Source organism: Periplaneta americana, chromosome 15, assembly GCF_040183065.1.
Source record: "Periplaneta americana isolate PAMFEO1 chromosome 15, P.americana_PAMFEO1_priV1, whole genome shotgun sequence".
Classification (NCBI taxonomy): domain Eukaryota; kingdom Metazoa; phylum Arthropoda; class Insecta; order Blattodea; family Blattidae; genus Periplaneta; species Periplaneta americana.
In genome coordinates, this window is record NC_091131.1 from 107,477,405 (window position 1) to 107,549,493 (window position 72,089).

The window sequence follows — 72,089 nt, forward strand, 5'->3', positions numbered from 1 at the left end:
ACTGATATATAAAACACCCTATACACATATTAACTGCATTTCTGCACTGCACTTTCGTAATACGTTTCACGCATTGCGTAAAAATTTAGTTTGTCATTTTACAGTGGCATTCCTTTTTGTAATATATATTTTTATTTTCACAAACATTTTTAATATTAACCTGGCTATATCTTTGGATTAAAGATCTAGAACCCCAAGCACCGCTTGCTCCCCCTTCCAAGAATGATACTGGCGTAAAATACAACTCACTTTACTAGGTATAAGAGGGGAGAAAAGTAGTTCATCCATATATGTAAACTTGGAAGTGAAGCAATTTTGAGTTTGATAATTTTCATTAGATTTTTGTTTAATCAAAATACAGCACAGCATTAACATTTAGTGTTTTTACTCACGATTTGAGCTATCCATTCAAGATGCAGTGTATATTGTAGTGTTACAGCACATTAGCGTACAATATAGAGCATGAAGTTAGATTGAAAAATAATCATAACATGAATACTGAAACACATTTTTGAAAATGGTGGCCGTTCATTTCCATACAAGCTTCAGTTCTTTTGTGCATATTATCACACTATAGACCACTGCATCTAATTCCAATTGCCAGTTTCGTCCTTCGTACTAGTAACTCATGTTGAAATAATTCTGTACCTACTCTATAAAAGAGTACCTTACGTACCGTAAATTCAATCTTCACTTCTACCCGACCCGCACACATAAAATTACTCACATATACTATCTACTGTCCGTCCAAGTGGTTATGCCACAGGATCGTAGAAAGGGGGGAAATCACATGACAGTTAATTACTTAACGAGATCCTTTTATTTCAGTTATTTTAAACAGTTGTATAATATTACGTAAACGTCCAATTCCTAACAGAAAAATAATGTTTTCAGAAAAGAGCTAAGACAGCCCAGCTTTTACAGAGGGGCACAGCAGAAGCAGGTGGGGGAAATCGGGATGCGACGTAGGCAAACGGACGACAGTACCTGTGCGAAAATATGATTCAATATTGAAAGCTCTTTCGTCACTGGAAAACGCGAACATATTTCTGGAACGTACTATATTCACTAGCTCAGTACTGCATACGCGGCCTCGGTTCTGTGTGGAGTGCGGTTTGAAGTTTACTAGTAGAGGGGGTGGGAGTGAAGTACATTAAAAAACTCAGGTACAATAAAAATTGAAGTAAAAATAAAATGATGTGTCTGTATAAAAACAACCTATACACATATTAACTACATTTCTGCACTGCACTTTCGTAACACGTTTCACGCATTTCGTAAAAATTTAGTTTGCCAGGTTACAGTGATATTGCTCTTTGTAATCTCTTCTTTACAAACAATATTTGAAAGATATAAACAGTAATATATATATATATATATATATAGTGTAGGCCTATATAATTATATAATATAGATCAATAGTGTATCATACATTGAAATTATAAAAAAAAAAAATACGTTTTCTAAGTTGAACAGAAAGTAGTTATATAAATTTTAGTATGTTACCCCATTCGATTAAAAAATTTCGCGGTTTAAACAACTGTATATATACGGTGAATCTCAGTGAAAGTTTCCGGTGTTTTTGTCGGCCAACAGCTGAATGTATCCCTCTTCTAGCGCCGCTGTTTCCACTAGCGAACTCACTGCGCTTCGCCGGATTAAAACTCAAGTACTTGTTTTGTCAACTGTCCGAATATAGGTCTGAAACTCATAAGGACACCATAAGACATCACTCATAGGGCAACTAAGCCAGGAGTTAATGAGTTAGGGTGGCCAGTTCCTTTCCCCCTTTATTGCATACACGCTGACTAGTAACATATTACACTGATCAGTCTTCAGATGTATGCAAACAAATTGTTCTTCCTGTGACACATATCATGAAGTGAGATGTAGGGCTATTGCCTGATAAATTAATTAACCTTACAAGTTACATAAAATCTTTTCCTAGTCACAAACTATTAGGGAGAACGCGGAAATTCTACTTGAAGCAAGTAAAGCGATAGGGTTGGAAGTAAATCAAGAAAAGACAAAGTATATGATTATGTCTCGTGATCAGAATATTGTACGAAATGAAACTATAAAAATTGGAGATTTATCCTTCGAACAGGTGGAAAAATTCAAATATCTTGGACCAACAGTAACAAATATGCTATAAATGACACTCAGAAGGAAATTAAAAGCAGAATAAATACGGGAAATGCCTGTCATTATTCGGCTGAGAAGCTTTTGTCATCTAGTCTGCTGTCAAAAATCCTGAAAGTTAGAATTTATAAAACAGTTATATTACCGGTTGTTCTGTATGGCTGTGAAACTTTGACTCTCACTTTGAGAGAGGAACAGAGATTAAGGGTGTTTGACAATAAGGTTCTTAGGAAAATATTTGGGGCTAAGAGGGATGAAGTAACAGGAGAATGGAGAAATTTACACAACAAAGTTCTCGATGTTTCGCTGTTCTTGACCATGGATGACCGAATCTTGATCTAAGTTCATCTGCCCACTTTGTCTTCTGTCTTTCAGCGCTGCGTTTGCCAATCCTTGGGGCCCATGTTGAGCCGTGCTCGACATCCTGGTTGTTCACCTAGTACGTCACTTCGCCCGACAGAGGGCTCTTAGACTATATGTCATAGATAGCGCTACGATTTCCTTAATTTTCTTATCCAAATTTTCCTTTTGGCCGGTTGGTTACGTCAGACGAAGAGAGAGGGAAAGCGAGCTTACTTGGCTACGCGCAGTTATATGTAAGATTACTCAGGGGCCGGAGTCCGTATTGACAACATTACTCAGAAGTCGGAGCTAGTACCGATAACATTACTCAGCAGCCAGGCCGCGTACCGACAACTTCATTCAGTCGAATCGACGTGCACTCAGGAAATAGAGCTCGAATTGTATTCTACACTGGTAACTTAAGTTCATCGTGTTAGATTGTTCGAGAATAGTGTATCATTATATTTCACTTGAGTATTTATGGATTATATGAAACCTTGTTTGAAATATATTTTGGGATTTAGTGCGGCAATAAGTTGTATCAGATTTGTTATTATTGGAGTAGGCAAATTTGGGTTGTGATATCATGGTTATTTTTGGTTGTATATGTTTGAGATATTATGGTGGATCGTGTATGGAAATCACTCGCTGATGATACGTCTTGGGTTAAGTAATTGGGATTACGTGAAGTGATGTATTGTGATATGTGAGGTTGTATTGTATTGTTGGATTACCTGATGAGATATAACTTTGATATGTGAGATAGTATTGAAGTTCCAAGGAGGTTTTAATGATAGCGTAGTGATTACGATCTCTTGGCTTACATCGTAATAGACGGTGTAATGAACTAGAATAGTATGGGCCTCGTTATCTATTCTAGTACGTGCTACTCCATTTTGGTTATTATTGGTTTCCACCCCGATATTCAGGAATCGAGTGCATTGACTTTCCGTTGCTATTCAAACCATCATTTGTATTTGAAATTATCGTCGGTTACTTATTATCTATCGTATCTCTCTCTCTCTCTCTCTCTCTCTTGGGCATTGTTTGATTGTAAAGTACAGAGATTATTGTTAGTGCTATTTGCACCGTTTATGTGAGACATATGTGGAATTGGTAATTTATATAGTGATCAGTCGTGTGACAGTCTGTATTGGGTAAATTCTTTGTGTGATACTGAGCCCATGCGTACGTTCAATTTGGTTAATCAGATTTTATGTTATCTGTAATTGAATGGGGCATGTGTTATGAGTTGGCATACTGACTGGGCGTTCATGTTGAGGTTTATATCTAGTTGACTATATATATATATATATATATATATATATATATATATATATATATATATATTTGAGAGAATCTTTCAACGACTAAATGTTTAATAGGTCAGCAACTGATTATTGAGAAATGGGGCTATTAGATTGTATTACGAGTTGTAAGTATGTTCGCCCAGTGTAGGTAAAGTCTCCACGATTCAGTTATTGGTTCACTGGTTATTAAGATTACTTGTAATATTTTCATTCACTTAATTTCATACCTACAAGTTATTTCATTTATCATTCAAGTATATTGTTATCCATTATTTGTTAATTATATCTGTTATATTAATTCACACTATTTATTTATAAAAGTCTTCCACTGCGCACATACAATCATCCAATGTACCATACATCTGGCTAATAACAGTCACTATAAGAAGTAGAGGAGGAGAGGATGATCTTACACTGCCACTCCTCAATGTCGTAAGTATGTATGTCCACCAGTTCTCGTTGAGTCGCATCACGTTTCCTGCCCATTTCTTCTTCAGCTTGTCGGCCGTTTCTGCTGCGTCTTTGAGATGTGTTTGGCTCCTTATATCTTCGTTACATAGTCTGTGTCTGAGTACTTATTGTTAGGTGAGTGTAAATAATCTGGGTCTATAGGAATGTCTGAATAAAGGTTTAACTTAATTGCCAAGGTAAAGTCCTTTAATACAAAATGGGCCACCGGCGTGGCTCAGTCGGTTAAGGCGCTTACCTGCCGGTCTGAAGTTGCGTTCGGGTGCGGGTTCGATCACCGCTTGGGCTGATTACCTGGTTGGGTTTTTTCCGAGGTTTTCCCCAACCGTAATGTGAATGCAAGGTAGTCTATGGCGAATCCTCGGCCTCATCTCGCCAAATATCATCTCGCTATCACCAATCTCATCGACGCTAAATAACCTAGTAGTTGATAGAGCGTCGTTAAATAACCAACTAAAATAAATAAAATACAAAACGTAATATTTAAAATTAATCGACGTTAATTCTAAAACCAGTGTTCTCCAAACAATGTTTTATTTAATCCTTCCTTTTTCACTTTCTTTCCATGCGAGACTTATCAAGAAAGTCTTCTATTTAATTCTGTGAAGAACCGCCAACGAGCTCGGTAGGCTAAGGCGCTTGCCTGACGATCCGGAGTAGCGCTTGGGCGTGGGTTCGACTTCCGCTTGGGCTGATTTTACATGTTTGGGGTTTTTCCGAGGTTTTCCTAACTGTAAGGCAAATGTCAGGTAATCTTTGGCGAATCCTCTGCCTCATCTCGTCAAGTATCATGTCGCTATCCCATCGACGCTAAATAACAGAGTAGTTGATACAGCGTCGTTAAATAACCAAGTAAAAAATTCAGAAAAACAGTCGTAAGACAATAAAAGGTATCATCAGCAACAATGCCTTAGCTGAGCGTCGTGGACTATCAGCTAAGAATGCGACGCCACTGCAGTCCGCCACTGCTAGCGTTCCATGCACTTTTAATTACGAAGAGAACAAACAGGACAAAGTCGAGCTGGAATCATGAACGGTCTGGTCGGGTATGTTTTCCGTACGTGCTTTGCCGAGGTCTGTCTGTTACCGCGTGTCCGTGGGAGACCACGGATCGAAGCCCGGACGCGGCATTCCTGTCCCTTTGGTTTCATTGGTCACAGATCAATAGTCGACCAAATGATATCAGAAAATAATTCCCTTCTCTTGTATGCCATAAACATCACAACGTGTAAACTATGTCATTTGTATTATGAGAACGATTAGTTATATTTGACTTTTAAATTGTGGTTCGCGAATCGCTTGTAGTTGTATGTATTTATTAACACTAAAATTGCGTATACACCCGGTGGCAGTGATATATAATATACAATAAAACCGTTACAATTATACAGGGACATCATTTTATTTTTACTTAAATTTTTATTGTACCTGAGTTTTTTAATGTACTTCACTCCCACCCCTTCTACTAATGAAGTTCCAACTGTCCTCCACACAGAATGAAGGCCGCATATAATAAACACCACTGAGTTAGTGAGTATAGTACGTTGCAGAAATATGTTCGCGTTTTCCAGTGACGAAAGAGCTTTCAATATTGAATCATATTTTCGCACAGGTACTGTCGTCCGTTTGCCTACGTCGCATCCCGATTTCCCCCACCTGCTTCTGCTGTGCCCCTCTGTAAAAGCTGGGCTGTCTTAACTCTTTTCTGAAAACATTATTTTCTGTTAGGAATTGGACGTTTACGTAATATTATACATCTGTTTAAAATAACTGAAATAAAAGGGTCTCGTTAAGTAATTAACTGTCACGAGATTTCCCCCCTTTCTACGATCCTGCGGCATAATCATTTGGACGGACAGTAGATAGCATATGTGAGTAATTTTATCTGTGCGGGTCGGGCAGAAGTGAAGATTGAATTTACGGTACGTAAGGTACTCTTTTATAGAGTAGGTACAGAATTATTTTAACATGAGTTACTAGTACGAAGAACGAAACTGGCAATTGGAATTAGATGCAGTAGTCTATAGTGTGATAATATGCACAAAAGAACTGAAGCTTGTATCGAAATGAACGGCTACTATTTTCAAAAATGTGTTTCAGTATTCATATTATGATTATTTTTCAATTTAACTTCATTCTCTATATTGTACGCTAATGTGCTGTAGACAGTATAATATACACTGCATAATGAATATGTTCGCATGGATAACTCAGTTCGTGAGTAAAAGCACTTATTCTTAATACAGTAGGCCTACTATATTTTGATTAAACAAAAACCTAATGAAAATTATCAAACTCAAAATCGCGATATTTCCTAGTTTACGTAAATGGATGAACTACTTTTCTTCCCTCCTATACCTAGTAGAGTGATTTGTTTGTGTTTTACGCCAGTATCATCGAACTACAGTCGTGGAAGAGGGTAGCAAACTGTGTTTCCGGTTCTCTATAGAGATAGCCAGGTTAATGTTAAAAATGTTAGTAAAAATAAAATGATGTCCCTGTACAATAATTACAGCAATAAAAGAAAAAATAAAATAGACCTAACTTTATTTCTAACTATAAATAAATAGATGCAATAAACCTAGGACTATAAATAAAAACTATTCTATAATAACGCCTAACAATAAGCAAATGTAAACCTAACTTCTTCATATTCGTGGTTGATTTCAGATGCCAGGCAAATAAAGACCATTTCATTGATTCTTCTCACCTGCTTTCGATCCACCACTGTTAGTATGCCTGAGCGTGTTCAAATCCTGGCTGGGACAAGTTACCTGGTTGATGTTTTATGTGTGGTTTTCCCTCAACCCATTAAGAGTAAATTCTGGATAACTGTCGGCACTGGACACTGGGCTCATTTCGCTCGCATTACCACCTTCATCACATTCGGACGCTATATAACCATAGAAGTTGAGAAAACGTCGTAAAAAATCAATTAAAAACTGCTTTCGACTGGACTTATGTTTCAAATTTGTACACCTCTTGTATAATAATTGGGGTTGGTAAATCAATTAATGCGTTGTTGTCAATTTTATTGCTCTGTATTCGGATTTACCGACATTTACCCCGCGTTTTTTCCAGTCATAGGCCGACTAGTCGTACTACATTCAGGGTGCGAATTAACGGGGGGTTGGGGGAGATGGAAAGTTATCCCCCTCTCATAAATTCGTATTAACATCCCTGCCAGGCATAAACTCTATCCCCCTCACAAAATATAATTGTTTTAATTCGAGTATACTTTATAAAGTAAGCAAAAAAAAAATAATATTGATGTATTATCATTACCGACGAGCTGACAACAATAAAAATCTTAGGAATTACACATCTTATCTTAAGCCTGCTCTTGGATATATTATTATTATTATTATTATTATTATTATTATTATTATTATTATTATTATTATTATTATAATCAAAATGCAAGACGAGTAACTCAGCGCGACCAAGCGTTGAGCCGTACAGAATGAGGATAATAATTTTATGTAGGCTATAGTATTCTCTATCTAGGATTCTAAGCCCCCTCATCAGAAATCTTAATTCGCACCCTGACTATATTACGAAAGTCTTAATATACGTCCTCGTTGACTAGATTATCTTACTGTAAAATTCAGACTTACATGAGCTAGTGCGAATACTTCAAGATTTCGTCAAAGAAAGGCGTGGAAGTAAGCTGAAGTAGATGTGAAGTTGCAGTGTAGCATATAGTCTAAATTAATCCTGACTTCTTGCGGCTGGCGACACAGATGCAGGTATCGTTACAGGCGGTAAATCCGTATTCAGCGCTGCACGATCGATGCAAGGTGTACAGCCAACACCTCGGCGTGTGTATGCGAACCCGGGCATGTCTGGTTTGACAAGCATGTTCATACCACAAGCTCGCAGAGTTGACAGGTATGACTTCATATAATACCTTGGATCTACCTAATTTATGAGGAATTCATTACTATTACATTTTGAGTCTCCGTTTATAACATTATTCGTACATAATAATAATAATAATAATAATAATAATAATAATAATAATAATAATAATAATAATAATAAGGTTATGGCAAAGTACTCGTATAACATAGTAGGCCTAATATCAGCAAAAAGAACGAAAGTTATGGTTTTCAGGGCAAAATCTTAGTCCCTTGTAAAATATTTTTAAATGACTCACCACTTGAACAAGTTAGTAAATTTAAATACCTGGGATATAATAAATTTACCACTTCAGATTTAATATTCATACTTGAATTTAATTCAGATTATCTATGGGCCTTCATGACATATATTCGGGATACTGTGACCTTTCTTTACACGAAATGTTATATCGTTTATATAGTTTTCTGGCCTCTTCCTAAACATTTCGCCTAGCGTGTCTGCCTCCAGACCAGCCGGCCCGGGTTCGATTCTCGGCGGGGTCAGAAATTTTCTTGTTAAACTTCTACCTCAGGACTAGGAGAGATGACGGTGCACAACTTCTAATCACCAAATTGTGCACGAATATGCCTGGGTTAAATCTCAAATCTCTCGGCAGTGCATATGAAGGGAAGGCATGTGTCACTGTTGATAGTGATTCGTCCGTCGGATGGGGACGTTAAGCCTGGTGCCCCCTTGGTGATATTTGACAGTAGTAGGCCGGCACCGGGTTTCCCCTTCCTCACTTTCATCATCACTCTCACCCATTCCCTATACTGCATTTACACGAACACTTAACATACACTCACCCTAGTAAACGACATAACTCTTCACAGATACACATCATGCATAACGTGGCCCGCCGAAGTGGTGTGCAATTTGAAAATGGGTCGCAGTCCTGCCATCTATCCGCAGTATGAGGAACCCGAATCACGCAAAGTGAAGTGGTAGGCATTAGACACACACATACACTTTTCTTGAGATTATGATCGAGATTTTAACAAACGGTTATGATAAAGAGCCACAAAACTGTTAAAATAAGTACTGCAAGATGTTATGAGTAAATTACAATAAATTAATATTACGCTGCACACTGACAAAATATAAACATTAAATAATACATCGCAAAGCAAAATTTTCAGATAATCCGATTACGTTTGTGCCCGAAATAATTCGAATTATCGAGATTATTATTATGATTATTGTTATTATCATTATTATTATATTATTATTACTACTACTATTTTGCTTCACATAAAAGTTAGTTGCAATATAATGTGATACATTGGCTTTACCAATAACCAAAAATGTATTTAAAAATAGGCTTAATTACTTTACTAATAGACGGTGGTATATTATACACACTAGTTAAAGGGTGTAATTGATATCTTGTTGTTTGAAGTGTTCTATCAGTGAGGAAGTGTGTTGTGTCAATGAAGTGTGTAATGTCAGTGAAGTCTATTGTGTAAGTGAAGTGTGTTGGTGTCAGTGAAGTGGCTGTGCAAAGTATTCTAACAGTGAATTGGTTAGAAGTGTTAGTGAAATCAGGTAGAATCAATGCAGTGAGTCAGTTGACAGCGAAATAAGTGTAGTGCCGAATGGTACTTATGCAGATATGAACCCGTCAGACTCGTGGGTCTTAGTTCGAGCTTAGGGTTAAGACGCAAATTAGATTTACTTTAAATGTGATTTTAAGTGACCTTGCTTCATTTTAATTTAGGATGCTCATTATTATTATTATTATTATTATTATTATTATTATTATTATTATTATTATTATTATTATATTTATTATTATTATTAATTATTGTTTTTATTAGTTGTGTTTATTATTAATTGCCATTATTGAGTGTAATTAGTTACCACTGCCACCGGGTATATACCCATTTGCAGTGTGAATAAGTACATACATAGACCTAATTATTATTATTATTATTATTATTATTATTATTATTATTATTATTATATGTATGATATTCGACGGCAAGACAGAACTGTAATTAAATCTGCCATGTCCATTGCCAATCGTTGCGATTAGTTAGAGCGCATTCCCTCCCTCTGTAACAAATGAAGGTGTCTCGGTGACAACCGCCCAACGCTGTGAGATATTGTCTCCGAATTCCCATCACGAATTGACACGCAGTTTGACAGAGTACCACGTCACACTAACCTTGTTAACAACATGGCAGACGTGCGTTCTTTTTCATGGTTCTCTATCCATTTGTTGAAAAATTAATCAGATTCGATGCAGCGACTAATTTGAACCCCTCAAGGGCGGTAAATTTGTTACAAAAGAGGACATCTGTTTGAGCTGGCCAGACTGTAGTATTTTGTGTTTTATTTGGCACGGTTCATTAAATTTTCATTTCCGCTAATAGGTGTAAATTAACTGTGTTGCATTTAGGCCTGTACATAATTCCCACAAAGAGATAAAACAGTGAATTGTATTTTGTGTAGGTGTACTCTTCAATCAATATATGATCCTCCTATTGTATACGTTTTATTAAATAAATTTATTCTTCTGGTATGGAAGTTTTACTTCGCATTTTAGGACGAATTTTAATTCAAACAAATATTTTCATGAAACACGTATTAAAGTTTCCTATATTACATTCTTACGGTTACTATAAATAATCTGAAGTATGGATTTTAAACATAAATTAGATACACTGAAATCAATTATTCAATTAAACGGGTGAGTGGAAAAAGGATAACATTCCGAAAATTGAACTGAAATTGCCATTTTGTATATTTTTGCTTAAGCTATCCAATGAATGTAAAAAGGGGAATATTCCAGTCTCATATCATTATTAAAACCAGCATTAAAGTGGAAGAACGATAACTTTCCAGGAATGTTATATTTTTTCTACTCAGTATTTCATAGGCATAAATCCGAGGTCACAGTTTTTTGCCATGTGACAGACCATTTTCAGTCATTAAACGACAAGTTCGAAGATTAGATCGGATTTACTCTCCAAATCAGTATGATGACATCATTCGAAATGCCAGGAACCTCATCCTCCATGTCAAGCAAAGAGACTGCAAAACAATCAGGTACTCAACTTCAAACACGAGTGGCCACAGTATTTCAAGAAAACATGTAAAAATATTCAGAATAAAATCCTGACATTCAGATCAGTAAGTACAGGCAACTTACATTCACTTAGAAGATGAAAGGCTGTGTCGGAGCTTCGGAGTACATTGATGGTTTGCACCAGGGAACATTCAGGTTGAAGGAACAAGATCATGTGGAGCTCCCCAGTACTGCAGCATATAATGGGAAACTTGGAAATGCACTACATATCTGATGGGACAAGTCATTCTGTGAAGACATCCATAAGTATCCAACTTCAAATACAGCAGACCGTGATAAGGATGAGTAAAGACTCACATTATGGTCATCATTGTATAGAGTAAAATCATTTTAAAGTGTTCTTTGTAGTATTAAACATTTCAAATCACAAAAAAACATTATAGTTAATAATTTTATCTGCTGTCAATACATTGAGGAGAAGAAGGATAATATTCCAACATATTTAATTATTAATAATTTTATTAATATTATTAATGTTTCTTAATATTTGTTCACTTGTTGCTTTTTTTAAGATTAATTATTCTATAATCAATTTACCAGCAATTAGATAAATAAATAAATAAATAAATAAATACATTATTAAACAAATAAATATTTGACTCTGAGATTGTTTGAGTGAACACTTAATGACCACAGGGTTGTTTCCGATTTCTGATAACGAATTTGAATGACGTCATGTGCATCAGGAATCACACTGTCAGCTGAATTGCGGCGAGAGGTGACAGACCAGTAGTGAGTGATTTCATAATCAGAGTGCACGGTGTATCACAGTAGCAATGCCCAAGAAAATCGAGCCTTTTTGGGAGGGGTACATAACAACCATTTCCGATGCCAAGTACAGATACGTGAAAATCGTAGGAGCCTGCAAAACACGTGGTTTCGGTAATTCCAATACCTAATAAAACTGGCAAAGCTCGGATGGGATTAATTCCAGAGTGGAAAAAGCAAGCAAATCCACCCCCCGTCACAAGTCGCCGTACCCCACGAGATTATTCAAATTAAATCCATTCGAGCTTTACCAATCTTATTAAGATGCCTTTCTTGGAAATAACGAAACCTCGTTTATTGCAGGCTTCTTTTATTTTCACTTAACTGTACTTGACATCGGAAAGGGTTGTTATGTACCCCTCCCAAAAAGGCTTGATTTTCTTGGGAATTTCTGCTTTGAGTCGCCGTGCACTCTGACTATGAGATCATTCACTACTGGTTTGTCACCTCGCGCCACAGTTCAGCTGTCGTGTGACTCCTGACGCACATGTCATTCAAATTCGTTATCAGAGATCGGAAACAACCCTGTATTTCTACAATTTCTAACAGTAACTTTTCCAATAGAATCCTTAGCTTTTTCTGTAAACTTATTTTTTTGTTTTCCACTCACCAGTTCAATTATTCAATTAGGCATGTTTAAAATATATTCATTCATATCGTCCACACGTTTAATTTCTTTACCACTAAGCGCACTTTCACTATCAGCAACAGCGCTATCGGCTTCCGTCTTGCCGCATGCACGATATTCTCATAAGAATCTCTTGAACAATTACACTTCGTTAATACTAGTCGCTACTGCATTAATATAAACTAATTAAATATGTTTTTATTTTAAACCTTCTATAGAAATTGTGAGGCGCGCAGTTGATACGCAGTTATGGCGCTGACAGCGTGGCAGGAGCTCGCTTTTGACAGAGTCTAAAGGAAGCTATCATGTTCTCTGCTGGTATACTGAACGGCATACTACCTGCTTGTACTGTGGAGGGACTTAAAGATTGTGATCTTTAAGTCCCTCCACAGTACAAGCAGGTATATTCACTTTCTTGCATGGTTACGATGCTCATTAATAGTTCAAGTTCTTTGTTGTATGTTTATAAGATGATTCTCATCTAGTGGTGACGTACGATTATTGAATTGACACAGCCGTAATCTATTTAAACGTTCCACGCATTTATAGAAATTCAGTGAATCTTACTACATCTTATTTCTTTAATGTCTCGTTTTACAACTTTAGAAGTTTTAAGAGGCGATGAATAACAACATGGCAACAATTTAAAAACGGTGAAATTGTGACATAATGAACCGAAGTACTCGGAGAACCTTCTACCACAGCGACATTTTCCACCGTAAAGTTACAGAATCTACCTGGAATGAAATCCCTGTGCCACCGGTAGATCTTGTGATATCTTAGAAATACATATGCAGGTTACAGATTTCAACATCAAGCCACAGAGGTCTCGCGGGTTACCTATGTGAAACCTGGTCTGCCCAAAGCCCCCCTGTACGCTTTCCCACAAACCATAAGCCAAGTCGAGGCTGCAAGCATTTAACGCACGGCGAGATAACGCCAAGAATTGAGCAAGCTGGGCCATATTCCCCCAGCACCTTGCTGTTATTCCGCCTCCACTCCACTGGGACGCAGAGTGCTGCCAACCTCGAGTGACAAAAATTGCATCCGAGTATACAAACCCTCATCCCCTGACACTTACAGCCACCCCCAGTTGTACACAGGGAAGGGTTGTGTCGCAGCCCCCCATGGGAAATAGTCCGAGGCTACCTGACTAGACTGCAACATGGAACAGGTAGGAGGCTGTCCTCCACCCCTAACACACTTGCGCGAGGGTTAAAATGGTTATCTATCTACTGAAAGGAAGCCTGGACCCTTCAAGGTGCTGCCTTTGACAGGCCTAACTCCGTGATATGGGCGGTCAACAAGACACACTGTTTCACAAGCACTGTTCCCAAAAGTGTAATATTTTTGTTGTCATACTAACCTATATATTACACATCCAAGGTGTAAAATAACTTAACAAATAGGAGAATAGGGTAACCAAGGTAAATGGGGTCAAAAAGTAACAAATTCTTATTTTATTGTTAATTTCATAATATATTACACTCATAACATATAATTAGTTACAGCCACATGTAAGTACTACTTCCCCAAAAATGTTTCTTTTTTACTCTAAACTAACTGTCTGTACATGAACTGAAATATTTTACTGCAGTGACCCTTTTTACCTTCTGTATAAGGATAAATGGGATCAGTGTTTAGGGCAAATCGGGTCACAATTTTTCCCTCTATATACATGCACGGAACGTTAAAATCAATATTGAATTGATTTAATTTAACATTTTACACCTTCCACAAACAAACACTGTTTTATTTTCTGCACCAACGAACTATGTTGCAGTGTAGTCCAAAACCACATGCGTACAGTTTCAAAATTCTAGACACAAGTTCATTTTCTTGTTCTGGAGTAAACGTAGTTTGACGGCCTTTACTTTTCAAGTGGTTGACCTGACCACTTTGAAGACGTCGTTGCAGACATGAATGAGGAACTCCTAACAACTCAGCAGCATGACGTTGGCTTCTTCCCTCGCGAAATGCTTTAATAGCCTTGTGCATGTCGTTCTCAGTCCACGAATTTGACGTTTTCCTCTTACATTTAACCATCTCTCACAAAGAATTGAAAATAAATACTTAGTTTGAGTGGACTGATTTGACCCTATTTGTCCGATATTACTGACCCTATTTAACCCAAATTTAGAACTGTTTTGCGCTAGAGGTTGGTAGTACTGAATACTGCTTCGACGAAGGCGTTAATAACCACAATCTCATGCAAATCTAGTCTTTCAGGTAAGGCTCCCTGTAAAGCAGATTTGAATAATTTCAAGGGAAAAATTGTTCCTGGGCCGGGTATCGATCCCGGGACCTCTGGTTGAACGTACCAGCGCTCTGCCAACTGAGCTACCCGGGAACTCCACCCGACACCGTCTCAACCCTTCCCTTTATATCCACACAACTCGCATGGGCTGACGAAACGCCAGAGACCCACATCGAGTGCACACAATCTCTGTGTGACTTGGAATTGTGGTTTTCTGTTAACGTACACAGTGACGTATATATTATGCAAATCTAGTCTTTCAGGTAAGGCTCCCTGTAAAGCAGATTTGAATACTTTCAAGGGAAAAATTGTTCCGGGGCCGGGTATCGATCCCGGGACCTCTGGTTGAACGTACCAGCGCTCTGCCAACTGAGCTACCCGGGAACTCCACCCGACACCGTCTCAACCCTTCCCTTTATATCCACACAACTCGCGTGGGCTGACGAAACGCCAGAGACCCACATCGAGTGCACACAATCTCTGTGTGACTTGGAATTGTGGTTTTCTGTTAACGTACACAATGACGTATATATTATAGATTTGCATTTGTAGAATACTTATTAGTAAATCGTTAGGCCTCGTTATGTGAGCAAAGTACCTGACGAGGAGACTCCTACTTGTTAAATTTAAGTGTACGGAGTATGAAAACAGGAATGAAAAGAAATATAAAATTGTATTCCAAATTCCAAACATCCTTATAATATCAATCATGCTCACAATAACCATCAGGAACAGTATAAATGTTTCACGTAATTATCGGTATTCTATTAATCTCATGTCACTTTCTTTGATTTCCTGGCACAAATGTAATCAATTCGTCCTTTTTCTTTTTCATAGTTTCTTATTGTCTTAATAAATGTTAATGGTTTAATCCTGTCCTTGTATGTGTGTATAAAATATAAAGCGAAAGTATTTGGATGCTGCAAAAAGTCGACTCTGAGATTTTCGCAAAAAAAAAAGGGTGTGGCTGTGCTGGGGACATGGGCGTGAGTTAAATCGAAAGGTCTAGACGAGATCTTTCATTTGGTACCAAAATCAGCTTGCCAGCACATCGGAGTCTCGAGATATACTGTCAGGAAATTTTCCCCCACGCCCAAAATGACCACCAGTCAGCGCGGGCTCTCACCCGCGCTTCGTGCATGCGCAGCATTAATTCAAAGTCATACTGGCATCGTAGTTGTATACCCGGTCGAACGAGACCACATATATTTAATTTGTACTGTTAGTCACGATGTTATAGTATCGGAATGAATCATCCTGCAAACTTTACATCGATATTTCCGTCCTGATATCCCATGTGTCTGTGTGATTTAAAGACTTACTCACGTTAAATCACGTTTTCAACCCTTCTGCTTTTAAAAAAGGGATCTATGGTATGTCACCTGTGTGTACGAGTAGTGTCCAACTTTTAACCCAATGGACGGACTGTTCATATGTTGTATTTATGATTCAGTGAATCGCAATGAAAGAAATAGAAATGAGAGGAGAAAGAATTAAAAGGTACGCGATTGTACGCCCATAACAAGGGAATTGGGCTATAACGAAGAATCTGAGTGAGCTCTAAGCCTGTTGGCCACTTGTCTCAGTCCATTTTTACCATTTCGTTAAAGGAACTTAGAATTTTGACAGGGAAAAGCCGAAAATGAACGTAACCTGATAGCTATCACACGAAGGGGAGGAATGTCGCAAGAACGATCAATTCAATCCAAACCGTAATCCAGCTCGTTATCACCTTTCTTTGATCAGTATTTTCTTTTCTCTTCCTGCCTCCATGGATATCGCTTTCATTCTACTTTCGCCACATAAACACTTGTTTCCCCTTTGTTCACGTGAACGTTGTTGTTTTCGCTTTCTACACGATGCTTGTTTTGATTTTCCTCTCGTGTTTTCACTTTCGTTGAGGGAGTATGAATTGTTTTCCTCTTTCATCACGTCTTCTGTGTTCCACGCATGAGGGTTACTTGCTTTCTCTCCTCCTCGCTTGTTTTTCTAATTCATTTCAGAAAAGCAACTTCTCCTGATGTTTACTACACGAGCTCCGCTTGTTTCACCCTTTCCTCACATGGAAATTCATTGTTCCATATGAACGTGTCTGTTATGATTTATTCATGTAACAATTGTGGGTTTCCTCCTATATGTTTCATAAGCGTCACTTTTCTTTCAGTTTCATATGTTTTTACTTTTTTAAATAAACATATAATTATTGGCTATTCCTATATAATTGCAGGCTATTTACTACTCTCACCGCATTCTCACACAATACTAATCTGTTTCACCTCTAATTGAGGTTGTGGACGACACATCCATTATTATTAGGCAGTACATCTGACTTGATATGTATCAGAGGAAGGACAATATTGTTGCATACATCTCAAGTCTGCTTATTACTAGTCAGTGACGTATGCAATGAAGGGAGAAAGAAACTGGCCATCCTACCGCCATTATTATTGGCTTAGTTACCTCATGAATGATGCGTTATTGGTGTCATGTATGAGGTACTTACCAGTCCTCGGACTATTGATTAAATATACAAAAATTCTTATGTTATACTCTAGTATTAATATTAGTAATGTCACCTTTCCAAATAAAAAAATTGCTTTTAATGATACGATAATTTTCATTCACTTCCTCTCCCCATTACTGGACTAAACTTAGTATCTTTTTAATTACTGGGTCGGTTATTTAAATTAATAATTAACTAGGACGACCAACTTCACAGGAAAACCAAGGCAAGATCTCAGACAATGTAAGTCACTCAGTCGGTCATTCATTCCCTCACTCATCAGTCACTCACGCAACTATTTACTGTCGACAATCATCCAGTGTCAGTCAGTCAGTCAGTTAGTCAGTCAGTGACTCAGTCAATTAGACAGACATTCATTGTCAGTCACAGTCACGGTCAGTCGCTCCGACGTGCACGATCAATCTACCACACATTCACAGTCACTCTGTTAAGATCATTCTCTCCCACAGCCACGGTAAGTCACACAGTCAGTAGCTCACAGAGTAACGATTCGCAGCTCATTTAAGCGGTCAGTCACTCACACAGTCACGGTTAGTCGATCACAGAGTCACGATCCGCAGCTCATTTAGTCGGCTTGTTATTCACACAGTCATCTTAATAGATTTACAATCTATCACCTATTTAATCTTAGCCATTCTACTAACTTTGCAACGATGAATATTCTCAACAAATCATAAGGATATTGGAACTTTATATTTCATTTTTGGTGCCTGATCAGGCATAGTAGGAACATCATTAAGTATATTAATTCGTGCTGAATTTGGACAACCAGGTTCACTAATTAGAGATGATCAAATTTATAATGTCAGTCACTGACACTATCACGGTTAGTCAGTCACAGAGTCACGATCCGCAGCTTACTTAATCGATCAGCCACTCAGTCACAACACACAGCTCATTTAGTCATCAGTCATTCTCACAGTCACGGTCAGTCGGTCACTCAGTCACGGTCAGTAGCTCACAGAGTCACGATCAGCAGCTCATTTAGTCGGTCAATTACACAATCACGATAAGTCACTCACACTCACGGTCAGTCGATCACAGAGTCACAATCCGCAGCTCATTTAGTCGGTCTGTTACTCACACAATTATGATCAGTCACTCACACTGTCACGGTCAGTCGATCACAGAGTCACGATCCGCAGCTCACTTAATCGGTCAGCCACTCAGACAGTCACGATCCGCAGCTCATTTAGTCGGTCAGTCATTCTCACAGTCACGGTCAGTCGGTCACTCAGTCACTGTCAGTAGCTCACAGAGGCACGATCAGCAGCTCATGTAAGCGGTCAGTCACTCAATCTCGCAGTCACGGTCAGTCGGTCACTCAGTCACGATCAGTAGTTCACAGAGGCACGATCAGCAGCTCATGTAAGCGGTCAGTCACTCACACAGTCACGGTCAGTCAATCACATTGCCACGGTCAGTCGGTCACAGAATCGCGATCCAGAGCTCATTTAGTCGGTCAGTCACGGTCAGTAGCTCACAGAGTCGGTCGGTCTCTTGGTCGGTCGGCGAGCCAGTCAGTGGCCCGGTCAGCCCGTCGGTCGCCTGTCATATTTTAATATTAAAAGTTCAGAAAACTGTTTCATTATTTTAGCATTTAAATGTACGAATAAATATAAAAATTATTAATATACATATATGAACATTGCAAGAATAATGCTTTTAAATTTTTTACGAGTAATATACGATCGTAAAAAATCTGTAGTTGACGCACATGAGGATAATAAAATTTTAAGTTGCATATATAACAAAATATTTTCTCCATTTATATATGTAAATTTAATGTTCTGGGTACTTAATTGTTTTCTAACTGTAACAGTTATGAAAAAAGGGGCATACATGAAACATAAATTTTGTAAGCTGAAATAGGTTTTAAAAATATGAATTTTTAACTTGAATAACTAAAAAACCATTTAACTGATTACAATGAAACTTATATGCAAGAAGACTTATAGCAAGGATATGAAGTGTGCAAATGTGAAGCCTCTACCTTAAATATTTTAGAAAATAGAAATTTCACCCATCACCCCCTTAAATTGGACTAAATAAGAAGTTTTTGGGTTGTCTGAACATAATTTGCTTAGACACTCTTGTACAGTGGCGCCAACTTATATGGGCCCGTGGGGCCCAAGCCCACCCAATACTTTATTGTGTCATTATTATTATTATTATTATTATTATTATTATTATTATTATTATTATTATTATTATTATTATTATTATTATTGTTTATGATATTTATTTTAACTTATAACTCAAGTGTTTGAGCCCACTCAATGTTTTCCAAAGTTGGTGCCACTTCTTGTGTATCTAGTAACATAGAAACAATTATCGACAAAAATAGTGTATTGATTTTATCCTAGAGATATAAAAAAAAGACGGCCGTTGAAATCTCCGCAGAGGACCAGGGCTATTAATACAATCTAATGAAAGAGTCTGAAAATTACGGATGCAGTCTATGTGGTTATAGAATAGAGAAACGTAGTTTGAAGTTGTATGTTGACCTATAAAGGATGCCAGACAATCGATGGCCAAAGAGAATGTATGAGTGGACACCAGCTGGGTCTAGAAGCAAAGGATGTCCACAAATAACACGGAATGAAGCAATCATGTATACAATGAACTCGGGAAACCTAACCACAGAGGATGCCCAGGAAAGAGCTTCACGGTGAAGGACAAAAAGTGGTAACTTTTTCTCGCATGTAATCCGTATTTGTGTAAAAATTATTTGATCTTCTTTAAATTCATTATTAAGGCTTTGAATAGAATATAGGAATCAGTTTATTACACACTATTCCCCTAATTTTACAAATTAGTAATTTCTGTATGCTGCTGTCAGTTTTATCTGCTTCACGTTTCCTCGAATAATCTCTTATGTATGTTTTTTTGTACAGTTTCTTGGGATTACAGGGTGATTAACGAGGAAAGGTAAAAAATGTAATACACGATATCTTAGGCCATTTTGAGTGAAAAAGTTCATATGAACATTGGTCCGGTTTCGAACGATGGCGGAGCTAGATGCATTTTTTTGGTAAAACGTCTCGTCCCAATGTGAATCAGACGTTACCATATGCTGTTGATGTGAGATGTGAGACAAGGTCACGGATCGCAATGAATGACGTAACATTGGAATCTGCAATGTGAGCGATGTGGATAAGTTCATTTACCTCACAAATCGGGTGATGGGGCATTACAAATGTTCAATCGTCTGCCCTCATCTGATGTAATGACACAGAACCCGCGCATAACACAGATACACTAACGCTTATCAGTTCACAGCAGTTCAGTCAGCTACCTACACTACATTAGTTATACAGATACAGTTATCGGAAGTGTTGTGTTTTTCAAGATGCCTTATAAATTTTTGACTCCAGAATACGCCGATATTGTGTATGTTTATGGTTTGTGCGATGGAAGTTCCTTGCGTGCCGTCGCTGAATATGAACGAAGCTTTCCGAACAGAAGTGTACCATATCCAAGAGTATTTACTGTCTATTGGGTTGGATGAAAGACTTGATATACCAAAGGAAGGTGGAAACGAGAGAGGCGCTAATCGACCGTATTTTGGATGCTCCACGCCGCATAAAGAACAGCCATGTGCAACTCTCACGAGCGATGAACGCGATTCACACCCGAGCGCAACAGTGCATTGAAGCAGAAGGGGGTACCTTTAAAAATGAGCGAAAACATCGACCCCCACATCTAGAATACTAGGTATTTATGCATACACGAATATAAACTTTAAATTTTTCCGTTATCTGCCTCTAAATGCGAGTTAGTACAATGGAATCCCGGAAGTTTTTGTGAAATCAAAGAGTCATATCTTCGTAACCGTTCGGAAACGGACCCATATTCATATGTACTTTTTGACTCGGAATGACTTCAGAATTCACATCCCAAATTTTTTACCTTTCCTCGTGAATCACTCTGTGTATTATGAGAAACGTCATACTGAATTGAGCAGACTCATCACTGCGATCTTTCAAGATCTACTGCGATAACTCTCAAGCATTCTCAAACCCACACCAGCTGACTATACTAAGGTTCGCTACGTATTCAGGTTTCGAGCAGGTAACCTTACTCGTCCCTAGGACAGCCTCCTCAGTGCGCCAGCCGGCATTCGGAGAATGCTGTGGAATGATGACGCAATGATTTGGAAGCCTAATAGGGAGAAACGGTAGGACCCTGAGAAAAAGCCCAACTGCGACCTTGTCCGCCATAAATGTCATCATGGATTTGTCAATAAAATATTCCAGACCTGACCGGAAACTTCGTATTACAATAATTCTTAACGAGTAAGATTTTTGTTTGATAATTTAAAATCTCCGCATCATGAAGCCCAATTTTCAGCGCTCCCGAATTGCATGAGAGATCGTTCAGTGGAGGTCGAAAAACTAAACATTGAATTGCATGTGGGGATTTTTGAATGCACACTTCAATTAAATGCTGGCGTTCCCGTGGACGTCTCTTAGGAGTTGAGTCTGAAACAGCCTATCAAGCACATACTGTTGGTTCATAAGCATGTCAAATACGTCGCTTCCAGTGGTGTCTTGAATCTTGAAACAGAACAATGTACTCTTAGACAAAGTTTTGTAAAATATGCATATTTAATAAGTCTATACATTCTAATATAATCTTATAACCACAAAATGATCACATTTTGGTTCAACTCCTTATTTTGTTTTCTGAAACACAACCATTTGAGTTACAGTATTTAATAGTAGTAATGGTTGTGGTGGTGGTGGTGGTGGTAGTGGTAGTATTTATTTGTTTAACCTGGTGGAAATAAGGCCGTCAGGCCTTCTCTGCCCCTCTACCAGGAGATTACAACTATGATATGAACAATAAAATTACAATTAACACTAAATTTACAATTACAATTATAATTACAATAAAAATTAAAGTAAGTTACGACAAGATTACCTGATTAATGAAAGCTAGACATTTTATCATAGAAATTAAGAACAAAGAATATTTTTGTATTTACTGAATTACGAATTAAACTTACAATGACAAAAATCTATAGTAATGAAATTACCGGATTGAAATATTTTGTGATAGATTAAGAGAACTATTTACAAGAAACCATGTCTGAACGAGTCTCAATTACTGGCCAAGTGCCTAGTAAGTTTGCGTTTGAATTCAATTTTATTTCGACAGTCCCTGATGCCAGCAGGTAAAGAATTCCAGAGTCTTGGCAGGGCTATTGTGAAAGAGGGTGAGTATGAGGAGGTGCGATGGGATGGTATTGTTAGTATTGTTTCATGGCGAGAGCGTGTGTTCAGATTGTGGTGGGAAGAAAGGTAAGTGAAGCGAGACGACAGGTACGATGGAATAGAATTTACGCACACATACCTCCATATATTTGACATCGTTTATTTCAGTTGAATATGCATAATTATAAAAAAATTGTGACTTTACATGTATCATTAAGTGTTTTCATAGTTTTTAACTCCTTAACATTTATTGTATATTTTAATATGCTTTCCCTCACCATGTATTGTAATACGTTGTTTTTTTCTTTAGACACCGTCAACCTATGTCTGAAGATCCATAATGTATGGCGAAAATGTTCACATTGTTACTAATCTATATATATATATATATATATATATATATATATATATATATATAATTTGAACTGGTAATGGAAATTACGGGAGAACGGCTGAACGGATTTTAATAAATAAACCTCATTTTGGAGCTTGGAACTCAAAGTTTTTCAGAAAAATAGTAGTTTTCAGTGAAATGTCAATTTTTCAACATAATTTTCCTATTTTCCAAAATCCATCTGTCGTCAGTTTTGAGAACTAGCTAATTGCATTTCAGAATAAAACAAAACACACACTACAGTCAATATTACACGAAGGCCATGATCTGCAAGAATGCTGACATATTTAGAGCTCAAATTAAATTTGTTATTAAAAACTTAAGTTACTAAAAATAATATACAGGTTCGATTCTGTGGTGTGTAATTTTCTGGGTACAGCTGTGTATTGGATATTAAAAACTACAAAACTTGAGGTGGTTTGATGACATTATTACCATTAGAAATGAAATATTATTGTAGTTAATGCCATGATGTGACTATTTTTCATTAATTATACATATTAATGCTATTGACGATATGAAAGTGAAACGTTTTGGGATTATATAAGTAGATGTAGAGAATAACTTAAATTAGATTTTGATTTCTATATTTTACTGAGTGGCGCCTATATAGTATATATAGTATATGTTACTGAAAACTATAAAACTTACATAAGATAATAATATTATTAAAAATCAAATAATTTTATAGTTATTAATCAAGTGGGGTTGGGTCTTTTTCATATATTTAATGGCGGTGTGATGTAGATATTTATATGCGTGGTTCTCTTCAGTATTGGCTCGAGAGAGAGTATCTTTCATTGTTATGGAAGCAAATAACTTTCCGAATGTCTGGTATTCTTCATTGAAAATAAATCTGAAAAATGTTTGTTTGAACGTCTAATGAACTTAGTTTACAGCATTTGCTGCACAAACCACTAGTATAATGTAAATTGATAACTGCACAATTTTACATTAAAATAAGTCATATGATGGAATAATATTTATCTTCTCTTGTTAATTTGATATTTGACTTATTGGAATTTAGGAAAAATGACCTCAAAATCGTTTTTAGACTTGACTGTCTTCTTTGCAGAGGTATGGATGTTTTCCTTTTGTCACTTTGTAGAAATGTGTATCATCACCGATATTACTCTGGGTAAATGAGGGGTCAGTAACCGATGATCATAAACAGTTCATCGAAATTACATTTTAACCACGGTTACTTTTTCACCGTTGTTCCGTAACTCTTGGTTGCTACGTTTTTAACCGAGCTTGATACACATCGGCATAAGTAAGTGAACCGTAGTTCATCTGTCCTATTCGAAACCCAACTGCGTGAATCTAACTCCAGTATTCAGATTCTGACACGTCTGGATACAAAAGCCCATATTTAGTGTTGTCATGAATCAGTGTAGCCTGCCTGTGCAAAGTCGAACTGGCGGGAGGGTTGGCGGAGCCATTTCCTCCCCTTCTGCTTGCAAATGGCTGTAGCAGGTAGCAGAAAGCCTTAAGAAGCCAGCGACTTGCAAAGTTGTGGACTTGAAGTTTGAGGTTTCTACGAAATCCCTTTGCTGCAGTTTATTTTGAGAACGTCATTTGCCCCCCCTCCAAACCACCTTCCCAACCCCTCGTGCCACCCTTTCTCCGCTAACCCAAGATGGGCGACACGTTAGGAATTCCAGGCATGTGCCCGGCTCACATATAGAGAAACGCTGCACAATTTGAAACTGTGGAGTCCATATCGATTCAGTCATTTCGAGACCCTATCAATAACGTTTTTTTAAATTTTCTCCTGTAAAATACATTATGAGTCTCACCTCCGAGCCCATTATTTCTGGGACTTCGAAAGTAAGTACACTACTCTTATTTTTCTATTATTTCAGTGCACGTTTATTCTGGCTGGTATGGGAACAAAATATGTTGCCAACTGTAATTCATTTGTTTTCTATTAGTTCCTTTCAAACGTAAGTACTATTGTATACTGATATGTTTAGAAGTAGCATTTAATTTGGTTTCCTCGGGGGACAAAATGTGTAATAGTCATTATTATTTTTTAATATATTTACTACACTAGCCTTACGGCTAAAATATTGAAAGAAATACATCAGTTGGTACACTGGAAATGGAATATTTATTACACATACTATTCTAGTTTTTATGTGTGCCCTAAGTGCAAACAAGATTATGTGACAAATTACATATGTGTGTGCATGTTTAGTTAGGTACAACATTATAGCTATATGACAAGATGCTTCCGTGGTGATGTTACAAACTTTCAGAGATGATGGAGAAGTGAAAAAGTGTCAATTTGATATAAGGAACTCCGGCCCGGAAACGTCTCAGCCGAAAATTGTAAACCAGAAACGTTTTCTTTTTGTACATTTACTAAAAACTTAGGTTCGGATTAAGTAACTGCATCAGGATAGGTGTCCTTGGTCCGTGCGTTTTGTTTGCAAATATTAACTAGTTGTCGCGTGTCTCCCAGACGACTGTAGTAACGACGAATATTCAGTTCCTATCGACTGCATTGTCCTTTCCAGACGTGTAAATTTTAGCGTTACTCCTGCTTGCATCCCTCTCTTCGAAACCAGTAAGCAGCGTCATTCCCGCTTGAAGGGGAGGCAGTAATATCTGTCGCCGCAAGTACCCCTCCAACCCTCCTCAAACAGGCAGTACTACTGAATCCCGCTATTCGTACTCCAAACTGCTGTGATATACGTATTGATATATTTATTCAGAGAAGCATTATATCAGTAACTAGGTTATGGTTATTATTTTCACTTGCATAGGCATATTATTATTTGTTTAACAGTATATTACATTTTTCATAGATGATATGTTCAGTTCAGCATCATTCTTTCTTCATCCACTCTTTCCAACAAAACTTCGTTTCTTACTCTGTCTATTTCACACGCTCCATCCTTCTCCATATCTACATTTCAAATGCTTCTATTCACTTCTCTTCACTTCGTCGTATTGTCCATGTTTCTTCCCCATAAAATGCTACACCCCACACAAAACACTTCACTAGTCTCTTCCTTAGTTCTTTCTCCAAAGATCTGCAGAAGATGCTCCTTTTCCTGTTAAAAGCTTTCTTTGCCATTGCTATTCTCCTTTTGACTTCTTCAAAGCAGTTCATGTTACTGCTTATAGTACACCCCAAGTATTTAAAGCTGTCCACTTGCTTTACTGCCTGTAGTAGTTTTTAATTTAAATTTAATTTATTGAACCTATCACTTACGTTGTACGCTCTGCTGCGACTAAAGTGATACAATTTATAGCTAGAAATCAATCGGATTTTGGTTCAAGGTGCTACAGGAAATTTAATAGGCTATATCCATATCAAAGGATCATTTGTGTCCTTTGTGTTATTTTATCTTTAGACCCCGGATGTTAGGCAAAATGCCTTTTTAAACTGATTGTATGTATGAAAGATCTATTAGAGACAAAACACGTTTCCACACATTTGGGGACGATAGGCCCAATTTTTATTTTGCCTTTTTTTTTGTCTATTTTAGCTCCCGTTGCGTATTTTCAGGTGAAATGCCTTTTTTAGTCTTTTTATGTCGTTATTGTACATTTTCTATATTTTTAATGCATTTAAAATAAACCGCACATAAATTATACAAAACAAAAACAAAAGAGAACAGTTGTACAAATTAAAAATATATATTCACCTAACACAAATATTTGCTGAGAATCTTATTCTCCAGCAATACTTATGTACCAAGAAGTCGTAAACTTTTCTCCCCTACCGATTCCATTAACAAAGATGTTTGAACAGTATACCCCTCAGTGCTCAGGTCACTTCGGGGTTTACCAACGAAAGAAAGGGGGTGAGGGAAGTATTAAAAGCAAGTCTCTAGCTCCCGTTACTGTTGTTGCTTGCACGCACAAGTCACGCGTACTTTGAAATCGCTAATCCCCTCTCACACCCCTCTTTTTGAGACAATACACAGTCAGTTTTTCCCGACCGCTGAAAGAAAGTAGAGACAGCCCTTCTGAAATAAGTTGTTTTAAGTTTGCTCCAATCACTTCAGTAGAAATAGAAAGATCTTTTTCCACCATGAAAAAGACATTTGACAATTTAAAACATCGTCTTGTTGTGACATGTAACCAATGAAAGTGAGTACCGTATGGGATAGTTTATTAAGTATTTGCCTATTTTTTACTGTTTTAGTGCTTATATGCTTGCTTATTTTAACCAAAATAAATGCCTGAACATCCAGGCTCTATTTATCTTAAATGATAATAACCCTAATCGCATTATCAGGAACTTTTGCGACTTGTGAATGTTTAATATCGGTTCGAAGTACCGAGAAGACGGAACAGATAAAAAGAATCAATTTTTTTCAAAGTTGATGAATATAATATTCACTTATCTATACCACTACATAAGTTACTGAATAATACAAAAATCATTATTTATAACAGGAGAAATGGGAGTAACATTAAAGGAGCTTGCTCTAGCAGCTACAATACTTATCTAACAGATGTTTACCATAAACTCCCTAGAATTTTAATCCTGTTTCCCAGCTTGGAAAACCCGTGAACTGGTCATTCTGTTGAAGCAACATTAAAAGACATAAATAAAAGCACCCACAAGGACACAGCTGTGCAAAGAGACCCCTCGCGTCGGTTTAATTCACTTGTGTGGGACATTCGCCCTCATTACCGTCTTTTGTGACGTCACAAAGTGCCGTCCGCCTTTATGTGTCCCTCCTCCATTCAGCGCCACTTGTGTCGTCCCTAAGTAATTTTAGCCTTTATTCATCGCCCATTATAGAAATTATGTGTATACACTAACTTCTCAAGCCTTTCCACATATGAACAAAATTCCTGATTTATTATCCTCTGAAACTCAGATTTGTCTGCCTGTAGGGTAAGTGCACCCATTGCGGTCATTGAAATTGTGGCAGTCATTTAAGAATTCAATATCTGCTAATATGTGCTCAAGCTGTCTCTGAAATGGTCGTGTGCTCATCAGCGGTCGTATGTAGTTCAGTCAGACGTTGTTTATAAAAAGAGACTTCGGTTCGATACTGAGCAGATTTCATGAAAATTTTAGTAAGAGCAGTGGCTGTTGGACATGATTTTAACATGTTCCTGTGCCACTATTACCCTGTTATTTCCATATTAATATTACATTGTACAAGGATATTTGTAGTGGGAAAGGAAGGGAGAAAATATAGAAAGTGCCTCTTAACACATACGAAAAAAAAAAGCAATATACTTGGAGTATGCCTTGCTGAACCGTAACTTAGAAAGTCATTGAAAAGTAAATAAATGGTATGAATATAAAAATGACTGAACCAATCACAACATAAATAATTTCTAAATAAAGAACGTTAGAATTTAATCTTTTACAGATGTTGTAGTAAACAAAAATGTCTACAGTAAATTAGAGTAGTTTTGTAATTGCATTGCAATTACTAGGGACTGTTTTCTGTCTCAGGGCGTACGGAGATGAGGTTAGACGTTCATAGTCTATATTGGCGTGGCGTCATGTTTCGCGCGAGACATAGGTACTGTTAGGGAACACTTGCATCTTGTTTGTGTTGTAGTTGATGTTATATTCAAAACTAGACCCCGCAGACTATTCACAATGTATTCTAGTCGAAAAGAATAACAGTACGATGATCTTTCCTACAATTTAAAATTCTTTATTTCATTTATTTGATTTATTTTCACTGTTACTGGCAGAATTAAGGCCTGGCTTAAGGCCTTGTCTTCCACTCAATCAGTATAAAAATACACAGCAAATAATATAAATAACAGCAATACAGAAAACAATGGAATTATTAAAATAAACGTTACAAGTAGTAGTAGTAGTAGTGGTAGTGGTAGTGGTGGTGGTGGTGGTGGTGGTGGTGGTGGTGGTAGTGGTAGTAGTAGTGGTAGTAGTAGTAGTAGTAGTGTATATATAATATTTTTAACAAAATAATCTACCCTCAATAAAGGCACTACAGAATAGTTTAAAGATGATGATGATAATAATAATAATAATAATAATAATAATAATAATAATAATAATAATAGTAATAATAATAATAATATAATAATAATAATAATAATAATAATAGTAAGAGCAAGAGCAAAATGTAGATGTGATTAGAAACATGTAATGATTAACACAATGAAGAAAAATTGATATATTAAAGTCATATTCTATGAAAGTAATATTTGAATAATGATCATATAAATTTATTCTCGAGACGAAAAGCAGTTTTTTAACAATCGACTTTTGAAAGTACTAAATGTCTGGCAGTTCCTTGACGCTATGTACACTAGAATATGCTATTTTTATTATTTACACTATTATAAAGGATGTAGCCTTACACTGATCGAACATATTTACATTATTTACAAAACAAGTAGATTGTATATCTAGTATTACAGTACATAACACTGTACATAAAAGTGTAAATGTGTCATCAATGTGGACCTACATTATTTATGATATTTTATATAATGTACATAGTATAAATAATTTAAATTGTAAATATTAGTATAATAATTGTTAAAGTGGTCCATGTTCTGTTCTGCCCAACGTGACCAAATAGAAGTCGTGTGATCAATCAGTGAAGTGTATGAAGCATGGTGCAAAGAATTCAAACATAGTATGTCAGTAAAAAGGAGGAAGTTTTGTAACATTTAGGAGGGGAAAAGTTGTCTATTTTTAAGCAGGCAAAGATCAGTGTGGAAGTTTCATCGAGGAAATTATTTACCAAGAAGAATATTAGACTTTCATACTCAAAAAGAAGAACGAAGATTATGAAGCTAAAATCAATTATAATATTTATTCGGTACCTATTAAAATTTTATTTACATCAGTCTATGATGAAAGTGCATTACGTTGTACTAAATCATTAACATCAAAGCTGCACTACTAAAAATTGTTGGAAGTTCATAACTACACAATTTATATTTCTAACAATGATATTTATACTCATGTCTGTCATGAAGACGAAGGAGGAATGAAAATTGCCACTTGCTTGACCCATTTCATCGAAAATGACTCTAGAACATACAGGAAGATCATATTAATTGCAGGTAGCTTAACTATGAAAATGGAATAAAAGTTTGGCTAGAAGTTCGTGTTCACTGTCAATAAAGTATAACATTGAAACTGGGCAACTAATACTTTGAAAGGGCCATGCAATGATGCAAGTGTACAATGTGCACTCAACTTTAGAGACATTGTTTTTGTCCCTTATATACTCGTATGTACCAAGTGATTACGTTAACAGGAGGCAATAAGCAATAAACAAACAACCTTACAATGTACTGTAAACTATATCGATCGAGAAGCAATAAATTGTACTATACAAATAGACCTATGCGGCTAGGAAAAAAGTTGGAAACCAAACAGTTGATGATACAAGAGAGGTAGAGGAGGCTTGAAGTATAAATATGGCATAATTATTTCATTACAAACTCAGAGATACTAACGAATGGAGAGAAATTACACACAGGAAGAGTGTTAGCTGCAGAACCTAAAAATCTATGTAATGAAACGCCTAAGCTTTGTGATGTAGTTCATGCTGTGGGCAGTTTTATGGTTTATGGTGCCTGTACTGTTTACTTTATTTTTCTGAACGTACCCTGATCTTCTCCTCCGCTGATTGGAGGAACGACACGCACCGCCGGCCTGGGCTTGGAGACCGGGCGAATGTTCAGTTGGTGAGACAATTCGACGCAGTTACGACTTCAAGAGAGAAACGGGTAGTCTCCCGTCTCTGCTGAGATAGTCAACTCATCGTATTACGTATTTCCCGTGGTCAAGGTGACCCCGCTGATTTGGATAGCTGGGACTATCGTCTGTGTGGTATAATTCATCGGTGGAACATCGTTTGGATATCATCGCTTTACAGACTAAGGGATGGTCTGTTTCATTCTCAGCATTCCTGATTTTCATATTCTATACGACGAGGGATCATCGACGTCCATAAGCCTACAAGGAAGTTCTCTGGAGCCGTTACGCCATTAACGTATATAACGGCTTACTTGGTTACCGTGTGCATTCCATGGATTTGAACTTTGATTCAGCTAAAGGTAGAAGATTACAACTTTATATGTCTTATTTGAGCAGAGTTTATTCAGACTGTATTTTCAATGAGTGTTCAGTTTATTCTGTTATACATCGCCTTTCTTACATTCATTTTGATGGCAGACATTAATTTTCTCTTTCATTATCTCACTAATTTATATTGTTATTACATTTATAATTCTTTGTTTTGGTATTTTTAATTTAATTTATCTCTCTCAGTTTGTTAATATTAAATTGTTATAAATATTATGGTACTTATATTATTTGTGAAAGGCAACCAAATATACCTAAAGTTACGATCCTTTCCTCTTTCCTGGGTTTTACTCAGGCACGCTGATACAACAGCTTTCAAGGACAAGCATGATCAACTACAAGGATTAAGAGTGTTTATACATAGGGATTATCATCCATTTTATGAAAATTTAGGATTTGAACCGTTCTTTCTTGTAACTGTTTTGAAAAATGTTAAAGTATAATAACTTACATATTTATTTATCTCCGAAATTTATTATATTCCGTGATATTGCTGGTGATAAAATATCTCAATTTCTCAATACAGAAATGCAAATGACTAAAATATAATTTGAAATTAAACTAATAATAATAAAAAAGAAAGGAAAGGTAAAATAAAATACTTAAATATGTTAAAGTAAAGTGGTTTAAACGAGTTGGGTTTGCTAAGTTTTTCCTTATTTAATTTTTTCAGGATTTAAGACAGATCATCTTACGTAAAAAAAAAAACCTTAAAGCTTCAAAATTATATTTTCGGATTGTAAAGTGATTTGATTTATATTTTAAGACTGTAAGACTTCATGTATAGTACCTGCCTCAATTTCAGCTAAGTGAAGAGGTAGGCGCGATCAAAACCAGCTATGTGTCTCACAAAACAATGAAATGATAATTACATTTATACTAATAATTATTCCGCAATAAATATTTGTATAGCAATGTACGTTTATGACAGAAATGCACCTACCTCTTAGAAAAAGTAAATTAATATATGCAATTTCGTTTATATTGAGTATTTTGCGTCTCCTGTAAAATTTAGGTTTTTACACATAGCCAACTTTGAAGACTCAACGACGATATTAATGTTGAAAGTATTCAGTGACAACTTAAATTTTTAAGAAATAATTAGTATACATTATAACGTCTGAGCCCCTTATCTTTTAAACACATTCGGAAATACGCATTTTATAAACCCCTTTACATTAAAGTTCTCAGTTTCAACAAATTGTATGCACAATACTTGCAACATTTATAGTTCAAAAGTATTTTAATAGGTACTTCAATTATCAATAAATCACTTTAAATAATTAATATTCGGCAACGCTGTTACCAAAACATAGACGCGTGCTTCAATCTAATTTCCGAGTACCGCTGGGTCTAGAGCGTATTGCTTGGCAGAGGATGCGGCAGGCAGTGTTTGATGTTACATCTTTTAGCCTCACTGCTGCGGAGAAGAGGTGCCTTCATATGTCAGCAAGTGGTACTGAATTTACTGAGTTCTTACAATTAGGATATCTTTTCTAGAAGCAAAGTATATTTCCCATTAAATTTTTATTTTTTATTTATTTATATTTATTTTATTGCTAGTAAGTTTGAAATGAATACAAGTTAATACAATATAAGACAAACTATCCCACTCCTGAATGAGTAAGACTCGTGCTCAGGAGGGGATTCCAACACAGACAAAAATAAAATTCAAATTGATAGTGAATACAGATTAAAAAGTGTTTAATATGTTTAAACCCAAACTATAAATCCGATGCAATTTTTTTTAAATTTTTTTACTAATTTGGAGAGGATTCGTGGTTGAAATAATATTATAATAACATTTGTTTAATAATCTGGAATCTTGACTCATGCTATGATAAAAAGCTGCATTGGTTTTACATTTAGGTTCGGACAAACGCAGAGAATTCGTATTTTTAGTTCTATATTTATGTATATACCTTTCAAAGTTATTAACATTTTTGTGAAAATATTTTAATAAAATTTGTTTAATTTTGGAAACTTTGAAAAGTTTAAACAACAATTCAGTTGAGTAATCTTTCTCCTTTTTTAAACAAATTTTTAATACTTTCTCTGTAGTAAAATTAATGGATATAGGTTGGATTTATAACTTCTACCCCAACCTATAATACCATACATAAATGTATATTGAAATAATGCTAAATAAATCATACGTAAACAGTTAAGTGACAAAATATTTCATAGAACAATAAAGTAATATAATGTTTTACGTATTTTATTACAAATATAATGAATTATGATTATTCCATTTTAAATGATTATCAATAAAATTGCACCTAAGGATTTAACCTCCTTAACTACATTAATAACTGAACAATTGCAATTTATATGGGAAAGATTTATGTAAGTTATATGGGAACAAAAAGAAATGACGCAAAATAGGAAAGAAAATTCTGTTTCTTTTGTCTTAAGTATTTACTCCGTAGCGATATTGTCCAATAACACCTTCCACATTGTACAGATATAGTTATCAGCAGCAGAAACATTCATATCAATTCTTCTTCTAGGTATCAGACGGTACCATCTTTTTTCGACAGAAAGATAATCTGCACCTGAAGTTACCGAATAATACAATTTTTATAATTTTCTTTTCTATGACACTTCGTAAGGTTAATTTTATTCTACAAATTCGGTCTTGGATCTTTGCTTCCTGTTTTATATTTGATTTTACATTGTTGACATTTCGGACTTTATACATCCGAATATTTTATAAAATTTTATGGTTTTAAAATATGATTCACAAGTTATCTCTGGTGGCCTTAGTTTTATTGTTTTATTTGTTCGTTTTGAATACCACCTAGTGTGGTAGAATTGCTCACTTTTATGATTCTGTAGAAATCACCTTATGTATACTGCATTAGTGTGCCTCGTTTTATCGTGACAACGCTTTTTAGTATTTAACACTCTGATTATTATATTATTTATGTCTTTGTTATATTAAGAATTTTAGATAAGGGCGCAAATAGCCATAGTAGCTGACGCGCCCTTCTTAAACCCTACTTTGCTTCCCTTCCAGAGGAATACACAATTTTGACTTTTATTAACTAAAAATGGCATCTCTGGACTGAATTTTAATAGACAATAATATTGGATACAGGAGAAAGAGCGATAAGTATTGGATCATCAAGGATGATTATTAAATATTTTGCTTTCTCAGTAGTATAAAGAAGGAATTCCAAGCTAATATGTAACTATGGAAGAATGCTCATTGTAAAGACATTTTAACCATTACACAGTGTCAATGATCTCTTCCCTAACACTGACTTTGCTTGCATTGCAAGGTGGTAGTGCTATTCATGCGAATTCATTTTTGTCCGTTGGAGCAGTGTTATTGGAGAATGAAATAATATCGGCCGATAGAGGCCATAGATAACCTATGCATAGAGTTGGAAGCCCCTGAGGGATACAAGCAAAATGTGAATTGCATTGGCTTCTGTGAGTTTTTTTTTTTTTTTTTTTTTTGTACATTAAAATTAAAATCTTTTTTGTTTTCATTATTGCTACAAGCAGCAAATACATTGCGTATATTGTTAGAGGAATCTTTGATTACAAAATATTCTTGCTTTAATGTTATTTTCTATAATTTAATACAAAAATGCATTTCTTACAATTATATACATATTTTTAGATTGATTATTATGAGGAAAATTTCCATATACACACCACAGAAAGTAGAGGGTGCAGAAATGTAGAGTTATTACTAGAGATGAAGAAAACTAACTGCCGCTCTCGCTCGCCGTGTTCGTTGCATTTGTCTTTCAAGTCTCGTCTCGTAAATCTCGTGCGCTTCAACTCTCGCTCATCATTCTCGAAACAGCATTTGGTCGACTTGGAAAGATTTCGTAACTTAAGTAACATACATAATTAAAATAAATAACGTTAGAGATGTTTAACTGATACAAAAAGACAAAAGAAAACAGTATCACAGTTATGAAAATGTTCTTGTTCTACTATCAGATATTACCTATGGTTATATAAATAAAACAAATCTAAAATAAAATTGAATTTCTAGGAAACATAAAACATAACGTTAAATAAAACGTTTTGTTTTACTTGAGATTGTATACTTGATCTCAAACATACGAAAAAGAAATTCCTAGTATTTTAATAAGAGCCTAGTAATTAACGATTGGAGAACGGATTACTACACTCAAAGGTAGAGATGATGTTTCAAATAGGCTTCTTGATTGTTTATACATATAAACAGTTGCCAAAAGAGATAAAAGTTCAGTCTGGTATAAACAACTGTAACGATTCAAGGCTGCTTGACGTTCGAGAGTTGTTCACTCCCGAAGTCCCGATATCTTGGAACGTTTGCTTGCAAACAGTCAACGACAGACAATACTGTCGTGCGGGTTTTTGGCTTTGCGGGCGGTGTTAGTCTTACATTCTCGCTCATTATTCATCTCTAGTTATTACGTATTCTTGATCTCACCAGTAGAAGAGACGATGTGGTCAGCACCACGATGGGGCCGTCTTTACTTCCGATGAAGGCCCGGTATAGTTCACACAAACGTGTTCATCTTATGAAAAATTCTAGTATTCATGTCGACATAGAAACGGTTTCCTTACTAAAGTAGTGCAATTGAATACTACTTACAGGAATTATTAATCGGTTATTTAATGACGCTGTACAATTAATGTGGTTCAAATTCCTGATATCGAGATGTTATTGTATTATCTCACCTGCTTCTGTGACTACTTCGGAAATTATCAATGCCGTGCATGACATGATTTTAGAGGATCGAAAAATTTGACTAAAATATATACCAGAGAATTCGAAAATTTCCTGTTAACGTTCCTTTCAGGAGAAAATTATCTTCTAAATGGATACCAAATGCCTCAATACTAACAAGGAACGACTCCGAGTAACAATTTCCAAGTCGTTTTGCCGCCGTTTTCAAGATGTTTCTTCTAACATATTTGATCGTAGATCTATATACCTATGGATATAACATGGATCCATCATTATGATCCAGAAGCACAAAAAAAATGTAAAAAATTGTACAAAATTGTAAAAATTGTAGAAAATTACTAAATTGTAAAACTATAAAAATTTGTAAAAATTGTAATTGTAATATTGTAAAATGTTGACATGTTCCACATCTTAAAGCTTCATTGCTCATGTAAGATCTATGGAATAAAATAAATGAATGAATGAATGAATGAATGAATGAATGAATGAATGAATGAATGAATGAATGAATGAACAACAGTCAAAAGAGTGAAACCTCTCTGGTTCTCTCTCGCAATCTAAAATGGGCAGGGAAACTCCTTGGATGAGTTCCTTGGAGCAAAGACTAAATAATTTTGATTAGAGCCCAGATTTTATGTAATACGGAAATGAGAAATATGTACATAAATATGTAGCTAAGAGTGGAAAAATATGTAATAAATAAAAAATATGTAACTTAAAATCCTAGCTTTATTCGATAATATTTTTGCACACCGATAAGAAAACAAAACTGAAAAAATTACATTTGCACAAGTGATCCAAACTCATTTAATTATTTTCTAGAAGCGCAATTAATAATGAAATATTTTCTTTATTTTCTGAGGTCATCCATTGTCTTCTGTCTGTTAGAATGTTATTACAAATAGAAAACGACCTCTCAACTTCACACAAAGCACACGTATTTCAGGAGAGGAATGATACTCAAAACAATGTTCTTGATGCAGCGTCGTTAAATAACCAAGTAAAAAAAAAAGTAACCCACTGCGTCCGCGAAGCGCACTAAAGTACAGTACGATTATTTAGTCCTGACACTCGCCAGCCATGTGCGCCTGGGTCAGGCGAGTCCATTAAGTTACGCCAAGGGATGTTCAGGTTAGATTGTCGCCTGTAGTCAGAGCGATCGGATGTCACGCATGTGTTATAGCGTTCTTTTTCCTATACAGTTAAGCTGTACTGCATGCATTTACCGACCGTTCGCCCTTATCTCTACTCCGGAACTCTTCCCACTACTCCTATTACTTCCCCTCTTTCGCGTGCTGAGCTGTCAGGACTAAATAGTCGGTGTGTAGGACCTTGACACGCACAATGATATGAGGCAGGTGGGGAGCCTGAAGCGCACACACTGATTAGAACTCACTGTATGCATGTATTTATTTTACACAAGTCTTACACTGACTACATATTGGTTTACAGTACACACTTACGTGCCTACGCACATATACATGGCAAAGACTTTCATTCAAAGTTGAAATAATGGATTGAAGCTACTTTCTAGTCAATTCGTTGAGTCTGACATGAGATTCATCATCAGCTATATGGCATTCGACTGAACTCGAGCATATTTACAGCTTACCAAGGGAGCGTTAACTATGTGATACAAGTCTTTCGGGCTAAGATGCCGTGGTCTACTGATGTTGTTTCTACCAGACGTTTCGTCTCCTACTGCGGCAGACATCATCAGTACGAAGGATACCTCACCACTGATGATGTCTGTCGCAGTAGCAGACGAAAGGTATGATAGGAACAATACTAGTAGACCAAGGCATCTTAATCTTAGCCCGGAAGACTTGTACCAGATAGACACCGGCCGTGAAAGCCTATATGATAAGATGAAGCGTTAACTTTTAAGAAAATAAAATTAGACCTTAAATTGGAAGAATCTCCATGAAAAATTGAAGTTAGGTCGACATTTCATGAGACGGACAGCGGGATATTCACTTTAGACCAGCGGTCATCAGCACATTGCACCCTCGGGCTAGCGTCTTTTACCCGCGGATAAGATATTGCATCTGTGGCTGCTGGCGGGTATACTGTCTCCCTATCCCTTCTGCATGACGAAGCATATTTCGTTAAACTCCTTGCACTTTATCCATTTCAGAGAGTGCTGACAACCACTGCTTTAGACCATTGAAGAAATGAAGACATCCTTCAGGACTTGAAATTTCAAACAATTTTGCATTAAATTCAAGTTACAGGAGTCAATGGAAATATCATGTGAATGGAATGACAACTTTAAATTTCCCGAATTAATCTTTAAAAAATTATGGTTTATTTAACGACGCAACTGCAGAGGTTATATCAGCGTTGCCGGTGTGCCGGAATTTTGTCCCGCAGGAGTTTTTTTACATATCAGTAAATCTACTGACATGAGCCTGTCGCATTTAAGCACACTTAAATGCCATCGATCTGGGCCGGAATCGAACCCGCAACCTCGAGCACAGAAAGCCAGCGCTATACGATTACGCTACCAAGGCCGACTCCGACTTAATCTTATCATGTATACAAAGAAGTCGTCGAATTCCTGAAGGGCCTACACGGGGATGACTAGAGACCGTAACGGGCCAGTAAGACCCAATACTCGCATGTCGATGATGATTATGATGACAATGAGGCAATCATCGCTTTAATAAAAAAAAAAATGTGAATAGGGAGAAATTTTGTTACTTATGTTCAGAATCTTTTCTCTTGATCCTTCAAAGCTTTAAGAATTAGTCAGTGCATTGAAGACCATAATACATGAATAGCGAACTCCACTTTTGTAGGAACCGAGACTAACAGAGTGAGCTGAAGGTCTGATTTGAGTTTTGAATTAAAATTATTACTGTTTTGATTTTGGATTTTCGTAAGAAGCTGCTTTTTACGGTGATGGGTTGTTAGCCCTTCGACCAACCCCCAAGCTTGAGGACCATCCGATGGGCAGGACATGTAGCACGTATAGTCGAATCCAGAAATGAGTATAGAGTGTTAGTTGGATGGCCAGAAGGAAAAGGACCTTTGGAGAGGCCGACACATAGATGGTAGGATAATATTAAAATGTATTTGAGGGAGGTAGGATATGATTGTAGAGACTGGATTGATCTTGCTCAGAATAAAGACCGATGGAGGACTTATGTGAAGGCGGCAGTGAACTTCCGGGTTTCTTAAAAGCCATAAGTAAGAAATAATATTTTGATTAGTACTAAATTCATCTTGGTTTTTTAACATGAAACATCATAAGGGAAAGAATATACTTACAGGCTAAGGTCATTATGTCCAAATTTTGGAAAATCTTTTTATGTGAAATGTTTTTATGCACACTTGTCATTATTTTTAGAGCTTAGTTTAAAAAAAATGTTATTGTTATTATTATTATTGTTATTATTATTATAATTATTATTATTATTATTATTATTATTATTATTATTATTATTATTATTATTATTATTATTATTATTATTATTATTATTATTATTAAGAACATGATTTTCATTTAATTAAAAATCCTTTCTATATTATTAATATTAAACTAGGTTTAAAATTTATTAGTGTATCCAAACTGGAGACACATGGTCGTTCAGTGCAGTGTGTAGCATGAAGGTTTGATACATAATATATGTTCTATATTACATAAATTATTCCGTATCTAAGCATCTGTTGTATTAACTTTGTATTTCTACTTGCACCTTCGAAGATTTGATGTACGCTTATGAAAATAAGAAGTCCTCATTCTGGATCATTCCATGGTGTTAATTTGTTACGGAGGTTACCAATCCCAGTTCTAGGCCAAAATAAAATAAGCAGTCTTTTCTAAGGTCACCTATAAATGTATATGTTATTCCTTGCCACTCAATAAATTAAGATATGACTTGTACTCAACAGTTTTCACCAAACCAAATTTTTGAAAACAGTTACATTTACCGTTACACAATTAATTTTAACATGAAGCGAATAACGGCAAAACAATTTTTTAATAGCTTACATAAAATACGTCGCTCCAAATTAAACTGTACGAGGTAGCATTGGGCATCGACGGACTTAGCATAAAAGTGAATATGGAGAGAGAATGACAAATTGGAACGTTTTGTGCCTCTGCGACAAAATCAATGAACGGCTCATTTTCCCCATTAAATTGGTTTGGTCCAATGAGGCTAAAACAAACAGCAAACAATGCGTATCAACTAAACCCCGACGCAAGACAAAGAGACACTTGTGGTGGCCATCGGAATTAACATTTGCAACATGTCTCATACACTGCATTACTTCAATTTAACGGCAATTATGAAGTATATTTTTAACTGTGATATGCCGAGTTAACTCCGTCGATGGAGCGACAGACTTCGATATAGGAGATCCCGTGTTCATACCTGCGTGGAGGAGGGTTTCCCATTTCGCCATAACTTGAAAATAGTTGCGGAGTTCACTCAGTCTTCTATGTAAGCCTGCAGTAGTTATACAGGGTATAGTCCGGGTCAGCTTACTTAATAGCCCAAGGGTGAAACCTAACCATTTTTCCCCCTTTACTACATAAGCTAGTGGATTATGGTGATTTTCTAGTTTACAGGTTGAATTTTATTTTGCCAACTTCGTTTTGAATTTCGGTACTGAGAAATACTACAACTGGTAGTGATTTTATAACTTATGTTGGCAGCAGTGACACAAGTTGTCAGTAGTTTAAATTCTAAAAATTCAAATTGTTCTAGATTTCTGAGCCCATTACTGGAAGCTAGTGAAATTTGGACATAAATAAATAAATAAATTTAGCCTGCTAGATCCCGTAAGGGCAAGGGCTTCCTGACTGACAGGACTTCAGTAGACTTCACTCGTTAGGTGAGCTGGTCCTAAGGAGTGATATCAGCGAACTTGGCTGCACTACTTTGTTTCTATGTACACAAACACTATATGCACTTGTAAGATTCGTATCACACTACACACTGAGGACGTTGGCTTCTAGATACCTCCATAGCTGTCTGTCTCTTGTACTGCTCGTCCAATGTACTCCTATCTTCTTTTTGAAGAAATCTGCCCATCTAGTTGTCTGGCGTCTCACCCTTCTCCTGCCGATCCTGGGATCCCACAATGTCAGTCTGTGCGTCCATCGTCTGTGGTCCATCCTTACCACGTGCCCTCCTCATTTCCACTTCAGGCTTTCGGCGGTGTTTAGGACGTCTTTCATACCGGTACGGTTGTGTAGCTCCTCGTTCCTTACTTTGTTCCTCAGAGAAAGTTGCAGGATTTTTCTTTCCATAATGCATTGGCAGGTTTGAAGCATACGCCTCTGTTTTGATGTTAGGGACTAGGTTTGGCATCCATACAGTAGGACTGGTAATACACATTTTTCGAGGGTCTTAACCTTTAAGCTTAGCTTCTAATTTGGACATAGTAATAATTAATTAATATCGGTATTAATATTAATACATAATAGTTATTGTATGTGTTGATTTATGTTGTAGTTGCAATTTCAATATTAGAGTCAGGTAGGCTAAGTGTAAATAAATATAACATATTTCGTGTGATACATGCTTTCGAGTAATCGATAGAAATACCATTTCACATTTTAATTAATTTCTTTCGTGTTTAGACTTGTATTACAATAATGGAGTAAATATTCTTAAGCATACATTTCAGAGTGGCATTCGTTTTCGTAATTCGTAATAATCATTTCACGTGATCAAACAAAATACATTTTTAGGTTAGGTCTCGTGATTCGTAAACTGTTTAATCAAAGCAATAAATTTCATGTTGTCAGACAAAATACATTTTAAATTACATCATACACTAATCTACTAACTACTAACATAATGTGCGAAAGGTCCAGAAGAAAAATATAACCTGGTCTTTCACAAAGTATTGAACCTTGTAGAAAACACCTCCCCAACATAAAGATGAGATTTGGTAAATAAGCAAGACGACATTCTTGTTAATACGATATTATTATTATTATTATTATTATTATTATTATTATTATTATTATTATTATAGTTGTTGTTGTTGTTGTACATGGCATTGTGTGATTTTATCCTCTTTTGGTGATATCTAGTATTAGTTGGCAACACTGAAGAGACGGCCAAATTAGTATTTTAGGAATTACTCTTACGTGATCCTCAGTATAGATGGTAACCTCTGCACCAAAATTTAAGAGATGATTCTACATGTTAAATATAACAAAACTTTTATTACACTTTTTCTTCGGTGAAACACCGTTAAGCAGGAAAATAATAGTCTTTGCCCAATGTTTGCAGCGCTCTATCGCGGTAATAGCCCGAAAGAAATGGCTAATTGCTATACAAGCAGACAGGTAAAATTAATCCGAACGGTTGAAGTCTTGAAACTTATTTTGCACATTAAACCGTTTAGCCATGAATTTATATTCAATAATATTGAAAATCGTTTAAATGAATCTTGCAACGCAGATCACGTCGCGTGCTACCGACTAAGTAAAGCAGAGGGGGAGGGGAAGGTAAGGAGCGCAGGCCGGGCTTGCTTAGAGTTATTGCAGCAGCCGTGATGTTGCCAAATTCTTCATAGAAACAAAACAATCAAATTTCGTCTAAAACGGTGAATGTTATAAAGAAAAAACTCATTTAGAATTTTCAAATCTCTCCTCATGATCTGTTACCAGTTTCATTTTGGTGCAGAGGTTACCATCCATTCTGTGTATTGCAGTAGGTATTGTTCATGCTCAGTGGTCTTATAGTTATCGTTCTTGCCTCTGTCCCTGAATATCACGTGTTCAAGACTTGCCGAAGAAAATCTGATAATTCAGTGCTAGAAAGTGGACTTGCAATTCCAGTGACTCGAGTTCTATCTCTGTCCCTAACTTACGATGCACAAGGTTAGATTTCGATGGTCTTGCCCGGAATCTCACATTTGATCAACGTTGCACATTTAATTCTAACTTCTCCTCATTAGATACAGAGTGATTCAGTAAAAGCATATAAACATTTACACAAGAAGTAGAGGATGTTCTACTGAACATTTTTATATAGAAATCTTGGGGTCTCCAAAGCCAGATTAAGGAGATATGATCCACACTGTACCTTACTGTTTGCATACTATTTACATTTACATTTATTTAATTTTAAAATGACTTTCATTTCATTTACAAGCCTGAGTTAAGCACGAATCATTTTCTATCTTACAACATTTGCTCAAAATTATGCTCATCAACCTCAATGCAAGCGTGACATTGGCCTACGAGATTCTGTTGAACCCTTTCAAATAGATCTATCCTTGTCGTGTTTCTAATGACGTCACATCCGGCTACAATCCTGGCAATTAATTCAATGTCCGCGTTTGCTGAATTCTCATAAACAAGTGATTTTAGATATCTTCATAGGAAATGAAATAATCGAGTGTATTCGTGTCGAGCGACCTCGCAGATTTATAATAGGGCCTCTCCGTCCAATGTAGCGACCAGGAAATGTATCGTCCAGATGGTTATGTAAGCGAGGCGGTGCTCCGTCGCGTCGTGCTGCAGCCACGTCTTCTCATGGACTGCAAAGTATACGTCCTCCAAGAACTTAAGCCAAATTCTTTGCACGAACCGCAAATACATGAATAGAAGTCCCTTTGTATTATTTTTAACAAATAGGCCTATGAGCAATAAACGTATCCAGTTCTCACACTCAAAGAAAGAATTTAAATTATTTCAAGACAACTGTGTATATAAATATAAATACTGTTTACCAAAATATTAATGTCTGCTGTCAGGAAACATATCATATTCATATGCTGGTATTTTTCTTTATTTTTATTAAATGTGAAGATGAGAAAACTGGACTATACTTAATACTTCCGCTCTGTTCTGCTTTCGATGTCGACATTCTTTAATGTTTTAGTGTAACTCCGAGAACTTGGATCATTTCTTATGTCTTGGTTCTTCTTGTTTTCCTCTGTAGTCACTCTCTCCCCCAAAATGGATTTCGAGATTTGCATATCCACTGCTTGAATTTGACTTTCTTATCCCACTTAGATATCCATAATTCGCTGCCATATAAGCAGGTTATCACTGCTATAGTTTTATTAAACTGTAATACCAATATACAGGGTCATCCATTTGTATATGGATAAAATAAAAACACCGTAAAACATTTACTACTGAACTTTATTTGTTGAAACTTTGTGCATACAACACTGAAAGATAGGAGATTCCTCAGAGCTCACAATGACCCCCATTGCGCACCCTCCACAACTCATAACGGCGGTGATGCAATTCAGTCCGTGTCCGTTGTAACGTAAGAGGGGTGATTTGTTGAAGTAGTAGTAGGGTTTAAGAAGGGCGCGTCAGCTACTATGGCTATTTGCGCACTTATCTAAATTCTTAATGTAACAAATACATAAATAATATAATAATCAGAGTGCTAAAAGAACTAAAAAGCGTTGTCACGATAAAACGAGGCACACAAATGCAGTATACATAAGGTGATTTCTACAGAATCATAAAAGTGAGCAATTCTACCACACTAGGTGGTATTCAAGACGAACAAATAAAACAATAAAACGAAGGCCACCAGAGATAACTTGTCAATCATATTTTAAAACCATAAAATTTTATAAAATATTCGGATGTATAAAGTCCGAAATGTCAACAATGTAAAATCAAATATAAAACAACAAATGTAACCTCCGGATGTAAAGGGTCCGGAGGGTGAGTAAAACGGATCAATAAAAAACTAAATCACCTTATCCAAACCTGTATTTGATAAAAATCTCAGAACTGCATTTGCACAATTAAAATCATTTCCAAGAGCGTCACGTAATGTCGGCCGAATTCCATAGATTTGTTGAAAAGCTGGAGTAATTTTTACTCTCAAATCATCAGTGTTCCTGGGTTTCTGTGAGTAGACATTTCTTTAACAAAACCCTACAAGAAAAAGTCAGGAGGGGTTAGATCTGGGGAATTTGGGGACCAAGCCAGAGATAGCTGCTTCTCGTACTGGGTTCCGCCTGCGATCTCCTGCATTTTTTTAACACAGAACCTGTTTCTGCAAATGTTCGATACCACAACAATATGGACTCGTATTTAGGTACATTACGCACATCATACTTACGTCCAAATTCCCTTTGAACTCTTTTAACATTCTCAAATTTAGCATACGAAAGAACACATTGTGCCCGCTGTTGATTTGTAGTAGTCATTTCAATCATCTTCGAGTTTCGTTTGTCCTTTCAGATTATGCATTGTTGATTTTCATACATGAAAACTCCCATCTTGTAATCATAATATAACCAGCAAGTTTTTTTCCTGTTATCATAATAGCTTTATAATAATAAATTAATATTGTCCTTACCCAAACGGATCACACTGTATTTCAAATTCTGCTCCTTATCACTGCACACATGAATATAACTTTCTAATACACTATTCTTACAGGTATATTGTAAGCATAATAGATTACATCTATGTGAATTTGTTTCACTTTTCTATTATTGAATTCTGTTTCATCACATTTGTTATTTTAAAATTATACCTATTTATTATTGTGAGATGCACGAAATCCTCTGTAATATTGAGTCTTTATCCTGATCGTCTGTAATCATTATGGAATATAATAATATTAATAAACAGATTTAATTTATTAAATTACTAAACAATTGATGGACTTCTAAATTGGTCATGATTCGCAAATATGTCGTCAACTGTTTAAGCTGTTTTGCAGCTGGTCATTTGAGTATCAGATTCTACTTGCTATTTTCATAAAGTCAAACAAAATTATATTTGAGAATAATATTTACACTTTTAATTATGTTTGTATAAAAGGTTCGTAGAGGAGTATGCACATCTTTGCTAGGTAAACATGCAACGTAACAGGTTGACAGGAGAGGGAAATGTAGCTAATGGCATCTCTTTCCTTAATGTGCGCCCCACCTTCAGTCTTGAAGCGATCGAGTCATTTCCAAGACAAACAGGTGGATCCGTTCTTAGAAATTTTCCAAACAAAGTGGGACATTAGTCTATTTTAGGCTAGATAGCCTTTGTAAACAATTCAGTAAGAATGCCACAGTTAATGTAAACAATTGAAGGAGTATAAGAATAAATAACGCAGTAAAATTGTGAAAAAAAACACAGTGTTTTTTTACACTATATCCAGTTGACAACTTTGTTCTCTCTTAACCCATTTTTTCAATAATTATTACAAAAGACAGACAATAAGATTATACCGAGACGAAAATGTCGAAACAGTAGGAACAACTGGTATAACTCGAGGAAACTTTTCCCAATAACATGTTTTCATGTACAGTATTTCATTTGGATTAACAAAGATTGTAATCCAGCAAACAAATGTGATACAAAATTAATTCTGTTAACGGTATGTGTGCATGATCAAAGAAGTATTAAGCTGTCCGTTATTATTTTGTCTTTATTTCAGAGAGATCAACCTATGCTTTGTTACTAGAATTTTGAACCAAAACTAGGCATTCCAAATGTGAGGAAACTCGTGCAGGATGATACATTCATAGTTAACCCTTCGTTACTCGCGTTAAATTCCGTAACGCCAGTACTCACCTGGATTACAATGGTAATCCACATTTGTTTTTGTTTACAGACAAGGTTTAAACATTGGAATTAGATTTAAATGTTAAGAAATATATTGTTTTCAGTTATTACAGTAATAAGAATAGATATGGTACGCATAACGGAACGTATTAAATATAAATATTAATAATGAAATGGATAGTACACAAATTGCATTCAAGTGACATGTTTGCATAATATTTCAACACTGGTCGTGTCTTTGAGTCATAATTTATTGTTGCATCATAGTTATGAGTTAGTTCACTATCATCATAATTATGTAGGTTATCTAGCATTGTTGCTCACTCGATGTTTGAAGGTCATCTGAACTCTTGATCTCTCTTAATCTCTCCCACGGGAAACGCAAGTTCACTACTGCTGACCTTACTTACGTCATATTTGATAACGGAATACCTCACTCAGGGGTGTAGCAATGAAAAAATTCAGGGATGTAACAATCATTCTCACTTCACTTGTAATATTTTACAGATGTTTTTGTGTATTGTAAGAAGGATATTGATGCACTTTCATGTTTATGTTTGCATTTCACACTTTACACACGTGAGTCTAATCTACATCTGATTCAATTATCTGAGTAGGCCTATGCATTTCTTCTACACAGTTCAAACAAATTACATCTGAATGAGTAGGACAAATTCTCTTCAAGCACTGGGAACAAGATTGTCTTGTGCTCTTGTTTCTTGTTCTACCACACATGTAGCACCTACCAATACCTTCTGGCCGTGTTCCTTCTTCTTGACCTGTTTGTGGAATGCCTAACAGTTGCTCTCCTCTTCTCTTTATTTCTCTTGGAATTGTCTGTTGGGTGATACGCTCGGAAATTAGTGGCTTCATTAGGTCCAGAGCAAGGGTTTTTAGGAAGTTTTTCCGTAGAATTTTTTGTTTGTTTGCAGAATAAACAACAAGAGCATTGACACCTGCTATGTTTAGTAAGTCAAAGAAAATAGTCAGAGGCCAGCGGCGTGAATTTCTGCTTACATCATAGGCTGAGCATAACTGGTCCAGGACATCCACAGCACATTTAGTTCTATTATAAAAAGATATTATTTCAGGCTTCTGGCTTCCTCCTGTTTCCTCATCCATTGCCTTATCATAATGCATGGTTGATAATGCTAACACTGTTTTGTTTTTCTTTGGTACATACGAAATAATTGTGCAGTTTTCATTGAATCCAAACAATGTACTGTTAACTTCCCTGTCTTGAGTAGTTGTGAAATGAGGAGGGATTTCTCTTTTGTTTTTTTTCAAGGTTCCTACAAGTGTAATTTTGTCATTTTCTAGAAGATCTAAACACAGAGGTATGCTCGTGAACCAGTTATCGGTGGTCACATTTCTTCCTGTTCCTTTGATGGGATGAACCAGCCTCTTCACCACTGCATGTGCACTGTTACTTTGGTGAAATGGACCATCTGGTTGAATACCAGCATAAATTTCCAAGTTATGAGTGTAATATGTTTTCACATCCACCATAGCAAAAATTTTGATCCCATATTTTGCTGGTTTAGTAGGTATATACACTTTCATGGGACATCGTCCTCTGAATGCAACCAACTGCTCGTCTATAGTTACATATTCGCTTGGAATGTAGCACCTTTGTGAATTCTGAACAAATAACTCGAACACTTCACGTACAGCAGCCAGTTTATCAATTTCTTTCCTTTCCTGCCTGTCATGAATGTTATCAAAGCGTAGACATCGTAACAAAAATTGGAATCTATTGTAGGTCATAGTCAGGTAAATTGACTCTATACCTGTCCCATTTTTATCCCATAGTTCTCTTACGTTCAGTCTTCCCGATTTCAAAGCACCGGCAAGATACAAAATACCTAAGAGTGCTCGAATTTCAACGTCATTTGTTAATTTGCAATCTCTGTCACGTCCGTAATTACGCTTCACTTTTTCAATATAAATATTAGTACACCTTACTATTACATTGATTATTGTCTGATCAATAAAGCAGTCAAAACACTCTGTGTGTGTCCGCGCATTTTTTGCAGCTCTTTTAGGGCCCGGTAAATGAATCACTATATTTTGTGCTCTTCTTCTCCCTCGTAGAGATACTGGTTCTTCCTGCCAAATTGTAGTGTTGTCTCTTCCCGTATAGCAGCTTCCATCATTTATAGACATTAGTCTTTCATCACCATCACCATAATCATCATCCTCCTCCTCATTGTCTTGTTCTGAATTAGAATCGTGAACTTCATTCAAAAGATCTTCTTTGTTGCTTTCATCATCACTTTCATTTTCAATGCCAACATCCAGATCTTCATCTAGCCACTTGCAAATATTGCTTGTATTTTCCGTACCCATTGGAGCCAACTACAAAGAGGATGGAACGATATCACACACTTTTTTCATAAAGTTCCTGCATTGCATCACTCATAACCATATAAAAACTATTTCACTTACCTGAGCAAGAAACTGACGTCAGTACTCGCGTGGATTACAATGGTAATCCACTCGGAAAAACTGCGTATAACTTGATAAAACTCCGTATAACTTTCCAAAGCGTTGCGACAAATACGTCTAAACACCAGTAATGCCTCACTTAGACTGTGACGAGAAATTGCATTGACGCTCAGCTACGCAGTGCTGCAGGCGGTGACGTAATACAGGATTAAATATCAGTGGATTACTATTGTAATCCACGCGAGTACTGAAGGGTTAAGAAGATAAAATTGTATTATTCTGTTAACAGTCGAGTACCTAATCGATTAATGCACCATTAATGTAATTATGATTACACTGAACAACAAATGTTTACTTTTTGTCTTGGTCCGAAATACAAATAGATGAATATAACTAATACGTGTGCCCTAAATCAGAATTTAAAATCCAACTTGCCCCATCACGTACCATTTTCCGGGGAAAGTGAATTGAATATTCTTATGAAAAAACTTTTTATTTTTAATTTTTTACTGCTACTGATAAAATTGCAACAGGCTAAGGATTCAAAATACCTAATAATACTTGAAAAATGTGTACTGGATACAAAAATTATGTTACATTGTTCAAAACTCAAAACACACAAGAACAATAAGAATATTTGATATATAGAATGAGAAAAATCTCGGAATTTGAACTTATCATTTAAAAATATTTTCTGGATGACTTCAGTTTACAACTAGACCCGGAACTGTCTTTTACAAGGAACCAACAATAGTCTGCAAGCATGCTGGATGATGATCTTCCTTTATATCTCCTTTCCATTTCAGATATTTCTTGATGAAATCTTTCCCCATGCCGGTCGCTTATCGTTCCAGGTTAAGAGGAAAGAAACCCAAATGAAAAAGTAAAAGAGTGTATTTTTGAGATACATATTACGCACCATTTTCTCACATGCACTTAACATGGTTTCAACAAATTTGATATAGTTGTGTGGTCTAGAATTTCTAAGGAAATTTGAGCAAACATCTTCGAAAGCGCGCTATGCCATTTTTTCTGTAACGGAAAGTTGTTAGTCAAACAAAGAGTCAGCCAAAACTTTGCGAATTTGTGGACCGATGAAAATGCCCTCTTTTAATTTTCCTTCACTGAAATTGGTAAACTTTTCTGAAAAGCACACCCTTGTTTGTTCATTGCGTAGATCTCACTTTGAACCGTTATGAAATTTACTGAACCGTTATTTATTAGAGGTACAAAAGAACATGTCAACAACCATAAGAGACCGGCAATAGGTCATAAACTCACAAAATGCATTAGCTTTCGTTTTGGTTTACAACCCCTAACCCGTGCCAGATGTTTCCTGGGGAGCGCTTATCAAAATCATAGTATCATAGTATGTCTTAAAAACCTTCGTGATACGAAGAAAAGAGATGCATTTTCGGATTCAGTGCACACTAAACCATAAGGGATACACTACTACTACTACTACTACTACTACTACTACTACTACTACTACTGCTACTGCTGCTGCTGCTGCTGCTGCTGCTACTCTTTCACGCAGTATTAAGTTAAGAAAATAAATAAGGGAAAATTTACGATTATAAAGATTCTCTAACTAGCCAAGTACAATCATACGAAATTTAGCAGTGGTCAAAATTGTTGTCCTCTGTGAAGGATTAAAATCTGGTAGCCTATTTGCGGTAGGCCTATGATAAATGGATATTCAGTTCTTGGTAACATAGAGCCTAAGTCGGTGGTATTTATGTAAAGGCAGATAACTTATAAAACTTATTTTTGAGATAAATGAAAATAAAACGTCGGACTCTTATTGAAAATAATTTTCTACACAAATAAAACACATCAAATGCAATCACAACTCTTTTGTTTTTTTTTATGCACACCGACTTGTAGAATTTAACTTGTGGATTCATCTGGTGAACAAAACTCCATTAGCACAAAAAAATGGCAACCCCCTTTACAGTGACACCATTGAAATATAGAGGATTGTTATTATTATTATTATTATTATTATTATTATTATTATTATTAATTTTATTATTATTATTATTAATTTTATTATTATTTGTTGTTACTATTATTATTATTATTATTATTATTATTATTATTATTCCATTTGGAATATATTTCATTATTATAGGTCATTCGTTATCTCGTGGAAACCAAATTTATGCATGCTTCGTAGCGCATAGTAAGAACCTTATGGTGAGGGTAAGTGAGATAGCTAGCTACAAGTAGAAGCGTAGCGATGAAGAGAAGCTTCCCAGTCCACTTTATTCTTTTCCTAGCGCACAAGTATGTTCCACGAGATAACAAATGACCTATGTAAATTCTGATAATCTTCAATCTTCAATCTTCATCCGGATATTCCGTTCACATGTTTAAACCAATTCTTTTTTCAAGTTCTATTCCCTCTTTCCAAAATGGGAGTTACTGCAAGTTGTTACACAATTTCGTCTTTGGGTTTGAAGTTTGTTCAGTAAAATTGTATGCTGCTATTTTTCACTTAAATTACACTTTGGCATAAATCAGTTGGAACTTATCTTCGACTCTAATAATCGAATTTTCACTACCATATACTCGTAATAGCACAGGAAAGGCTAGAGTGTATAATAAAGTTTTGCTTTATTCCGCGAAATAGGGCTTCATCTCCGACGTTGCATGGAGTGATGTTTATGACAGATAAGAAGATAATAAAGGGTTTTTTGTTCGGGGTTCTCCTATTTCCCTCAACGGTACAAATTTCAGTCAACCAACACTCTCTATTTCACAATACTCTTTCTACAATTTTTCATTTAATAAAAATGTGACAAGGGATTCATATGATTAATGTAATTGGTTGAAACGTTTATGTTATCCATTGAGTTTTATTGTGATATTTAGACTTTGAAGGAATTGGTACTCATTTTTATAAGGTTTCAGAATATGATTGAGAGTGAAATACATTTAATGCAATTTATGTGTTGCATTATTAACAATAATTTTGTTTCTTTATTTCTTTCTTAAATATGCACCATGTATCTTTGGAAGTATTTGCAACGGAATTCCTATATCGTGTCTTTAAAATAAGTCCCACTTTAATTCTTTTTATTCAAATACTATTTAATTTTAGAGCAATGCTTGATGTTTTATACGGTACACAAGGTTTCCAGATTTTGTTTCGTTACAGCGATTCGAAATGAACGCCAATTCCTGCCAGACTCTGGATAACATGTCAGGTATCACAGTGGCTGCGGCTTCTTCAATCCTCATTCATAGATCCTGCAGGTGTCGTGGTAGAGGTGACACGTAGACTTCGTCCTTTATGTAATCCCAGATGAAATAATCGCAGGGAGTTAAATCAGGAGATCGCGGTGGCCATTTCATGCTAGCGTTGTCCATGTCTCCTACTAGTCTTATCCAACTCTGGGGAAGTATGAGATTCAGATAATCACGAACTTCACAGTGATAGTGGAGACGTGCGCCATCCTGCTGGTAGAGATAATCATTCGAAGCTTCATTCATTTGAGGCATTAACCACGATTGGAGCATGTCGAGGTAGGTTATGCCAGTGACTGTGATCTCTATGGAAAAAAGAAAATGAAACAGGCCCTAGAGTTTGCGTTGTGACATGGCTCAAAACACATTTACTCATACATTTGGTAAATTACGTTCATATTCTATGATACTGTGTAAATTCTTAGTAACCACAATTGTATAAGTGTGATGATTCACCTTCCCATTTACGTGAAATGTTGTCTCATCGCTGAATATGACGTGCTCAATAAACCCATCTGCCTGCCCAAACTCTTGACATTCACAGGCGAAGCGATACCGTTGTTCTTTATCGGTGTATGTCAACTTCTGATGAACCTGAAATTTTATACGGCTTCATCTGTAAGCGTTAACATAGCACCTTTCGTACTGTCTGATGCGGTATTTCCAGCTCACGAGGGATTCTCCGCAAGGACTTCTGAGGGCTACGTTGAAAACACTTCCGTATACGCTCAACACATTCATTAGAAAATCCTGGACGTCTGGTTTTTTTCTGTGGGTACCAACAACCAGTCGTGACCAATAAATTGACGATGCCACTTCTTTATCACCTTCCTGATGGGTGCCTCCTTTCCATATCTCGTCCGAAAAAGGTGTTGCACCTGAGTAGCGCCATCATTTCTATCGAATTGCAAGACGAAATACGATTTTTCTGCACCACTAAAAACCATTGTGGATTCTGGCGCACAGCGCCGCTTGTGGCAAACCAGGGAAACTGTAATTAAAGCAAGGAAAAACCGGATGGACTATTCTTGCACATGTCACCTGATTCATCATAAATTGTTAGCCATGCTATGGGCTATACATTACAGAATGTGGGACTTGCTTTAGAGACATGGTTTATTAAGTCTGAATGATTCGTTTTTTAGCAAGTGGCATCAGAATACTGTGACATAACTCATTGTCGTTAATAAGCAATTGACGCCAGGTGTTAATTTTCAGTTGACAGTTGAACATAAACAAGCTATGTTAAAACATGTTTTCCAGAATAGATGCGCGAGCACGGTAATGCAAAGTGGAGACGAAGATCCAGTTACTTATTTGTTGTCAATGTTCACGGCTGAGATCCTAGTCCAAAGGGAACACCCGATGCTGGTTCCTGTTGACGGGGTCAGATGCATTCCTAGTATTGGCGAGGAAGTTATGGTGGCGACCCTTAACGAGTAACGTTTGCTGTGTCCCTTGTCGGTATCAGTGAATGATCTATTCCGGACGGGGACTGCCTGGGGAACTCCCTGTTGGCGGATTTTCGGTGGCCGTTAGGGATCTGCATGTGCCGGCTCCCTAGTGTCCCCGAGCTGAAAAGCCACTCGTATCTTCATTTACTTACATCATTTCTACCTCCTCCCAATTACACAAGTAATGTACCTAACTGCGTACTCTTCTTACACACGCATGACATTCTTCCGCTCTCTCCGCACAATTACAAACATTATTATTATTATTATTATTATTATTATTATTATTATTATTATTATTATTAAAACTACTACTACTGCTACTACTACTAATAAAAATATTGCTGTTTTGATGTACATAGTCTACGTCTCTACCCTGGCTAGGTATTGAAGGTAATTTTGGAATTTACCGTCACATACAAGACAACCTCCCTTTGTTCTCCTTGTTTCCCCTTTTTATCCTTGAGTTACCATTCTCTTTGTCTTTTCTTTGTTGTCTTGTCTTTTCCCTCGTTCTCTTTGCATCGCATTTGTTCTCTTTGTCTTCCCCTAGTTCTCCTCGTCTTCTCTTTGTTCCCCTTGTCATCCATTAATTTTCCTGTTTTCCTAATGTTTTTCTTGTCATCCCTTGTTCCTCTTATCTGGCTCTTCCCCTTTTTTTCTAGTATTTCTCTTGTTTCCCTTGCTTTCCCTTGTCCACCTTGTCTTTCCCTTGTTCCTCTACCTTTTCTTCCCCTTGTCTTCCTTGTGTTCACCTTATCTTCCTTGTCCTTCCGTTCTCCTTGTCTTTCTCTTGTTCTCCTTATCTTCCCCTTGTTATCTTTATCTTCCCCTTGTTCTCCTTGTCTTCCCCTTGTTATTCTCGTCTTCCCCTTGTTCTTCTCTCTTCAATGCGTTGTATTTGTTTTCCCCTTTTTTCTCTTGCCTTCCTCATTTCTTCTTTTATTCCCCTTCTTCTCCTTGTCTTTCCATTGTCGTCTATCCTTGTTGTCATATTCCTCTGTTCTCCATGTCTTCCACTGTTCTCCTTCAATTTCTCCTGTTATCCTTGTATTTCCCTTGTTCTCCTTGTCTTTCTCTTTTCTCTTGGTCTTCTTGAACCCCCCCTTTTACTACCTCACTTCCCCTTGTAAGCTCACTGTCTCAATTCCCCTTGCACTGCTTGAATTCCTCCTGTACTCCTTCAATTCCCCTTATTCCCCTTGTATTGCCATGGTTTTCTTGTCCCGTGCGCTGTTTGTCAACAATCTATTCTAGGTAAAATATGCAGAATGATACAGCTATCCATCTATCGATATTTTAATCACTTTACAACTAGTTCATGACTTATTATAAACGTATTTCTTCAGCTACTGTCTTTTGTCGGTTATTTAATCACTCTATATCAACTATTAGGTTGCTTAGCAATGATGAAATTTGTGATAGCGAGATGGTATTTGGCCAAATGAGACCGAGGATTTTTCATGTGATTATCTGATATTCCCCATACAGCTGGAGAAAACCTCGGAAAATAAGTAAATCAGATAATCAGCCCAAGGAGGAATCGAACCACGCCCGAGCGCAACTCCGGGTCGGCATTTCAGATACTTATCCGAAGTTAAATTTTCTCAAGCACTTCAACGCTTTGTCTTTTGCCAAAATGGCATGATCTCACAACTTGAAGTAGCAAGCAACAAAAAACCTTTGGTGTCGCTCATCCGTGAGTTAGAGTCCTTTTTAAGTTGGTTACTAACTATGTTCCCAATCTTTCTCCAACTGTATGGTGAAAGTTACGCAATCCCATTTCTAATCTTCTGACCCATTTCGCAAAATACCATCTCGCTACCACCAATTCCATCAACGTTAGATAGCTCTGCAGTTTATGTAGCATTATTAAATAACTGATTTGGTAAGAAAAGAAAAATTATACGGGACAATTATCCAGATAGTCGGCCTAAGTGGCGCAGTCGGTAGAGTGCTAGCCTTCTGTGCCCGAGGTTGCGGGTTCGATCCCGCCCAATTCGATGGCATTTAAGTGTGCTTAAATGCGAAATGCTCATGTCAGTAGGACTTCTGCGGGACAAATTCCGGCACACCGGTGACGGTGATATAACCTCGGCAGTTGCGAGCGTCGTTAAATGAAACACAATTTAATTTTTAATTATCCGGCTCCTATAACATAGAAGTGGATCTACACTTTTCTACGGGCATCGAAGCCATGTCCACTAGACTCATAGCTGAGTAGCCAACCATTCTTCGAAACGTTAATCAATACTGGCAATAAACGCTGACATCATTAAGAAAATTCCCTTAAATCGAGGAAGGGTGGAATTTTTTTTTACCATGAAAGGAATAAAGCTGAAAGCTATCTAGAGGCGTTAAGATACGATCACGGGGGTTCAGATTGAGGAGGGGGAGGTTCGTTTTAATTTGCGAGCTGAGTCTACCAGTTTTTGTGTTGTCGCCGGCTATCGACTGATGCACGGGTAATTGGATCGCTAATATTTGAACACGGGCCTTCGCGGCGCGATAAATAATGGAGCTGCGGTGGCCAATTCAATTAGGCCAATTACGGGCCACCATTCCTTGATATTTATTTAACGCTCAACTTGCAGGGTGCCAGCCAGGCTTCATATTACCGTCACGCGGGCGGGCGCACCGTAACACAGTTTGTCCAATTTCCAGTCCCCGGCTTCATGTAACCGTCTTTGTTTTACGCATGACAAATGAGTAACGCTATTTTTTATAATTATACAGCTTGTTTACGTGTGTTTACGGTATTCTTTGAACCTCTTTGCAATTATTCGTACGTATATGTTAGCTAAATATGTGCTATTTGTAATATTAGTAGTAGTTCAATTCTTTATATCTAACATAGATTTTTTGTTATATATATATATATATATATATATTTTTTTTTTTTGTTTTTTTTTCACTGAATGTTATGTTTCTTTTATTTCAAGTATGATTCACCCCATGCTTTGATTTCTATTCACTTTAAATTATATAATGTTCTTTCTTTGAAATTAAAATTCTACATATCTTTATGAAGCTCTTTTATTTTATTTCACCGAGCAAAGTGGCTCATGCGTTATGCACGGAACTCGCATTCTGAAGGTCCCCGGTTCAAATCCCCGGACCGACCAACCTGACTGTGTTTTTTTCCGTAGTTTTTCACTGTTACTTAGCTAAATGCCGTTTTGGAATTTTCATTGCCACGGTCCATTTCCCTTCCTCTTCTCTGTAGAAAAATAATTTAGATTTCATATCATTAATCTTCATCATCTCAACCCATAGACATATTCAGATCGTGACGCTTGCAGGAGGGATGTCCTCTCCGAAACCGTCTCTGGGTTCCAGGCCTTTCGCAATATCTCTGCTAGGATTCATTGCTTAAGAGCACTTCCGAGGGTACCTCGACACATTAGAAGGGCTGTCGGAATGGATCCTATGCTGCTTGGTCACCTTGACGATATGAACTTAATGCAGGGGGCGGGGGGGTTAGGGGGTACAACGGAACCTTGGTTGAGGTTTTTTCCGGGGTTTCCTTCAACTCATTATGAGCAAATGCTGGGTAACTTTCGGTGCTGGACCCCCGGACTCATTTCACCGGCATTATCACCTTCATTTCATTCAGACGCTAAATAACCTAAGATGTTGATAAAGCGCTGTAAAATAACCTACTAAAAACACATCTACTGGTGAAATCTGCCCTAAGTATCATCTGTGATTCAACCACTACTTTGTTATGTTTAGATACAACTAACAATATTCTTCAAATTGTAGAAATAAATTCTAGTATCTGCCTGTTTTTTATTAATCTATGCTCTCTTGTATAACTGTGTTAATTCATTACTCTATTCGTGACGATTTCCCTCTTTTCTCATCTCTTTGTATACTGTACCTGTGTTAATTCATTACTCTATTTGTGACGATTTCCCTCTTTTCTCATCTCTTTGCATAACTGTGTTAATTCATTACTCTATTTGTGACGATTTCCCTCTTTTCTCATCTCTTTGTATAACTGTGTTAATTCATTACTCTATTTGTGACGATTTCCCTCTTTTCTCATCTCTTTGCATAACTGTGTTAATTCATTACTCTATTTGTGACGATTTCCCTCTTTTCTCATCTCTTTGTATAACTTTGTTAATTCATTACTCTATTTGTGACGATTTCCCGCTTTTCTCATCTCTTTGTATAACTGTGTTAATTCATTACTCTATTCGTGACGATTTCCCTCTTTTCTCATCTCTTTGTATACTGTAACTGTGTTAATTCATTACTCTATTTGTGACGATTTCCCTCTTTTCTCATCTCTTTGTATAACTGTGTTAATTCATTACTCTATTTGTGACGATTTCCCTCTTTTCTCATCTCTTTGTATAACTGTGTTAATTCATTACTCTATTTGTGACGATTTCCCTCTTTTCTCATTTCTTTCTTTTCTACTTTCCTGTTTTCCTTTCTATTGACGTGAAACGACTGTGTTCGGAGTACTAGAGAGCAAAATTGAAACGTCTTCAAAGGAAAGGTTTACCCTGATGTTACCCTTGGTACCATGGTAACAGAAGTGTAAGAAGAACTTCGTGTCTCGTGGTTTTCCACGCGGTCCTTGTCGCTGCAGTCTCTTAATTTATCTCGACTTTTTTTACTCTTCAAAGTCCTCTTAGGTTACTTCACCGGAGTGGCCAAAAAGATTGGGATTTATTGAGGTTCTTCCTCATAGCCCTAAATTCCCTTGCAAAGACTTAGGATCGTTTGCCTTTTAATTGTTTCTCTTCTCATTTTCGTTCTTTTATTGCGATTAATTTAAAACAATAGTCACAGAAATAATGGGTATGTGGGCAGTGTATACATATGAATATCAGATAAAATACCCTATAGTGTTAAGGGTAGCAGGTAGTAATTCTATTGTACTTTGTGGCTAGAAGAGTATAATTTTTAAAATGTAATGTTTTCACTACTGTTAATGATAGATCCATGAAACTTTGCCTCCTGTCGGCAAATAATGTAACTAAATTTCTTGTAGGTATTGAAACCTCCGCTAGGGGGGTACCTATATTAAAACTCCGGAAATATGAGTTAATGAATAGGTTCCAAGTGTCTTAATCGGAAAAATCGCTAATTACATCTGCTATGCTTGCATTGTTAGGAGTAAAATCACATCTATGTCGCATGTTTCAATTATCCCTACTATGTAATCCTTTTCTCTGCAGTTACTTCGCCATGTTATTTTTAGAGATAGGAATAAACAAAATTTGAAATTATTGTTCACTAAGAGTTATTTACTTTCTCTATTGTACATCAAATGCAGTCCACACCTGTGGAGTAACAGTTAGCGCGTCTGGTCGCGAAACCAGGTGGCCCGGGTTCGAATCCGTTCGGGGCAAGTTACCTGATTGAAGTTTTTCCGGAGTTTTCCTTCAACCAAATATGAGCAATACTGGGTAACTATCGGTGCTGAACCCCGGACTCATTTTACCGGCATTATCACCTTCACTTCATTCAGAACCTAAATAACCTGAGATGTTGATACAGCGTCGTAAAATAATCTACAAAAATAAAAAAATAATCAACTGCACTGTCACTGCGTGGCTCATTCGGCTAAGGCGCTTGCTGCCGATCCGGAGTTTCGCTCGGGTGTGGATCTGATTCCCGCTTGGGATGTTTACCTGGTTGGGTTTTTTTTTCCGGGGTTTTCCTCAAAAGTAAGGCCCATGCCTTATGGCGAATCTTCTGCCTCATCTCGCTATCACTAATCCCATCGACGCTAAATAACCTCGTAGTTGATACAGCGTCGTTAAATAACCAAGCAAAAAAAATGAAATGCACTATGCACTTCCATAACGAAACAGAACACACCATACTAACAATAATGTGAACATAAACTTGAAGAACCACATTATTTTTATATACGATGCGCGTATAGACTATACGTTGCACGCATTGACACCAACCTTACAATTTACAGCAGATAGTTTTGCGGCAATTAACATATCCCGATTTCATAAATGTGTTTTTACCGTATCCGATTTTCAGTAGCATGCAACGTGGTGATCTTGTACAATTAATCTTGTAGCTTTATGTAGAAGAGCATTTCCACGATTTACAATGTGAACTGAAAGTGTACAACGAACTCTGTTTTGCTATTTAAAGGGTGGGCGTACCGTGTATTTTAATTTTTATGTACTTCTGTAACACAAACAGTAGGCCTATGCTTTTATGACACATTATTTACATTCATTTATCTCATTCTTTCCCTCCACAGTCAATAAACTAATTCGACTTAACGTTATGCTTCCAGTCACTGCACAACTAACGCTCAGTCTAGGTAAGCGGCTTTGAACACAGACGCGCTGGCATATTTATTAATTTCGCACTCCTCTGATGCTCCTGGCACATGGATTACCAAGTAATACTCTGTAAAGTATTTGTTACAACGCTGTGACAGCCAAGTGTTTTCAAATGATTACCTGCTCTCATGGAAGGAAATATTGATTGATTTGTCTGTGCCGCGCTTCTAGCTCTGAATTTATTATGATTCTACACATCGCACATGGACCGAGAGTTTTTCCATTGCATGATACAGACGTGCAGACGATGTCCCTAAATCTAATTTTATACAAGCTGCTGTAAAAAAATATTTGTCATTTCCAATCGAAATGTTGAATTCCATGAAATAGACACGGCATGTGTTACCAGTTGATCTGTTGTCACTATTTATTATTATTATTATTATTATTATTATTATTATTATTATTACTACTATCATTATTATTATTATATTGAAATTAGGAGAGAGAGAATGAAAGCGAAATACATAAATATCAGGCCGGCAATGAATATTAAGAAAATATAAGATAAAGTTTCGAGAAACTAGCAAATATGAAAGCTAGGTTAAGGGGTTAGGTACAGCTTACACCAGTAAAATTTTTGGAAACATTCAACATTTTTTCCCTCCATTACTGTATCTTGTACAATAATGAAAATTGGTATGTGTAAAACATTGTCCTTCTGCTATATGAAAAAAAAAACGATTAAAAAGTTACTTATATTTTATCACCATTAAATCGAGAAAAATTCGTTCCGGCACAGTAAATCGAACCCGGGACCTCTCAGCTCTGCGCGCTGAGGGCTCTTTCCAACTAAGCTATGCCGGGACATGATCCACGGTGCCGGTCGAACTCCTCTCATTGTACTGTTTTTACGGCCTACTACCTGCACCATGGATCGTGTCCTGGCATAGCTCAGTTGGAAAGAGCTCTCAGCGCGCAGAGTTGAGAGGTCCCGGGTTCGATTCCCGGTTCCGGAACGAATTTTTCTCGATTTAATGGTGATAATACACATGACTACTTCATAGTAGTCATGTTAATATTCAATGAGGATGGCGAGACCTCATAGAATGAATATGTGATGTATTATTTACATTTATTTTCAGAATTCAAAATGGTGGCAGTTCACTGTGCAGTGATGAAGCGTTTCCCTCATAAGTCATAAACTTGTTAAATTTTTCATGTTCTCTCTCTTTTATTTTATTGCTGAAACTCATGTTTACAATATCATGCTCTTTCAATTACTTTCCTTAATAAATAAATAAATATATATATATATATATATATATTTTAATTTTGTGTTAGAATAAAATACTGATATTTGACCATTATTTAAAATGAATTTATTTTTTATCAGACAATCTATCAAAGGTAGAGAAGTGATCTTGCATCATTTTGTAGAAATGACAAACATAAATGAGCACAAAAAATTTCATCACACAATGTTGGATAGTTTTTAAGTTATGTGGGAAATGCTTCATCACTGCACAGTAAACTGGATTTTGAAAAAAAAAAAGGTAATAATTTTTTTAATTCGTTAACATATTTTTTTCATATAGCAGAAGGGCAGTGTTTTACACATACTAATTTTCATTATTGTACAAGATACAGTAATGGAAGAAAAAACATGTTGAATACTTCCAAAATTTTGCTGCTATAAGCTGAACCTAATCCCTTAAGAGAAAAGACCAAATGGTGTAAATTTCATTCGTAAATTACTGTCATTTAATTTTTTTGTTGTCTAAAATTATGAATTGATTTGTAAAACATGAATGTATTAAAACTTATTAGGATAATACAAAATTCGTAAGAAGATTCGACGACAAGAGTAAAAACTCGTAATTAATTATCAAAGAGTTTTAATATATCCAAAGAACACGTCAAGCGTGCTGCCTACCGCCTACATTACGAGTATTTAAAATATATCTTCACGAAGCACTGAAAGTTAGGAGACAGAAATGTTCACAAATGGTGGAATTAGAACGAAATATTTATTCACTACATTTTCCTGATGTACAAGTCGCTATAGCTAATGACCAAAAGGACATGCAATGTTCACAAATGGTGGTAATAGAACGAAATATTTATGCACTACACTCAGCTGATGAACAAGTCGCTATAGCTCAAGACAAAAAATACATAATAATAATAATAATAATAATAATAATAATAATAATAATAATAATAATAATAATAATAATAATAACAATAATAATAATAATAATAATAATAATAGTTTTATTTTCCCTGGCAGAGTTAAGGCCATCAGGCCCTCTCTTCCACTCAACCAGGATAAAATCACATACAAAAAAAATACATACCGGTATACAAATATTAACTTAAAAATAATAATAAACATAATTAAGTAAAAAGAGAGATTGAATACATATGCACAATCAGTATTAGCTTTAAAATAACAATAATCAAAAATATATATAATAAAAAAGAGACTGAATACATAATCACAAACAGGAAAATACATCTAGTATACAGTATTAACTAAAAAAAAAAAGGAATATGTGATTAGAAAACTGCTAGAAGAATATTAAAAATGGCGATTAACAGTAAACAGAAATAAATCAAAATATGTAGCAGTTGGAGTATATCACAATATTTGATTAATTAATTATTTTTACTCATACAGCGAAATTCCAGTCCCGATACTGAACGTTAGGTGTATGTCGGTTGCAGGGAAGTCATTGAATTCTTTGCTACGCTCCCTCCGTAAGTCAAGAGACGTGTCGTCTTGTCGCTATGTAGGGACCGAAAATCCGCTCTCTGATTATAAGGCACAGCAGTGAAATCGAATATTCAGAAATAGAGATAAATAATTTGGAAATTATGAAGAACAAATTGTGATACATTGGGGATGCTTGTTACAATGTTAAACACACCTTCCGATAGCCGTCTCTTTTCTTTCCTGTTGCTCAACTGATTCTCCTCCAGATGTAGTTATAGTATATCCTACTGTATACTATAAATCTCATTTTGATATTAATTTTGAGCAGAACTAGTTCATCACATGTTAGTATGGAACAAAGTCTCCTATATAATAGTTTTTATACATGGTCAGTAATTTACAGACTAAAAAGTACAAACTAACACAAGCAAACAAGTCCAGTGACATTGGTCCATAAATGAACCGTTGTCGAGATAATGCATGCTTTCTGTTCAGAGTCCTCGCTTCCTAAGAGCAGATATGCAAACATCCCATACCTAGAGTAAGTGTTCAAAATGTTCTCCAACAATGTGGCCTCCGCGATCTCCAGATTTCAACCCGGCCGAATTTTGATTGTGGGGTTAACTTAAAGAACGAGTTTTCCTGACACATCCAACAACCCTACTGCAACTGAAAGATGCCATCTCGCAAGAAATTGCCAATATTCCAAATGCTGTACATGGTGTCGCAGACAGAATGCTGTACGTTGAACAGGAGAACGGCACACATCTTCCCAAAGTTTTGTAAACCCCGTTGTTTGCCCAACACTGTGATGTTTCGTTTTTTTCCTGTCTCAAAAATTATATTATTTATAGTGATTTAATGTTTGAACTGACTTTTGAAATACTCTATATCAGGCAATCACATGTCCTGTAGAATTTGGGAGGCTCCAGTGCCATTTATACAGGTCTTCTGGAATGAACCATATACCAATCTTTATACAAACCGCGAGGAAAAACCTCCACGGCCGGCGATCGATTCGGCGTCACGCAAATATAAGAGGTTCCTATTTTGCGAGACTGAAATAATAATGAAAGGGGAATTGTCGATTATTGGAGGAATGACGAGACAAAAGCGAATGAAAAAGTGACAGATTCATCGAATCCCTTTTATTTCCATGAAAGGATGAAACTTTTATGCTATTCGTAATTTTCATTGTGAGCATGGTTGGGATTGTAAGGATGTTTGAGATTCGAAACCATATGTTGATATTTCTTTATATATCTGTCTTCATATTCTCTGCATTTACATTTAGCAAAGCGGAGTTTTCTCGTTTATAATTGCTAATAAAATCGACAGTCGAAGCGACTCGTACATCCAATGACACCAATGAGTAGATTGAAATTTGTAATGAATAATAATGTGTCATCACAGAGAATTGTATTCATTTAGAAATTGATAACACTGTAAAGCTTTGGAATTATACGAGAAATTAAATATTTCTCTCTTTATTTTCTGAGTATTTATTTATCACACCATTTGTTACGAATAATATTTTTTATTAAATTTTATTTAACTTGAATATTTTGTTAAGATTTCACATTTACTGTATACATTCCCAGTGTAAGCGTAACAGCGCGGCTTTTGTCACTTGAGTGACGTAGCTTGTTTATATGACGTCACCGTATTAACAGAAAGTGTGACCAGATTTCTGTAATGTGCAGCACATAAACATTTCACGTTAAAACTTTCACAAACTTGGCTTTGTCCACCACAAATAAATTTTCGCCATCGCCGGGATCTGAACTCGGTTCGCGATCGTCGTAAGCCAGAGATTTACAAACTGATATATCGAAGCGGCTAGACATAATATTATAATGACAAGTTATTACTATGAAATATTTATTAGTAATGTGAATATGGGTCGCTTCTTGTGTTAAGGATATTCATCATTTACGGTGCTGGTACTTTCTCAAGTCACCTGCTGTCTTTGCCTCCTATAGCGGCGATTTCTTGTACAGAAAAAGTAGCCGGCCAGAGCTAACCTGTCTCATCCTTCCAATAAATCTTTTTAGACAGGGAAAACTTTAATAATAACTTCAGAATTTTTCTTCATCTTGACAAACTTTGTTTCTGAAGTGCCCTTTTCCAGAAGTATGGATTTATACCGCTTCCCTACCCTCACGCTAAAACCCTCTTACTGTCTCCAAAACGTTTTCCTTCCCTCCCCTTCATCACTCTTTCTGGAATAGAAGAACTTCTTTCTTTATAATATACGGTCATATAAACCTCCACGTCTGCATATGAATTGTTTTCCATGACACAAAGCATCCACCAATGAAACTATAACCACTCTTTTATCTTGGTCAGAGATGTGTATGGAAAGTCTGTGCTTTTCAAAAAAATAAAGTCAACATGGAAGCGGAATAAGGAAACTATGGTTGGTTTCAAATGCGGAGTACTTGGCAACTAACTGTTCTCGGCTTTAATAGCATTCATTTTCAATTTGTTCTAGGGGTCAGCCTGTTCATCTCTGAATTGGAATCTGACCCGATCCCCGTCCGAAACATTAAAGCATAAAAGGAATTTATTGAACAACATAACATAATTACTTATCTGAGGTTTGTTGACGACACTTTAATAATATATGAGAAAAATACCACCCCAGTGATATCATCAACTTCTTCAACAATTTCCATCAAAAATTGAAATTCACGTTCCAGAATGAAAAAAAAATAGATCCATGAACTTTCTCATCTTACATATTACAATTAAAGGCTCAAAGTTTGTCTACAAGATTTTTTGAAAACACATCACTACAGATTATTCAGTACATTACTCTTCTAACCATCAGTTTTCCCACAAAATCAGTAAATTTAGATTTCTCATTGATAGATTCATACCAATTTTTCATTTATTTAGCTAGCTAGCTAGTGAGAACAAATTAAAATCATAAAACAAAAATGTTTCTAGCCACTACCGTAAGAGCCAGGCTCGTTTACGGTGTGGTCTTAGCCAAATATAACATAATATTTACAAAGATAATTTTCTAAATTAACTTAATGCAAACCGATAAGTAAAACACAAGAGCAAAGAAAAAAAAGAGAGAGAAAAAAACACATATTTATTATAAAGTGACAATCAGACAGAAGCCAGTTATATTCAATAAAAACATGAATATAGCCGACAGAAATAAAAAGGTAAAACATACATACATTTGTTAATATTATATATCATGAATAATTATATAAATTCCTTTCTTCTTCTTCTTCTTTTTCTTCTTCTTCCCTTCAAGTATTAGGCCAAATGACCTGTTACATCTCACAGTTGAATTTTCAATCCAGCGCTTCTTTGGACGACCGAGAGATCTCTTCCCGTTTGGACGATAGTGGATCATGACATTTGGGATTCTATCTCTATGCATGCGATGCAGATGATTTACCCAGTTATTCTGATAATGTTTTACGTGATTAATTACATGTTCTAGTTGTAATTCTTCCATTACATCTTCATTGCGTTTGTGATTCCATTTCGTATATCCCGCTGTATATATCATAAATTTCATTTCATTACCCGTTATTCTGCTTTCGTCTTTCTTCCTCAATGTCGATGCCTCACTGCCGTAACAAAGTACAGGTTTCGCCAAGGTAAATTCCTTTTTTTAAAAGATTCAATTTTAAAATATTTCAAATTTGGAAAATGGTTTGTAATTTTGTTATAAAGTAAGTATAGGATCGAAACTAGCATCATGTTTAAGTGCTGCAGTTGTATGACATTTAGTCTCAATGGGAAAGTGACTTTTGTCTTCGAGTACGACATTCATGTCGATTAGATTTCTGTGGTACCTAGTAAGTTAATAAACTATATTAATAAATTTCTTCAATAGTTAATACTTTAAAATCTGTATAAATTAAATTTGTTGGGTAATCTCTTAACAAAACCAACTACAAAAAAGAATACAATTACATAATAAAATTAGCAATAGAAAACGATTTCAATAATTAGTATTATAAAAAATGCATTATAACTCAACATAATAAACTACACACTAGCATGCTTTCTGGGTAGCTCAGTCATTAGAGCGTTGGTCCCGAGTTCGATATCCGGCCCCGGAGGAATTTTTTCCTTGAAATTTTTCAAGTCAGTTTTACAGGGAGCTATACCTGGAAGCCAGATTTGCCAAACTACACACTACTTTGTAACCAATGACAACCAAGAGGGATCAGAAAAAACTTGGGTGCCTATGGCATACTTCGGTAAAATAACTAATATGTTTAGCAGTTTCTTTAAAAAAGAAAACATTAACGTTTCTCCTAAAACAAATAATAAAATAGACAACATTATTCCTAATAGATTAAGCGAGAGAAGCCGTCACTTTAATAGCGGAATATAGACTACAAACTCAATTGCAAAAATTGCTGTAAAAATATATCGGCCAAACAAAAAGAAATTTTAAGATGAGATATAGCGAGCACAAACAAGACTTTATATTCGTCGAAGCACAGGTTCAAGGCTTCAAGTTCAAAATAGTAAGTAAGAAGTAAACTGTAGAACCTAGGAAAGATTCAGTGACTTAATTGGCCAGTGAACAAACTCCTCTGTAAAACTGATTTCTTCATCACTTCACATGAATTTGCTAAGATTTGAGCTTTATTATGGACATGGAAAATAAATGCACTAGTCGTCCAGCTAATAGTGCTAGTAGCATTTACTGCTATTTCCAGAAATACATTCAGGTGATAACCTCATTGGATTTGTTCTGATTAGCATAATAAAATTAGTACAGTACATATGAATATAGTTTATGTCAATCATTACATACTTATTGAAATGGCAAGCAATATTCAAATATGAACCAAGTGCCAGGAGGCTGTAATCAGTTTAAACTAGCTATTTTTAAACATAATGCTCATATGTGCAGTTACAATTAACTGTGCGCTGAGGCCACGTTTATAAAGCATAAAATTGAATACATAATTACTTTCGGTTGAAACAGTAACTGTTGTAAATTAATTTGAATGACATTTTGTGATCGTTCATTATCTTTATTAACTTCAAAAATTAATTAAACTGCCCATTTACTTTAATCATCATACAAAAAAGGAACACATAAAATGCAATTCACAACTCAAATTTCACTGGTTATACTGTTATAAAAATTAAGATGAATTCAATATTTTAACGTTAATGTATAAAGCATTGGCAATGATGATTACCATGGTTGCCTTTGGCTCAGATGCCTTGTTTTCAAATCAACTCCAAGGCGATGAATTTTAGAAAGATGTGAACTTTGGAGTAAATAGTTTGACAGGCTACGGTTTAAAGCTGTGCAATGCGGGAGTGTGGGACACTGATTTAGCTCATTCTCCGCTTTGGATACGAATGGGTCTCGTTTTTAAATGGACTGCGCCCGACCAAATTAAACATTGGTACCCAATCCAAACGCAGTTCATACAGCGGCGTTAAGATGTACTGGATACATTCGAGTCCCACACACTCGCTCTCTCAAACAGCCAGTGAGACGTTGAGTCGGCTCTATGCCCATTTGCTAAGGTGCATAGCAGAGATCACTAAGCCTACACGCAGTGTTGCCATTCAGCGCATCAATTTTTGCATAGTTTTTTTATATTATTTCGTGACATATTATGAATGAAAGTCATGTGAGTATAGAGAGCAAAATTAGAGAACAAATTTCTTTTTAATATTTACGTCTTTACATATCATTAGGTGAATACATTGATTTTACACCTTATTATAGGCTACATTACTAGGGGGTGATGATGAAAAGTAATCTACTTATTTTTCACATTAAGACGATGCCTATTAATATAGAAATCCTTTCTATGTGAATATCAACGTAAAAAAAGCAATTTCTTATATTGCATATTTTGCATTTTTTGACGTTTTTGAACTAATAGGTCATTTTTATATTTTTCGGCATTTTTTGGTTATTTTTATCACTTTGAAGAATTTTTAGATCATTTATTTATTTATTTATTTATTTATTTATTTATTTATTTATTTTGCTAATAATTGTAACATAAAATATAAAATATACAGAAAAACTTTAGCTCGCCCCTGAAAGAGTAGAACTCGTGCTCAGGGGCGGATTCCTGAATTGAAATTAATAATTATACAATACAATTATAATTAATAATTATACAATACAATTTGCAATTATAGTATATAAATTTAAATTTACAATTTTTCCATTTTTATAAAATCCATACATAACTTTTTTAATTTAATACTAGAACTATTCGAGTTGACAAGATCAGGATATTTAAATATAAATTTGTTATATATTCTTGGCCCTTGGAATGCACTTTACTTTCTTCTTTACCGATAGGTCTGTTAAATAATTTTCTAAGCAAATAAGTCAGTAGTAATTACCTATTGAATAGTTGAATAACAGTGAAGTTTGAGTTTTATAGTTTGGAACAGACTCTAAAGTCCATCCCTCATTCCATTGAAGGCTTCACTTCACACAACGGAAATAATATAAAATGCTTGCCAGCAGCGTAGTTTAAGTAAGGACTTTGACCGGTACTGTTCTTTTGTCGGTACGAGGATGTCTTTAGAATTTATGTTTGGAAGGGGGGAAACTTTCACCGTGTCCTGGACAGGATGTTGTCTCCTCAACATGGTTCGGAAGGGATGTCTACTGTAGTAGACAGTAATTTTAACATAAAGATTGCAAGAATGCACGCTGCGCTCACAATTTGTTTTGTAATTTATACTCTTTTGGTAGCAAAAGTGAAGCGCGGAACGAGGAGACGGAGAATGAAGGCACTGACATGGACACTCCTGATTGAAATACATTGTAAACCCTCATTAAAATCTATAATTTTCCCTTAAAACCTTCATTTTGTTGCATGTTCTTTTCCTTTATCTTAGCTAAATTCCAGAAAGTTACCTCCTCTCTCCGAGATTTGCCGGGCAGTCATTGAAACAAGGTGACTAATTTTTAAGAAGTTGTGATACGAGTACGGTGAATACTATTTAAATGTCATTTTTTTAATATTATGTGTCATTTTTCCATTAGTTTAAGGGCATTTTAATGATCATTTTAAGTAGATTTTTAGGTCATCAACATCCGCCCCCTATACATTACTATATATGGAGTAACGTTTTCGCTTTAATATATATCTATATATGTGTCCATAAATGTGGGAGCGTATTCATGACACCAAAACATAACAAAAAGTTCATATGAACAACGCTTCGTTACTTAGTTATGAAAGGAATTTCCTGTAGTGATCCCCGATTATGTAGTTCACCTCAAACTTGCATTTTTCCAACTTTCTTCATTACAGTTGGCCATGACATTTGTTTATTTTTGTCTAATTGCGTTTTGTTCTGTTTTGTGTTATTCATAGTAACATTCATCACATCACAAGATGTATTCAGTGAGAGAAATGACGGATAAGCTTATACTCTACATTTATGGCCTAGCAGATGGGAATACAGTAGCAGGACGTCAACTTTATGCAGAAAGATACCTTGGGAGGCACTTACCTTGTGGAAAAAACTTACATGTTCAACACCTGTACCTAATATCGAAATTCTGAGGGAGCGTATCCAAAATGGATTTGATCAAATCTGTAATACCCCAGGGCATTTACACAGAGTACGGCAAAGCATTGAACGCATGCTCAGGGCATGCATCGAAGCAGGAGGAGGTCACTTTGAGCAATTTTTGTAAATGTGTGTTGTTAAATGTATCACATGTACCATTACCAATAAACCCATAAGTCCCTAACGAAGGGTTTGCGGACCCATGTTCATATGAACTTTTTATTATGTTTTGGTGTCAGGAATATGCCCCCACATTTATGGACACATATATAGATACATCCTGTATTGTTATTTATAATGGAGACTATGTTGATGATTTAATCTAATAATTAATCCTGCAGTATTGCATTAAAAGATATTACCTCATTACGTTGTGCTAATCTTTGAGAACATGTTGAATTAAAATTAAGCAAATTAAAATTACATAAATTGTACAATTTATAAACATCAATTTTATAATGTAGTTATTTTTATAATAATTTATCAAAAATTTATATAAATAAACTAATTTTATCGATCTATTAATCAAATTGATCATATTTCAGAAGACGTAATTTTTAATACGTCTTTATCATAGGATGACCAGACGTCCTCTTTTGTCCGGACATGTCCTCCTTTTTAGGCCTTTGTCCGAGGTCCAGGCGGATTTTAAAAAAATCAAGAAATGTCCTCCTTTTCGTAACTTGTATGCCTGATATTTTGAAATTATCTGATTTGACGCCTTTTTCAAGTAATTTGCAAATACGTGGCAAATGCGTGACATAATTTTGAATACAATATAGGCCTAAGCCTAAATATAAACAGATATTTTCTGTCCTCTTTAATACTCGTAATTATAGTTCCCTTGACTTTCATGTGAAGATAACTGTAAAATTATTATTATTATTATTATTATTATTATTATTATTATTGTTTTATCATAATTATCTTATAATAAAATAGATATTAACATACTTTTAAGTATGATATAAGCCTAAACCTGTACAGTATATTGACATAATTTAAAGTATAATATAGGCCTAATCCTAAATCAAAATACATATTTTCTGTCCTCTTTTTTTCGAACAATGTCCTCCTTTTTTAAGCTTCGTGTCCTTTTTTTTTATCGATGTGAATCTGGCCACCCTTATACTTTATCACTCGTAATTATCAGTTAAGTTAAAAATGTTTAATTAAAAAAATTCACTCTAATCATACCTTTCATCTGTTCAGTATCACTTTATTAAAATTTAATGATTTGGAAACAGAATTTAAAAACCACTCATTTTCTTCTTGTTTATGAAATTTCAGTGTAACTTGCTGTTAATTCATTATAAGCACATCTGTTATTACCATAGGAAGTTTGTACCAAAGCAGTAGATTTCAGTTGAGTACAGCGAGGAGTATACAAGTCACTCGCGTCGCCCAGCTCCCGCTCGCTACAGACGATGCAGTTCACATAAACAACGCATAGTAACATTCTGTGGACCTGTATACAGTCGTAAATAGTTCGAAGAATATTGTTAATTTATATTAATAGTTTAGGTTTTGAATAAAGTGAGCTTCTGTTAGTATTGTATTATTTACGTAAGTTAATATTAACTTATTCATAATTCCAAAAATGTAAAATTATCTGTTATTAAATAATTATACAAATACGACTGTGTAACACATTTATTTTTTCCTGGATTATTCATCGTCAATGTTGTTGAAAGACAAATTTATTTACCAGCCGTCAATACGTGTTTGTTTTTCTGGTCTGTTGACGTCTCGTGCTGCTATGCATTCAGTTGTGTTACAGTCCAAGTTCATTCAACGTCAGAATTAGGATACGAACTTCCTAGCTGTCATTACAATAGAAATGAAAAATTTTCTTGAAAACAATTATGGGTTTAATATTAGTTTATGTGATAAACTATTAGATTAACAGAGTTGTTGTTCACGTGATGATAGTAAGAAATACTGTATCACATTTCAGATTTTCTCCAGTAACATCTTGTAACGTACAAGGCATATTTTCAGAGTACAAATGTTTTTTTTTTTCTGAACATAAAAAGGAGTAATTCTTTTCATAAAATG